The sequence below is a fragment of the Gossypium raimondii genome, chromosome 7, assembly GCF_025698545.1.
Source record: "Gossypium raimondii isolate GPD5lz chromosome 7, ASM2569854v1, whole genome shotgun sequence".
In the NCBI taxonomy this organism is placed as follows: Eukaryota; Viridiplantae; Streptophyta; class Magnoliopsida; order Malvales; family Malvaceae; genus Gossypium; species Gossypium raimondii.
In genome coordinates, this window is record NC_068571.1 from 43,901,405 (window position 1) to 43,971,910 (window position 70,506).

Here is a 70,506-nt window from a genome sequence, read left to right on the forward strand (position 1 = left end):
AATCAATATAGCGTTGAAGCTTATGATTTTTCAGTGTTAAAAGAACTTGTTGCTTCCAAAGTAAATAGTTTGTGTCATCAATAACAATATTAATGCGTTTGGTGGAAAAAGTCTTACTCTCCGGTGAGTTTAGATCAACAACAGTAGAACTTTGAGTAAGAGGATTCACAATATTAGGAGGTGGCGGATCTATTTCCATAAAGATAGTTGCAACAACAGAAAAGAAACATGGCTCTGATACCAAGTTAGAAACCAAGTATAATAAGAATAATACAACACAACCAAAGGAGATAGCTTCAATTTCAATTAAGCAGTCTGTTTTGTTCAATAGCAAAGGTAGCAGATTTATACATAAGTTGGTGATAAAGAGGACAAAGTTGGTTAGTTGAAATAACAAATTCTAAAGCTAATCAATTCTACAACTCAGTAAAAATGATGAGTTATCCTTTCTCAAATCTCATCAGGTGCAATTCTAAGATATGCTAATGGCATGTGTGGAAACCATAATTGTGAATCAAACTTTTTAAAATTAACTCTCAATGTTACAAATAAAAACAAAATTACAAAAAAAAGAAGATCAAATTATATAATGTATAATTATTGAGGATTAAACTTTTAAGAATCAATACTAAAGTGACACATGTATAAATATTGAAGGTTAAAATTCTAATTATGTCAATTTTAAAACTACCAAGTTATCTTTTCGTTAGTAATTTAACAGTTGATGACCAAAAAGAAATAATCAAATAGTTGAGTGATGAAAAATAAACTTTCTAGTAGTTAGGTGACTACAAGTATAATTTACTCAAATTAAAAAGTAAATGCTTATTTAAGTCTAGTTATAATGTATTAAATACAAACCATTAAAAAATTAAACAATCTATTTATCTCGATTTTTAATAATAGGAGTATCTACTTCAAAATTTTCTGCTTACAAGATAATACTTTAGTTATAGGGGATAGGATGAAAAAAAAATCTAGGTAAAGATGAACTGGATTTTAAATTTGCCACTACCAAATTACAAAAACACATTTTAATCGGAAAAAAAAAATAGTGCAGAAGAAGGATAAGAAGAAGAAAAAAAAAAGGGTGGCCAGAGAAACAGTGTTTTATCCACAGTGGATAAACATGCTCTCATTTGGACCAACAAAGCTAAATAATTTGACCCAAAAAAAGCAGTGTTAAAAATTGAAAAATTTAATAATGGCAGCTCCAGCAACCCAATATCCATAACATCTGGCTAAGGCTATAATAATTGTCAGAAAAAGACCATAAACAATTTGTCCTTTTCCTTTAAGATCTTACAATAGCTGCAATCGTTGGATCTTTTGGGGCCACATGCTTTACTTGTGGTTACCATTTCACTTCCCAATTCCCTTGCCCATTTGCTCATCTCTCTCGCACATTTAAACCCAACTTTTGTGCGTCGCTTGTCTCTCTCTTTGTTTCAACCTGTGAAAATCAGTTTGCTTTCAACAGGTCAGTATTAACCCTTTTTTTTTCTTTGTATTCTTGGTTTGATTGTTTATGTTTAGTTCATTTTAGTCCATTTATGGCTGTTTTATACTTTTTTTCTTGGTGGGTTTTCATTGTTTTATAATTTTCTACCCTTTTTGGTAAAACAAAGTTCATTTTTGCAGTGAATTTGTGGGCTTCTCTATGTGTTTGTGTGTTTTTATTGCTTGATGACAATAGTTGGAACTGAATTATTAGAGAATTAAAATTAATTGTTTCTGATCTATTGATTGCTTCATTCAATCTTCGTCTTGAGCTGTTGGGACATTTGCCAAATGATACAATTACAGTATTCCCGGTACAAGTAACATAAAGGCCCTAATAGTTATATTGTATTTTGTCCCTTCTACTTAAAAAATGACAAATTAGATCAAATAGTAAATTGATTTTTACATGATTGACGGAATAACATAAAGTGAAAAGTGACATATAATGTGTATCTTGTATTGACATGGAACAATTTTTAACAATATAAATGGACGGAAGTTTTAACAGCAGGGTTAGTTTACTCTTTGATTGAACAAACATGGAATAATTTGTTCATTTTTTTAGTAGAGAAGACAAAATGCAATCTGAGTACTAGTACAAGCGCATTTATGGTACTTTTACTAATAGGAAAACATGCATTTAAGCACCTTGAATCTATATCTTCATGATTATTACAATACCAATGGTGTCAATTGAGCTAATGCTGAATAGACTATTTAAAGATTATTTTTGTGTGGCCTTGATTTAGATTTTGTGTTTTGCCTAGAGCTTTGAGCTGTTCAAAGGGTGTTTCATTGGTGGTGGGCTTATTTTCATTGTTGATCCCTTCCATGGCATTTACTTCAAGCAAGGTCCCAAATGGGTCAGTTGTGACTAAGACTATTGGTAACACTAACCATCGTGGTAAAATCTATCCTATAACTCGAGGGTTTGATCGTCGGAGACTGAGAAATACAGGTCTTTTGATGGCGAAGTTGAGGTTTCCAAACGAACGTTTGGGAAACATATATGAAAAAACTGGTGGTTTCGGTGTCACTCGAGGATCTTCCTTGATATGCTTGTCCTCAAGAACTCAAAAGTCTGAAACTGATTGCTCGGATGCATCTAGGTAAGATCATAATTCTCGATGCTTGAACATAGTGATGCTTTTTCGAGTTCATCTTGAACTTATTGTATGGTACTGTTTCGAGCCAGTGCACAGATTGCCGAAGACGAAGTCGGTCATTCAAGCATGCATGGGAGAACCATACATTCAAGTCCCGGCTTGGCTGAAGCTTGTAGATTCGCTTGTAATGATGCAAAGTTTGTAAATGAAAGGGCTCGTAACGACATTGTTTTGCTTTCTCGGTATTAAGCAATCCCTAATATCTGTTGAAATAGCTTGGCGTGATAATCATATGTCGGTATAATATTTGTGGTCATACGGTAGCTTATTGTTGTGCTATTGTCCTGTTTTCTTCAGTGGAATAATGAGGTTGGATGCTCGTGCTCGTCAGGATGTCGCTATTCTCGGGTCAGGATTTCTTAAACTCGATGGTAAGCTCTTAATGAATTAGTGCACGAAATGCATTTAGCTAACATTTTAACCAAGATGGACTATGCTATGTAGCTAGGGCAAGAGAAGATACAGAAAAAATTGACCGAGGTGTGAAGAAAAAGGCCGAACGTCTTCACCATATTGCCACTGTATGTGTATTTAGTTAGTAAATTCCTTTTTCGTGGAATTAAGACGGATATCACAGTATCCTTGGATCTAATGTTGTAAAGAACCTTGTATCTTTTTAGATCTTAAAAGCCAAGGCTGAATCTAGATTGAAAAAGGCCGCTGATAAACATTGGAGTGACGGTGCATTAGAGGTACTTTTCAAATTGTATCTTAATGTCTCGAAAAATATAGTATTCCACTTATAGCAATAAAATATATGAGGTGTTTCCATCCAGGCTGATCTGCGCCGTGCCGATTTCCGTGCTAAGCAACGTGCTATGGAGGATGCTCTAATGGCTTTGGAGGTGAGGTTCGATCTTATAGGATTATATCTGAAATCCTGTATTTGCGACGGAGAATGTAATCTATTCTACATTTGTATGCGTTTGTTGGTTGTGTGCAGTTTGTGAAAAACATTCATGACATGATGGTGAGCAAGGGGTACAAATTGTAAGTTCCCTGCATCGAATGATTATCGAGCGCTAAAGTGTTAAATTTTGACCCTTTTTTGTTTGTGTATGTCTTATCCAGCCCATTGCGATGGGAAAAAGGTTCACTATCAGCTAATGATTTGATGCTCGAGAAAAACGGGAAGACTCTCGATTTCTTTAATGGTGAAGTGTCTACCGATCGCATTAGTGCTATTCAGGTCCTTTTGTGAATTGCTCTTTTCCTATTGTTTCCTTTACTAGTTGCATTTTCACAACATCGAAAACCATTTATGTTCGTGACATATAGGAAGCTTACTGGAGTATAGCATCCGCACTTTCCGAAGCCGATGGAATCGACTACACCGACCCCGAAGAGGTCCAAAACTAAGTATTCGTATTCATATTTCCTCGTCTGGTGATTTGAGCAAAGCTTTATCGTTTGTTTATTTACTCGCTCTTTCCTTTCTGAATCAGCTCGAGTTGTTAGTAATGACACTTATAGATCTCGATGCCATGGATGGTAAGAGCAGTGTATCGTTGTTGCAAGAGTGTTCAAGTTCCCCCGATGTCAATACGAGGTACGCCCTTATAATTTTTTATTTAGGGAACGTTTGGTGCTTTCCCATGTTATGTAATCTTCTTCACCTTTCGTATTGGTACAGACAAGCATTGGCTAATGCACTAGCAGCGGCTCCATCTATGTGGACACTCGGAAACGCCGGCATGGGCGCATTACAGGTACCTTTTGGCTTATTTTTTAAACTGTAAATTACACTAGGAGTTAGGCAACTATCAGTAAATTTCATTTTTAGTTACCCAACAATGAAAAGCTACAAAATTGTCACTCCACTATTCAATTTTGTCTTTTCTTGTCACCAGCCTGCTAACGGTAGCAGCTTTTAAAATTGACATAATAGCAATTTTACCCTTCAACATTTATACATTGTGTCAATTTAATCTTGGTTTTAAAAAAAATCTAAACATTTACATGTGTATAATTTGATCTTTTTGCTGTTTTGCTTTATTTTGTGACCCTTTCACCTAAAAAGCTAAAAAAATAAAATTATCAACTAAATTTGATTGAATATATAAAAAAATGGAAACAACCAAAAATCTAATATGATAAATTTCATATTGTTTTCATTCTTTTAAAATTAACCTTCAATATTACAAAGAAAAACAAAACTATAAAAAGAAAATCGAATTACACAATTTGGAAATGTTGAAAGTTAAACTTTTTTTTAGAATTAAGACTAAATTGCTATAATTTATAAATATTGAGGGATTAAAGTTGCTATTATATCAATTTTAAAAGTTGTCCCAAAAAACAAAATTGTTACTGTTTTCTTCTTCTTTGATGTAGAGGCTGGCAGAAGACGACAACCCGGCGATTGCGGCGGCAGCATCGAAAGCGATTTACGAACTAAAGAAACAATGGGAAATAGAAGAAGGGGATAGCTGGAGGTTTATGATGAATATGAAGCCATCGGAGGACATAGATGGAGATGATGAAGATAACTAATTAAGAAGAAATAATTTTAAAAAGAAAGTGGAAATTCATACTGTAGATATCTACACATACGGTTTTTAACTAATTGCAGGCAAGTGATGGATCCATATGATGTTTGATGTTAGATTTCATTACTTCCTGAAGAAGTAAAAACCATTAGAATTTGTGTTGGAAGTTTATGTAAGAACAGACGTCTTTTTCTTAATGAAAATCTTATTTATTTCGATTAAATTTGAAGTTGAGTTTGTCGAATTTCAGAATAAGGTAATGGTATTGGAGAGATTATAAAGATCCTGCTATGTAAAGGTATTGAGCCTCTTATAGGGTTGTAATTGAGCTTAGAAATTTAGGGCTTGTGAATGATTATTCAAATTTGAAACTTTAGTTTTAAAAATGAAGGGCTCAATAAGTTGGAGTTCAAATTCAACTTGATATTATCAAATCGAGCTCGAATTCTTTTACTTCCTAAATAATTTGATTACTCAATAAATATAGATTCAAATCTCCTCTCTTTAATTCAATCTAAAAAGAATCAATTTTAATGAGTATTATGTTTCATTTGATAAAATATATAAATTTAAAACTATCATTAAATATGTCATATCGTTCATATTTATTATCTATCTATTTTAGATATGGGACCGCAATTTTCTTTTTTCCCCAATTAATCACCATCTCTTTTCTAATTTCTAATTATATTCTTTTTCCATTTAATTTCACTGTTTATTTCGAAGATTAAAAATAATTTAATTTAATTTAAAATAATTAAACTTTTTAAGGTAAAATGTGCTAAGAGTTAAATTACAATTTGTTCTCTTTATATAAAAATGGATAATGTAATCTATGTACGTCAGATCAAAGAAAAAATTGATTGTTTCTGTTAAAAATTTTATTCATTTGTACGGTTAAAAACTAGTGTGACTAACAAAGTAGCCATACAGTGACAAATGACGTGCCATATATACCTTATACTGAAGTATGAGAATCAACTTTTTAATAGTAGAAAACTATAAATAAATTAATTTACCTATTTTTTGAATAAAAGATATAAAATACAATTTAACTATTAATGCAGAACTTTCAGATAATTTTACCAACTTTTTAACTTAAAACACAGACCAATTTTAGAAATTTTTTCATTTTTTCCCTCCACTTTGTTGTTAAAAATATTAAAAACCAACTTGCAAAACGACATCATTTTTAAACCGTTCGATCATCATCTATCAAACAAATCCTATCCGTTCATTTCTTTCCAAAAATAAAAAATTACAACTTTACTTATTTATTTTGGCAAAGTGATGAAAGAGTAGTAAAGCTCAAATCTTTATCTTTATTTTTTGTTCTCTCTGAAAAATTTCTAAAATTTTGAAGCTTCGTTGAAGGAATTATCGTCTTTTTTTTTTCATTTTTTCTTTGATTTTTTTGGGGTTTTTTGAGGTGCAAATAGCAAAAGCAGCAAAATTAATGGCTACTGAAGAGGTCAATAAGCCTCCTTCACTTCCTTCATACCCACAGGTACATACATCTACTCTCACTCAACAGTTTTTTATATTTTGTTTCTTAAATTTTTAACCATGATAAAAAAAATTATCTTTAATTTTCGTTTTTTTAGTGTTTTTTTTTTTAATTTGATGAAAGTTTACTCTTTTTTTTTAAAGAAAATGAAAGAAACCCGTTTTATACAACCGCCTTGTTAGATTTTGATCTATTTTGGTCCTTATTTGTTCTTCTTTTACTAACTTTAGATTACTATACTTTTTTTGTTTGTTTATAAACTGTCATATTTAATATATATATTCATTTTCTTTGCATGAATTTCTTTGTTTTTCACTGATTATTTTTCTGATTTCTTGTGTTAAAAAAATGGGTTTTGTTGTGTTTTTTAATTTGTAGTTTTACTTTGAAATTTTGATTTTTTTTTAGCATAAAATGGTTAGCTTTGTATCTTAAAACTGATATAAATCTTAATGTTTTTTTTGTTCATGCAGCTGATTATGAACGCCATTGAAGCATTGAACGACAAGAATGGTTCTAACAAGACATCAATATCCAAATACATTGAATCCAAGTATGGAGATTTGCCTGCTGGTCATACTACTCTCCTTTCACACCACCTTAATCGTATGAAACAAACAGGGGAACTTGTCTTCTTGAAAAACAATTACATGAAAGCTGACCCTAATGCACCACCTAAACGTGGTCGTGGTAGGCCACCTAAACCCAAGGTTCCATTACCACCAGGTGTGGTTTTAACCCCTGCTAGGCCTAGAGGTCGACCTCCAAAAGACCCCAATGCTCCCATTACTTCTTCAAAACCGGGGACCGGGAAACCACGCGGTAGGCCACGGAAAATGGCTCGACCGGAAGGTGGAATAACCGGGAATTCAACGTTAATTTCGACCGGTTCCGGAAGGCCTCGGGGTCGTCCTCCTAAGGTGAAGACTTCACCATTGACTGAAGTGAGTGTTGGACATTAAGAAGAGTGTGTTTTTATGAGTGGTGATTACTGTTTGACTATTTAGAACTTTGCATGGTGCTTGTTAGCTTTGTCTATTGTGTGTGTGTGTTGTAGGATTAGTTGTAGTTTGTTCCACTTGTTATTGAGGATGATGATGATGATGATGTGATGATTAGTGTTTAATGATGATTAGTGTTGTTGGGTTGTTTCAACTTTTGTCTTCGAAACCTTGTACATGTTGGCTTTTGACCGAAGTCCTGGTCTTGGTTTATTGATCCTGTTATGTCTGGTCGTCTTTGTCAATAAAGAGCAAAAACATCCTTTTTGGCCCACATTCCATTGATTAGTAACAATCACTGGTTGTCAGTGGTTCTTTCTTTCATCTGGGTCAAAATTTCAAACTGAACTGATCATACTAGGTAGGTATCTATGAGATTGATTGATTTTTAATAGTAAAAATTGATGAAATTTTAAATAAAATTAGATTGTTTTTAAATTAGAGATTGATTTGTCTATTTTTTAACAGAGAAAACAAAATATAATTTAACTTTTCGTATAGGAATTTTCATGATACTTTTGCTATACTTTAATTCTACCAAAACCTTGCATGATTTATTTACAACAGCTTAGCTAAAGGAAACAATTAAAGTTTTCAATGTGGAATTTCTAATTTCTACATTCGAAGTACATAATTGGTCCGGTATAAGAAAGTGATACCGGGTTTTTTAAGGTTGTCAAAATAGGGAGCTTCCTGGTCGACTTGTATGTGAAACCCAACATGCTATAATTCTTCCACCTGGATAGAAAATCCACACTCGCATCGCTTTGTTCGAATTGAGTTCTCTGCGTCGAAACTTTCGTTTTTGGTTAAAAAGACGTGTTCGTGGCCTACCTCTAGTGCTACCAATGAAGTGGTATGCGTGGTATCTTGGTTATTTGCTTTCCGATGGGCTGTAGGTTGCTTATTGTCGTTGCTGCTTTGAACTGGAGTTTTGGTCTCAATATTTTTATCTTGGATGTTTCTGGATGGTTGTGATGACGAACTGTCTCGGTAATAGCTGTTCAACTTTTGTCTGGTTATGACGGATGAGAGAAGTTGATACCATCTTGAGATAGCTTGTGCTTCGGTTCGTTTCTTCTCTTCGGCCGCTCTTCTTTCTTCTTCTTCGGCATAGGCCTAAGAGAAAAAGGGAGCAAGCAGAACTTTTAGTTGGGGATCGAGTTTGGAATTTAGCAAGTTTGATGTGGTTACCTCTAATATTGCATCCTTGAACTCTGTACAGACCACAATTCCATCATAGACGGGAACAGCACGACCATTTCTAAACTCAAAACCAACCATAGCCGGTGCATAATCAATTTCCAGCCTCTTGGCAACAACAAATACCCTTGGCAACCTTATGTGAACGGTCCCTGGCGGAAGGCACTTCTCGGACCATACATCAACTTGTCCACGCTCGTTCTAGAATCAAACAACAAGATCCATTGTTAGAACAAGAGGAAAGCTTCACGTTACATATCCAAGCACCCTAGAAATCCGATCACGGAAATATAGCAGTTAGCAATCACCTTTGGCACAATTCCATTAACAGCACGAGGGAGAAGAAGTGGCTCGAGCTGCCACTTCCCGTAAAGTTCAATAGTTTCTTTAGAATCAATTTCATCACAAACATCTTTGGAAACTCGAGCTTTCTTTAGTTTTGTAGATTGTTCCAATACCTGAGGACAATCAATTGCGAATCGTGATTTAACTGAAATAACAAAATTAAACTATCAGAAAGTTTACGTAGGGGCAGTTACAACCATAGATTCAGACCTTTACGGGAGTCTCGGTGCCTTTGATCTGCAGTCCTTCGCGCAACCATCTTTCTCGTGTCTTGAGAGTTTGCACACAAGAGCGAGGATATACCGGATAACCGGAGCAGAAACCGAGAATAGGACCTTTTGGATGTAGAATCTGATACTTTGTAAGCCACCTTTCAAGTGCATACAATGCATGGTTTTTATAGGCCTGTAAAAATCGGACAAAAGTTAAAAAAGAAAGATCAAGAATTGCATTGATTGGACCAACTGATCACTATACCTGCTGATTAGTGGGAAGGGGCTCGGTTAATGCCCGAGTTTCCAGTTCCATATCTTCAAGAGAGTTCCTGGTGGCAACAAAAGAGTCCTTCACAGAAGATTCAACTTCGATCTTACTACCATACTCTTTGGAAGCTTCTTGACCCGACTTCTCGGGTAAGATAACATGGTCCAAACTACTATTTTCACCTGGATGTTCAGATACTTTAATCGTACCCCCCGTTCCTCCTGACTCTAACTGCCTCAAAGGTGCTAATATGGAATCCCACCAAGTTGAATTAACTCGTTTCGGTGCTATTTTGTACCACTTCATGCAATACCTGTACGATAAATGCATCATAAGAATGTTCAAAACTGGATCTCTTAAAAATGTCACATACATCATACGAATGTTAAAAACAAACACATGTGATCAGCAAAGAATTGAAACCTGCGGGTCACATCTTTAGCACCATGACCTGCAAAAGCAACTACATATCTCAACGATGTTTTGCATGCAGCAGCTGCGTCTTCTACTTTCTGTTCTCCATCTATAATCGCATTCACAGCATCAACATGCACCCATTTCCCGGTCAAGTTCTCCCCATCACAGTACACTTCTGCCCAAAACAATGGTGATCCTACTTTTCTTGACCCAAGTGCAGTAGAAAATCCTTGGAAACAAGAAGCAGATTCTACTCTTTCGATCCTTTTCCATCTTTTCATAGGAATAGATGCTTCTAATGAGTTATTACCATCGGATGAGTCGTGAATGTTTTCATGAGTCTCAACACTAGTAGCAGAAATAGCCATTGCCAACTGCATCTCAAACTCGAGATCCCCTTTCCTCTTCAACCCTTGAGAATTTTTAGGAACACATTGTCGAGATGTATCCGGTTGCACCTGACAGGTTGATTTTCCATCAGTCGATTCTTTAACAGAAGTAGAGTCCCTGGATTGAGCATCGTTGCTCGTTGAGCAGCCACCTTTACTTTTGCGTGAACTTATGCCATGATCATCTTTCTCGTTGCATGGGGATGTTTGAACTGGAGATGGAGCAATAGAAGCTCTTTTTAGGTTATCCACCATTAGTGTTGAAGTACTGAATATCCCTCCACTCACTCTTTCTGCCACTTGGTTTGAAGGTTCATATGTATCAGCCTTGGGTTTTAAGGAGGTAACATCCAAAATGGACACAAACCTGAAAGAGTTCGGACGAAAAAAAACCATCACTTGAAACAACTTTACAAATGACTGCACGACAACATAGAAAAGAACACACCATCTAAGACCAAAGAGACGCATTTGAGCTAAATAAAACAACAAAGTTTGATAGTGACATCATACCGTGCTGTAAACTTCAAAGCTCTAAATAATGCCACCGATAAAGCTGCAATCTACAAGAAAACAACCTGTGAGTACTAGTCAACATAGCTCACGTAAGGGTCACTTATGTGACATGTAGCACATAGATCTATCATAAATTGGCCAGTCTATAGTATCTCCAGAAACAAGGTTAATATCATCAGGCAATTCAGTTCCATCATGCATAAATAAAACGAGACACTACAACATACAACAAAACCAACAAGATCAGAAAGATAGGTAACTCTTTATCCACACTTTCTTACCTACAATGACAAATAATAAAGAAATTCAACCCATGTCATCTCTTGGATTATAGTACAAGATATCATGAAACTACCTCTTCTGGAGTTCCCTCATGAGTTTCAAGAGCTGTAGCCAAAGCAGTACGAAATGATCTTTCCGCACGAGCTAAGTTTCTCACATGAAAGTTATCATGGAACTGCGAGTTTTATATCAGTCTCAACTAAATCACATAAATAGCGAATTACATAAGTAATCTCTAGACACAACTCAAAACACACGTACCCAAGTAACGAGAGGAGTCAAAGCGTTTGCAGTGATATTCGAGACTTCCGATATCTTCAATAAGTGTGTAGGTAGAAGAGAAAGTAATGAAGCCTGTAAAGGTGATCAGATATTTTTAGAAATAGTAATCTGTTACGCACACAATCGTCTCGGGGGCATAATACAAGACATAGAAAAATCAACCTGAATAAGAGAATCATCACAGGCATTGTCTATTAATCTGCCCCTCGCAAGTAAACAAAGCAAGTGAACCTTATGGACAAGTTCAGCCAATTCCTATAAGGAAAAGCAGAAATATTTTGAGTTCAAAAGAGAACTGTCATCTAATAAGTCATTACAAGAAACGCAATTCACCTTGTCTTCAGCAGATGCTCGACGAACAGGCTTCCGTCCTCCAGTTGAACCTGATGGTTCATCAAATTCAATAGTTAACCCCTTCATCCGTTCATTTGGAGAACGGCCTACAGGATCTGATTTAAGAATCGGACCATCTTCCCAATCTGAATCATTCATTTCTTCACTATCATCGAGAAGAGTATCTTTATGACAATCATCACCCGGTGAAGCATTGTGTGCATCCATTGAATGTACAACTTCTTGTTCCTTTGCTTGAGAATTTTCTATGGCATCTTTATGACAATCTTCAACCGTTGAAGCATTGCACACATCCATTGAATGTACAACTTCTTGTTCCTTTGCTTGAGAATTTTCTATGGCATCTCTATGACAACCTTCAACCGTTGAAGCATTGCACACATCCATTGTATGTACAACTTCTTGATCATTTGTTTTTAGATCGTTTTCCAGGGAAAATCCATCTTGTTCCTTCTTCCCTGAAGAGCTGAGTCTACTGGATCGTCTTAGAAATTTGTTCACTCCCTCCTGTGATTTCCTAGCAAGTGTTCCTATATTCAAAAACTCTTCTTTAGTTTCCATCAACCCTCTATGACCCAAAATAAACATATACATATACATTTACGTGCACATACATATAATTGAACAAACCAGCATCATGAATTGACTGATTCACATGCAGCCTTCCTTTTAATAAAACTCACTACAAATGTATCAAATGATAACACTCATTAAGCTCAAAAATTCTAATTTCCCAATATTTTTATTGACAAACTAGCACCAGAAATAAACAGCTAATAATAAATTAATTAAACTAAAAGGTCCCTAATTTTCGTTTCCAATCACCATAAACATTTCAATACATCTAAATTCTCTACCTTTCCTAAACAACAGTAAAATTCAAAAAACGCTTTAAACTCAGTTACCTCCCTACAAAAGTAAACCCATTTCCCATCTTAATTTGTATAACAACATGAAACATTTTATGATAACCAAAAGATGGGTCTTTTTTTTTTTAAAAAAATTTGGGAAAACAAACAAATACCCAAATAAGTGAACATAAGAAGCTTGAAATTTTATATAAATAAAATTGAAAAGAATAAAGAATAAATTTTACCAGAAGATTGGGTTTGGATTTTAGACTTGTCTCTGTTTCTCATTTTTTTTCTTGTATTGAGAATTTAAAAAGAAAAAAAAAAGAGAAAAACAGAAGAGAACAGGGAAAAGAGGAGTCCCGCGAAAAAACCTGTCCACAGAGTTTTGTTTTTAGGGGGTTTTGGGTGATATGCTACATGCAGGGGTATTTACTGTACTATACGGACGCAATTAGACGAATCGGAGTGAAAATCGGTTCCGCTCGATAAATCTCACCCCACTTAATCCGAAATTAATTTATTTGTAAAAAATTATTTAAATGTAATTATAAAAATATGAAGAGATTCATTTATAGGCGTAAAAACAAAAATAATTTTACACATTTCCGTAATTATTTATATGATTGTCATGTAAATTTTCAAACTAATTTGATATTTCTATCATATTGATTTAAATACTTCATATATTACTATATATTTAACTATTGAATTTTTTACATAAAATAAATGGTTAAAATTTTAAATTTACATTAAATTTGACATGCATAATCGACCGTGAAATATAATGGTTAGATTATTAAAATATTAATCAAGTGCTTAAAACTACTTTAATTTTACACTCTTCCCTAAAACTATTATTATTTTTAAAGTATTAAATTAACTATTTATCTCAATTTAACCCGAATATTTTAAAAATTCTAATTAATGTCAACATAAATATTAAATCAAATGTCTCTAAACAATTATTCAAATTATAAATTAAAAATAAAGTCTAAATGAAATTTTAAAGTACCAATATTATATCTATTAGGGTCCTTGTATTTTCTATCATCTATTTCTTTTCCAAGGCATCAAAATTAAGCAAATTTACATGTGTTTATAACTTAACTCACATGATTTAGATATACTTTAACTTAAATTTGAGTTGGCAATTATTTCTCGAGTTAATGGTAAAGCTATTGAAAAGATATGATCCAATTGATACTATATGAATACTTTAAGAATTGGATTAATAACTTCTAAAAACAAAATAGTAAACTACCTCCACCATCGTTAAATTAAATTATTAATAAGTTTACATTTTAGCCACTCAATTTTAAAAGTTACAAAATGTTCGATAAACTATTTGAAAGTTTTCATTTAAATTACTAGACTGTTGTTAAGTTTCTTTTTTTTTTGAAAATTATTTTACAGTGATCACCTTGTTACTTTTCAAAGTTAAGTAATCAAAATGTAATCTTACTAATAATTTAATGACCTCGAGTGCAATTTACCCAAAAACAACAGCATGAAAGGATAAGAGAGTCACCTCCACCGTCTTCCCTACAACTATTGCTTCTTCCCATTTCACTTTTCCCCATTTTTGCCTTTACAAATCCATAACTTAAAGCTCTCATCTGCAAATATATATACATATATACATATATATATGTATGTACATTTATGTATATATTTGCAGGTATAGTTTGAAGAAATGATAGCATTAAGACCAGTTCTAGTTCCATACACTTCACAAACCTTACTCACCAGCCATGGAAAACCCACCTTGATGATGAAACACAGAAATGAAATGTCTGAAAAAAAGCTTGTCTACAAGAACAGAAGGGTTGGAATCTTGGTAATAACAACAATGGCTGCTTCTTTTTCTTCTTCTTTAAATAATATTGCTTGTGGACTTGACTTGAGAATGGTGGCACCAGACCAAACAATTGAAGAAGCAAAAAATGGGATTCAAAATCATGCAAAGGGTTTATTACAAGTGAAGGACTTGATTGAATTAAAAGCATGGCGTGAAGCTCAAAAGGAATTAAGGAAGAGTTCGTCATTGTTGAAACAAGATATTTATACTATTATTCAAGCGAAACCTGGAAATGAAAGGCAAAATCTTAGGAAATTGTATTTTAATCTTTTTAATAGTGTTAGTAAGGTAAAATTGTGTTTTTCCCAATGTAAATTTTCTTTTTCTATTTTAATCCTTTTGATTTTGATTGGTTTTTTGAAAATTTTGCAGTTGGATTATGCAGCAAGGGATGAAGATGAATCTAAAGTTTTGCAGTGTTACGATAAGATTGTTTTGGCTCTCAATGAAATTTTGTCAGAACTATGATCAAGTTTAGGTTAAATTGTGTTATTAGTCCCTTTTCTTTATTTTGATCAATTTTAGTCATTGTACTTCTTGAGTTGGTCAATTTTAGTACAAGTACTTTTTCAAATTTTGAAACCTTAGTTTTAACCCAAATGGTAACATTTAAATCTACTTGATTAAATTCGATTACTGGTCTATAATTATAGATTTAGTCTATATTCTCTAATAGAATAATACTTTTTAAAATTGAAAATTTCAATTTAAACGCAAATTATATGAAAATATCAAACACATAAAATTCTAAAAATAACTGAGCTTAAGTTAATTAATTATTAAAATTTTAAAGTTCGAGTAAAAGTAACTAAATTAAAGTATAAAATTAACCTTTATAGTATTTTAGTATTTTTATAATTCAAGCTTTTTTATGTTCGTGAGGATGCAAGTATCTTTAAATGATAATATCCTACGAGGCAATGTGCTAGCCATATGTAGAAACTAACTTTATTTATGAAGGGCAACATGTACAGTTCTTTTTCTGTATAAACCCAGTTGTGAATGTAAACATTCAACTACAACTACAGGTAATCAAAACCGATAAATTACAGTAAAGGGTGAATAATCAGAATAACCCCATTCCATATTTGTTCCTTCTAAAACTAAACGTTCGGTCTTGGACTCCTCCTATACCCTAGGATCTGATCACCTCGACCATCTGAAATATAATGTGCACATTATGCTCCGGAAATAGTAACTTCGATGAACAACCGAAATCAAGGTGGCCCTGTCACTCCGGGGAAGAGTTCCGATATTTTGTTGAATACATCCATAACCTGAAATACGTAAACATATCTTATAAAACGAATTATATCGAGAGAGACAATCAAGAACCAGAAAATGGCAGCAAAGACTAAATAATAATATGATATTTTTGCAATGCTCAAATTAATTGGAACTTCTTATAAACATGGACAACATAAAATGTGAATAAAAAGGCCTAGATTACCTCCTTGTCATTTTGGTATTTTGCAATGCTCAGTGGGTTTTGTGAACACTATAAAAGCAGCAAATGGAAAAGACGTTAATTCTAACGAAATGCCATCGACCAAGATTATTAACAATTCATCAATAATAAACCAGATAACATACATCCATGATAGCTGCTTGAACTCTAGGATTTTGAAATGCCATAGCAACTTCAGGATTGGCCATGATTTTGGATATTACTTCTTCAGGTGTAAGGCCAATCTGGTCTGCAAATTGGAAAGGAAGAGATTAAAACTTCTATTCAAGTAATAGACCATATTCGAGCATGAGAGAATAACAGTGAAACTATCATGGAGGCCCCTATATTGGGAGTTAGATTGTATTTTGTCCCCTCTACTCAAAAAATGGGCAAATTAATCTCTATAGGTTAGATCAAAGAATAAACTGGTCATTGTATTAAAAATTTCATCCATTTCTAATGTTAAAAACTGGACATTGTACGTCAGCACGAGTACACATGACACGTCATGTATCACAGTTTTTAACAGTACAAATGGATGAAACTTTTAACAAAAAGAACCAATTTGCTCTTTGAATTAACGTAAAAGAACTAATTTGCCCATTTTTTGTGCAAGAGCAAAATACAACCTAACTCCTAGTATGGGGCTCTATGGTACTTTTACCTCTAATAACTATATATATCTCACATATAAAGAATAAAAAAAGTTATAACATGTGCCGAGCAATTAATACATTATCTTCGAGCATTTGAACAATAAATGGTTCACTTACCGAATTGCTGCTTCACCTCAGGACTGTTGAGATCAAAGTTTTTCAAGGAATCCATCATCCTATTGTCCCATTCGGAACTTCCACCCATATTATTTCTAATTAAGAAAAAATCAGACATGCATATAAGCATGTGAACGGATTCTTTTGGAGGCAATTCTTATAACTCTAAATCAAGAGAAAGACAAGCTGATAAAAAATAATCAAATGCAGAAGTCGGAACAAAGCTTACAGCATGTCTTGCAGTTGTTGACGGTATTGAGGATTTTGTAGCATCCCTGCAAAAGGTATGCGTAACAGAAAGACAATTGATATGTACATACTAAAAATCTATCCCTTAATATAACAAGCATACAGGCACCAAATCCATTAGCATGGACTTACATTTAAATGTCTCGGGGTTCCTCATTTCTTCTGGCAAATATCTGTATATGAATAAATAAATGATTATATTTCCTTAAGAGTAATAAATAGCACAGGTTGCACTAAAAAAAAGAAAAAGAAAATGTCGAGGAAAAGAGGCTTATATTACGGATAAACCATCTTCTGCACCGTTGGATCTTCCAACATTTTCTCTAAAGCATCCACAGATAAACCCGGACCTGCTTTTCCTGCAAATGTAACAAAATGCTTTATTAAATATTACGGAGAGAGTACAAAGAAACTAGAAAGCACTCCCAAAATATGCACATGCATTATTAAATTATATGTATAGCACAATCAAGTAGCTTTAAGCAGTTACTTAATCCTACACTGCTCGGTGCCTACTATTAATGTTTCTTTTATTTTATCATACATAGCATAACTCAATTTATTTTATCCCCCATTGTTATACAATTTATTGATCTGTAACATGTTGAGAAAACACATTTTTCCCTTTTTGCTCAAGTCATCATGTTATTACTTATTACCTCCATAGTCCTAGTAAAATTTTTAGAAATGGTTAAATAACTGTTTGGGGCCTGAACATTTTTTTTTGGGTCCAAGGAAGGCCCTAAACTTGGCAATTGTTCCAACATTGGGACTTAAACTTTTTTTGTCCAAGTTAGTCCTTGAACATGGCAATTGTTTCCATATTGGGGCCTAAACTTGACAATTGTTCTCACATTGGAACTTGAACTTTAGGGTTTTCAAGGAAATATCAAGGACTAACTTGGACAAATAAAAGTTCAAGCCCCAATGTGAAAATAATTGTCAAGTTCAGGGTCTAACTTGGGCAAAAAGAGTTCAGGCCCCAATGTGGAAACAATTGCCAAGTTTAGGGCCTAATTTGGACAAAAAACAAGTCCACACCCTAAAATGAAATAGTTGCCAAGTTTAAGCCCCAAAAAGTGATTTAACCCTTTTAGAAAATGGGAAAACAAGAAGAGATAAAAGTGTTGTGATTGACCCAAAAATCTCCCTGTTCTTCATCCTTCCTTATAGACTGTTATTACGACGACTACAAACCAAAATGCATCACACTTTCATTTCAAATTATCATTTGATCAGAATTCAATTGGCTCCTGACATACCAGTTGACTGATAACCACCAAAAGCACTGGTATCCTGCTTTGATGCAGCTCCATTATCAGAGACCTTCAGACATCATTCAAAATTTTAATTTTCCACAATAGATGCTTTGAAATTACAGAAATTAATCAAAACTACGACAGTCTCATAGCAAGAGCTTAATGAAAAACTTACATCCTTGGGAATTTGAGCATTGTTTGATGAACTTGTCTCAGCCACATCTTCAAAAGCACTCTTCTGCACAGTTTCTTCTGGAGAAACATCTACAAAAGCTGCAAACAGAACTTTGAATCAGTCTCGAAACAATCTCAAGAAAAACATTAGCAATTAGAATGAATTGGGTGGTTTATTTGAAGCAGAAAATTTCGTTGATACTAGACCTCAGTTTTGTTAGTTTTATAATTGTTTCATGTACATGAATGGACCATATAATGTTCCATTTTACCGCAAAAAGGGAAGAGTTGCACATTATAAAATATCATGTGGCAACAATAAAAGTTCTATTTTACCATATTTCTTTGGTTCTGCTTTTTCTGTTTCACTTTTTCCTTTGGTTGATGGATCAATCACCGGGGCTGCTTCAACTTTTGTTGCAGGTACATCAACCGTAACGCTAGTTTTTTGAGAAGAAGATGGAGAAGGGGATGTGACAGGTCCTGGTGACGGAGGTGTTGGAAAAGGAAACGGGGATCCCGAAGGAAAAGCAGCATTGGCAAATTGGTTATTTTGTGTATTCATTTGGCCCATCATAGTTTTGAAAGCTTGCTGCATTGCATATTTCTGAATAACCGAAAGTTAGATATCATAAATCAATGAAATAAAAGAGCTATTCAACAACCTGCTCCATTGAGTGTCAAAGTTTAAGCCATTTGCATCATCTTAAGCACATAAAGAGATATCAAGGCACGACTTAGTAACAACTCGATGGCCATGAAAGAGATATGTAACAAACCGTGATAGGCTTTCATTATATTTATGACAGCCAAGAAACTTACTATAGCACAAAATTTATGTATCACGCCATTGAAGGGCTCTTAGAGTCAAGCCATAACACAAAATTTAAGTCACAACTTATACAACTAGCTCTTTACTTGCCGGATTGTATTCTACATCTTGAATCCATAATTTAAAAACAACTTTGTTCTCGACAACAACCACCATGCCAATTTTCATTGCTTCATACGCAATTCTACTTCCAAAACTATAACATAAGACTTGATTATACAACTTATAGGCAAAACGATACAACCATACCTCATATGAGAAAAAACCCTCACCTTTAAGCTTGAAGCTACCTGTCATTTCAATTAACTTCATTATGATATATACAAAAGAAAAGCGCGAGCACACACACACATTTCCATTATTAATAAAATAACATTAAAAGTACCACTCGGAAAGGGGAAAAAAAAGGGATTATGCTCACCCATGTAAAGAGTGCTGAGAGCCCAACACCTACTCCAATCCAGAAAAGCGGCGACCCTCTGTGAAATACAAACATTATGTTCACAAAACATAAACACACCCGCAAATATATTCGACTTATCATTACTTTCTCTTAGCTTTCAAGTACAAGTAAATAGATTATCATTATTTCAATAAAAATTAGTTTAACTGTTAAAGTTTGATATAAATTCAAATATGGTAGTTTCATATACGAGAAAAACAATATAGCATTCCATTATCCATGAAAATGATTAAAAATGGATAAATGACTAAAATGAAACAAACAATCCTCATAAAGACTACTACTTTTTTTAAGTCCAAAATGTAAAGTACATTTTTTTTTTCCATTTTCAAAAGCAGAAATTAACAAAAATTTACATTTGAGAGGACGGCGGTGGCACAGTTGGATAAGGGTTAACTCCAACTGATGAAGTTTGTTGATTACTTGAAGAAGAAATGCTCGCAAACCTTTCGTCTATAGATTTTCTGAAAACTGCATTAACCCCCAAAAAAAAAGATCAAATTTTTACCATAAGAAAAAAAACAAAAAAAGAGAGGGAAAATTAGAAAAATACCAATTTGGGGAAGACGTCGTGGAGGAGTAGAGTGGGCGGAGCTGGAGATTCGGGAACAGCGAGGGGTAATCTTGGAAGATGGAAAAGTGAAGATTTTGGTAGGGGTTTTCAGAGCGTTATTGTACGGTAAAAGATTAAGCTTTGGAGGTGAAGAAGACGATGAAACTAATGCCATATTCATATTTTCCATTGAATTTAACAAAACCCCAATTGAAATAAATGGGAGCTGAAGAGTGTGAGGAGAGTGAGAAAGGGGGGACGAAGAACACAATGGGATAAACGACGCCGGAAAATGTTATATGTTTTATATTCGTACCCTAAACTAAAGTTTTGTTACTTTAGGTGGTGTTTGTTTGTTTGGATAACTGGTCTCGGAATAGGATCTTGCTATCCCCACCTTCGAGTGGTCTCAGTTTCAAAATAGAATCGATGATGAAATGAGTTAGATTGTTAATTGAATAAATTATTAGAAACGTACAAAAATTAGATTAATCGTCAATTTATATATTCAACCGATTCATGAGACAGTCAATCCAATCCTAATTTTATACCAATACCTTAATCAATTTTCATTCCCAATCAATTCAATTCAATTGATTAGTATAATTCTAAACATCTAATTATCATTTTATTAGATTGACATTTCGAAAAACTAAATAATTACTGAGACCAATTTAATTAAAAACAATTTATAAGTATATACATATCACTTTTTAATGACAAATTGGTGTTTTAATATTTGATCTAAATTATTTTAGATCAAATTATATTTATAATCTTTTATTGTATTTAAATTTAAGATTAAGCGTTTAAAATTCAAAAGCTCAAAAAGTATAAAGTTGATAAAAATCGATCATTCAATATAACTATTTAATTATATCAAGGATAAAAACAATAAAATTAAAAAATCAATTTACAAACGTAACCTCACTCCCAACTTTTAACCCTAACACTGTGTTTGGTTCAATGTATTAGGTAATCCATTACTGACCGATTACGCGCCTATTACATTACGCCCCTAATCCGGCGTTTGGTTCATTGTAATAGGTATTACGCTGTAATACAATCCCGACCTAATCCCCAAATTCCACCTTTTCTAATCCCTTCCCAAATCGAGTAATAGGTATTACGTCCGCTTCCCTCCCAACTCTCTATTTTACCCTCCCTCCCTACCCGACCCTCTCCTCTTACATCCCAAATCGCAATCGACGGAGGCCGGAACCCGACTCTGAATCCGCCTCCTCCTCGCACATTCCTAAAACCAGAAGACAAATTCAATTTGGGCTACATCATCTACTTCACTTTGGGCGTTGGCTTTCTCCTCCCATGGAATAGCTTCATCACTGCCGTCGATTTAGGATGTTCATGAGCGATATCGTCATGAGTCCCATTCAAGTCATTGGGCGCTTTAATGAACGTTTTTGTTATCTCTTGCATCATGCAAAGCACGTGTGGTCATGGATGATGAGCTAAATATATTACCAATTTCATCTCATATAAAATCAATAACCCAGTTCCGATTAATGAGGTATCTATCGACTTCTTTATTGAGTATGGGTCGATTGGAAATGTTCGGTGTTTTGTCTTGTGTATCATGATTCTAGAAACTATAAACATTTTTTGTAGTCTTTGTAGGAAACTTTAATTTAACCTTTTGTTTACAACCACATTTTCCAACATTCAATAGAAAAGTTACAGAGAATGTGAGTCCGTAGAAATCTTTGAAATAACTTTCTTTGGCAACCACATTTCATCAACATAAGTTAGGAAAGTCACTTGGGAATGTGAAGGCATTTTATGCACAGTAATTTTTTTCGACTCGATTGGCAAAAGGACCACGAAGGGTTGTCGAATCTGGCGGGACTGAAGAATTTAAAACAAGAACTAAGTGAGGATTTTCTGTTGGTCCTTTGATAAAGAAGTGTTGTACCTTTGGATCGTAGGAAGCTGTATCTCCTTTACTATTTTCGCATGTGGCTAACAAATTTGGCTAACTTTTGCTGGAATATTTGATGGGTATATTTTTTTCTAGGGAAAAGTGTTGTTACATTTCTTGATGCAATTTTGGACAAGAGCTGCTTGACAGTTTGCTTTTGCTTTTGCTTTCGTGGTCGTGGGAAATCACAAGACTTTTCGGCTTAGCGTCATTGGTGCTATTCTTCTTTGGGTAAGATGAATTTATGTTATGAAAATCTTTTACCTTTTATATAATTTCCTTTTCTTGTTTCCATTTCATCTTTGTTCAATCTAATGAGAGAACTTATTCTAATAGGTACTTAAAGGAGTCATTAGTACTTGAAAGTTGCCTTGATTCGCCAGGTATGTAATAAAGCTCTTGATGACACTATGAACTCTGAATCTTGAACCACTTGTAACATTTTTCCTCTACCACACATGGTCTATGGCTATGCTTTTTATATGGTGTAATAGAAATTAAACCATAGTTACTATTAGTACCCATGTGGTCGGTAGTTTCACTTGAATATTCCTGGATACAAAATTCATTTCTTTCATTTTTTATCTTTTGTATTGAATCATATTATATGAAGAATTGTGCTGCTTCCTCGTCTAATGAAATTTTAATTTGTCAAATTGTTGGTTTTTGCGCAGGGGTCCTTGTTTCAATGCTAAGGATCCTAACCAAAGCTGTATTTCCACAATGTGCTGATGGCTTGAGAAAGAGTGCCTACCTTTACTTTTTTACTAGCATTGTGTTTATGGTCATATGCATAGTCTTGTACAATGTGGCACACAAACTTCCGATTATGCAAGACTATGAGGAGTTAAAGGTGAGGTCATTAAGGAGGAAAAAGAGAAAAGTCCCATGACCGGGCCTGTTTGGAGAGCAACCTTGTAGAATATAGTAGGAACAGTCAAGTGGTATGGATTTAGGATCGTCCTCATATATGTTGTGACTTTATCAATATTTCGGGATACATCACGGAGGATGTGCACTCATTGGTTCTCAAGGATGGTATCTGGTCCTCCTTATAACGAGCTACAATGTGTTTGACTGGTTGGCAAATCGTTGACTATAGTCTATCTCCTTGAAAATGCAAAGGTTGCTATTTCCGCTTGTGTTGTGAGGTTCTTGTTCTTTCCTCTCTTCATAGGTTGCTTGCGGCCCTCGGCTCTTCCGAACGAGTTTCGGCCTCGTTCTTGACTTGCCTTCTAAGTCTAACTAATGGCTACTTGACAAGTGTGTTAATGATCATGGCTCCCAAATCATCCGGATACAACACGCAGAGACTTCGGCATTGTTATGGTGTTGTTTCTAGTAGTTGGTCCGCATCGGGATCGATCATAGCTTGGTTCGGGTCATCGATCATCGACCAAGATCTCTCCAACAGTGGCGCTATGAATTTGTGCTAATGATGTTTTACCTTTGTAAAGTTTATCTAAAAGCCGTTGTTTGTAGCAGTGTTTTCTTCAAATTGTATGATGAATACTGTGCCTGAAGTGTGCATATCTGCTTTCAATGTATGCCTGTATCTTAAAAACATGAAAAAGAAAAAATGGAAACATTTGGCTATTATCTGCTTTTAGTCTAGTTTGCTTCCATTGGATGTTGCAGCAAATATAGTTATAGAGTTTAAATAGGAAAATTGGAGTGAGCTACGGTATTGAATTTCTATGATGTTGCAAGCAAATATAGTTATAATATATTTAATAATAATTATGTTAATTTATATTTTACAAGATTATCATATATTATGATTTGAGCAAATTCATATAAGAATATTAATTATTAAGAATTTTATTAAATTATATATTTTAATTAAAATATATTTAATAATAATTATGTTTAAATATGATTAAATTATTTATCATTGATATTAATAATCTTATTAAAATTTAAATAACAATAACAATAATAATTTACCAAAACAAATTTACGCTAATTATTAAGAATTTTATTAAATTATATATTTTAATTAAAATATATTTAATAATAATTATGTTTAAATATGATTAAATTATTTATTATTGATAATAATAATCTTATTAAAATTTAAATAACAATAACAATAATCATTTACCAAAACAAATTTATGCTAACGGTATTCTAGTCATTTTAGTTTTTTCATTATCTATTACACCTCTATTCCATTCAACCAAACACAAGATTCTTATTACGCCTATTCCATTACATTCAACCAAACATTTGATTTCTATTACACCTCTATTCTATTACACCTCTAATCCATTACACCTCTAATCCAATACATCTCTAATCCAATACAGCGAACCAAACGTGCTCTAAAATTAAACCCTGCTGAAAATATATTCCACAATCCACAAAAATCCCTTTTATATTTTCTTGCCATGGATCAACAAACACCATCACTGCTACACATCCATGTAAAGCTCCTAGGTTTCAGCCTCCACTCCATCACTCCTTGGCCCAATAACCCCTCCATTTTCTACCTCAACGGCAAACGAATCTCACGCGTTGAAATCCTCGGTGTAGTCACTTCCCGTGACTATAAACCCAACAAATTCCTTAGATTCACCCTCGACGACGGCACCCATTCTATTACTTGCGTTCTCTGGCTTAACCACCTCACTTCCCCTTTCTTCGCTTCCCGTCAACCCGCTACGCTTCGGGTTATTTCTGATTTGGCTAAATGCTTCGCCGATGATATCCAGTTTGGGAAAGTGGCTAGAGTTCGTGGGAGGGTTAGTAGCTATAGAGGTGATTTGCAGGTCACTGTTTCTGATGTTGTTATTGAAAGGGATCCTGATGCTGAGACTTTGCATCGCCTTGATTGTATTAGTTTGGGTCGCCGGTGTTACTTCGGTTAGCTCCGGCCAAGATTAAAAGCAAATTAATTGAATTAGGCAGTTTTGTAGACAGTGAATTAGACTGGTCGATTTGATTTTGATGAATCTTATTATTACAGTCAATATTTCTGTATTTGATAGATATCTTCCAATAATGTGATATTGTGTTCTCTATCTGCAAGATTAAAAAAAATCAAAACTTTAAAACATCTAAATCAAATTCAATATAACTTTTTATCCAACCCAACAAGTTCTTAACCCAGCAAATCTGATCCATTTCAATTGGCTCAACCAGCATTTCACCATGTCATCCAAAATTTGCATAATTGCAAGTATTCCTTGAAATAAAAGTATAATACAAAATTTAGCATAGTGTTATTAGTAAGCAAATGTACTACTAATTAAGCAAGAACTTGATCAACAATTTCTGTTAAGGAAAATAGTACATGAAAACCCTTCAAAACACCAAAAATATGCAAAAAATGGAATTGGGATATGTTCAATTTGATACTCCAGTGATGGTTCAATTTGATGCTCCAGTGATGGTTTTTAAAAGCTATGCTACATGAAGTTATGAAATCTAAGCTCTCCAGTCACTCGCACTTTTTTCATGTTGTCTTTGTTGTCTTCAAGTCTGTATGTTGTCTAAATACAGGACCGTAGTTATGGTGCCGAATAAGCACGATCAATATGAAAGTATTAGCAGCCAGGAACAATAAACTCGCCATCCAGAGCTGTAGAAAGACGTTTTTGCCTTTAAACTCGAGCAGGTAACCCCATAATAACCAATGGGTTTGAGCTCCCATCCACAAAAGAATGCAACATAGGCCTTTCCATTTAAGCTTCATATTGCTCCATGGCAAAATAAGAGGCAAGAGACAAAAGAACCAGACGAAGTACTGTGCCGTGATTACCTGTTCAAGAAGTAAATCGAGAATAAATACACAAATGCAGATTCAAATCGACAAAAAAAACGACAATGTCAATAAAATGAAGTTAGGGAGGTTAAATTCGCGTACCGTACCTTATTGAATGCTACAAATGCCACTGTCTGTACAAAGAAGCAGAATACAAGATCCTTTGCGAAGCATAAAATGAGGACTAGCTGCACTATAAACTGAGGCAAAAAGGAGATGAGCTTTTCAAGAACCGAAAGCTCGCGTTCATAGTTAAGATAGATATGGTAGAAATAGATGGAAAAATTATGTCTTGGATCCGTGCGAGTAAGATGGTATAGCAATGCCTCATGTAGAAATTCCCATCCGTATAACCGGAAGAAGAAACCAGTACATAAGAGGAAAACAGTCCCGGAAATGAGACCAAACAAAATCCTTGACCTCGTGAATGTGCTTTTCAATGCATCACATACAACGCATTTATCAGTCAATTCTGAATTGATTTGATGAGCTTTCCCTTGATCGGAAGTCCAATCACTAAGCAATGGTTTTGTTCCAGATCGAAAAAAGCGTGGATCGAGAAAAATGATGATAGGAAGCGCATAGATTATAGGATAAATTCTGAAGTGAACTATAAGACCGTACCAAAACGCAGCTTGTACTACATTACCTAGGAAAAACAAAGATGGAAATCAATAAATCCGACAGATATAAAGCAAGTTGTCTTAACATAGTGCTGAATCATCAACAATCAAACATAGTACTTGCATTTCACATAAAGAAACAACATATAAGAAAACTACCAAAATAAAAGCTTTCCCTTTCAATACCCCAACTCGAAACTTTCTCAATTGAAATCAAGCAGGCAGTCCAATATAAATATTATCTCAGTAAATTCTTCCCACAACTGAAATTACAGAGTCGGTTGCATTAGAGACAGTAAAAGTACCACAAAACCCCCTGTACTATACCCTGGATTGCATTTTAGAGACACATAATTCAAAAAAAATATCATTCCATTGCGGATCCAGTCCTCTCGATGTACCCAAGCATCCCGACCAAAATCTAGGACTCCAAAGATCTGTAATAATAATCATGGTATAAGCAAACATTTGAAGTAACCTTAATCTAGAATTGCTAAAGATCTTAATCTAGAATTGCTAAAGATAACACAAGAAGGAACAGGTATAAAGGCTGTAAACTAAACAATGGAGCATTACTGATATAAAGTACAAAGTGGACAGAACCTTACTGCAAAGTGCACACATACAAAAGCACCTTCCACTATCTCATTTATCAACAATGGTAGAAGAAGAATTCCACTCGATACAAAAGCACACATACGGACTGATTAAACCACTCAATCTCACTTTGTAAAAGAAGAATTCCACTTTATACATATTATGCATTTTCAGACATCTGCTTTAGCTTCACCTGATGTCAACATTTAACCTAGTCTCTGACAGTAGTTACTTATAAAAACAGTACTTCCAGTCCGGTACTTATCGAAGTAAATTTTTAAAAACTCACCCTTATGAAGATATTGTATAAGCAAATTCAATGAACAAATGCATTTACATTGTACCAAAAACAAAAGAAACCCAAACATGGAAGAAGAAAAAGGATGGGAGATGACTTACAGCTCTGCCTTTCCAAGACACAAATGTTAAATTGCAGAAAGCTACCTGTCAATTGAACAAAGGTAATAAGTTAGATTGGAATTGAATTATAGCCTATTCGAACATGCTAAATTAGCAGTATACAAACCTACCAGTTGAAAGAATGCTACTGGTTATGGCTTCTGGTAGGCCAACCTTCTCTTCTTTCTTAGGCTCCAGCCTGCCTTGTATATACTTTGAGCATTATACTCATCAGGGGGTTTTGTGGTACTTTACCCATTAGAGACACATAATTCAAATAAAAATATCATCTTTGTCAAACACCAAACTTCCCAAAGAGCTCGAAGTCGGACTAACCTGAGTATAGCTATCCCAAATACACTAACAAGCAACCAATAAAGGTAAAGTCTTTTACCTAAGAGCTATCTTTTCTATAATGCAAAGGCACCATTGATGACAGGACCCAATTTTTAGAAGCATTTTATAGGAAACTAATACATAAAGCATCAAAAGCAAAATAAATATACCATTATTAAGACAGATAATAATCCACAAAATCATAGCACAAACAATAGGTTCACAGTTTCCTCGAGTTCCAATTGTGAAGGCAAATGGATTGAAAAGCCAAATCAACATGGAATACGTGCATAGATCATCAGGCACCTTGCGTTGCTTCAATATGATACGAATAAACAACCCAACGAACAAATCTGCAAATTGAGGAACAAAATGAGGATCAAGACCATGGGTTTTAGCGGAAACTTAATTCTAAAAAATGGGTAAAAATTTAAACTGAAAATTAATAATAAAAAATACCTGAAGCTGAGAAGAGAAATTTGCCCCAACAACGAGAAGTAAAAGAATTGGGGATTAATAAGAAAGCAAGTAAAGGTGAATAACGATAAGTGGTTCTTTTATAAGGAGATTGACCGGAAGCCATTAAAGAAGCAGCATCGGAGAAGACGAGATAATCCACATCTGTATATCGAACTTCCATATGGGTATCTTGCCATTCACCAAATAGGATTAAACCCACACGGAAAATGGCTGATATGAGAAGAATCGAACGAGGTTTAAGTGAAATCATGGCTGAAAATGAGGAATTTGAGAGGAAAACTAGACCCAAATCAAAGTAAAAAAAAGAAAAGAAAAGAAAAGAGAAAAAAAAGTTTAATTGGGGGAGTAAACTAGCTATGAGTCAATGGAGAACAAAGGGAATGAAGTGAAAATTTTTAGATCCATTTCAATAGGGAGTGTGAGAATGGGATAACCAGGATGGTTATGGCGATCGTACTACTTGCTAATCTTAAAATCAATAATATTTAGAATATTTAGGTAAATTAGATCACCATTCACTCAACTTTAATATACTTAATAAAATAGTTCAGTCACTCAATTTTTAAAAAACAACAAATCAGTCGTTATTGAAAAATAAAAATTGTGTGACTTTTTCTTTTCATCCTTCCTTTTTTATTTTTTAATAAATGACTCAATATTTTTACATTTTACGTAAATAGCCGAATATGTTTATACTTCTTTTTCTCCGTCCCAACAATCTTTGTTTTTAAAGATAGTGATTTGTTTCATTCTACCATCAACCTTTTTGTCTCATTCCCTACCTTTCAATCTCTCCCCAACTAGATTTTACATTTCCAAAATCCAAACCACAGCTTCTAATCTATGCCCTCATGGCTGCCATTGTTGTGTCGCCAAACTACAGCTTCTAATCTTATGTCCCCAAAACCAGAAACAAATATTGCAACCCAACTGTTTGTGGAAATGTCACAATGAGCTACCATTTTCAATTGTCAACCCAATTCGAACTCGACTGCAAGAGCAACAATCGCATTGTTTTATCACTAAACCATGGTAGATTCTACGTCCAAAGCATCTGATACGAATACTTTACGATTCGAGCTATTGACGTGGCTAGTTAATAGTAGAAGAAGAAGAAGAAGAAGAAATAGAGATGACTTGAGAAGAGATGAGATGATGTATTTGGCCAGATACGACGAATAAAAGCTCTTGACCTGGATTAAGAGTAATCAAAATTTTGTTGTTGATTCAATAGAAATTCTATGCATTTTTAACATCAACATAAAATTTAAAAGAGTAATCAAAATTTTCAAATACGTGATTAAGTGTTTTATATATACATGCACTTTTAAGAAATTTTGAAATATTATTTTGTTTTACTTTCAAAGAGTATTATTTTATTTTTATTTAATAAGTTATTCTATCAAATTCACATCCACATAAAATGTAAATTAGTTTAAATTTTCAAAATATTTTTATTTTAATATTAAAATTAAGGTTTTTCACAAGTAAAAATATAGGTTAGGGCTTATTTAATTACAAAAATTGCATAAGAGCTTGTTTAAATAAAGTGTAATAGTTTAAGGGCTTTTTATTACATTAGGCACAAATTTTAGATGGAACAAAGAATAACAAGGGTGAACACTCAAGGTCACTGACGATTAATAAGTTTATGTTTTGGTTACTCAATTTTAAAAAGTTACAAAACTGTCACTCAATTATTCAAATAGTTCAGTGATCATTTTGTAACTTTTTAAAGTTGAGTGACCAAAACATAGACTTACTAATAATTTAGTGACCTTAAATATAATTTACTCAAATAATGATTAAAATACGATAGAAAAAATATATAAATAAAAATATCGCAAATGTAACTATGATACAATAAAATATATAAATAAAATATGAATACATAAATTATCAAATCTATAATTAAATTAAATATTATAATAAAATTATAATAATGAAGTGAAGCACATGGTAAAATGAGAAAACCAAACACTAGATTGAAATTTGTATATAAAAAATTATAATATACTTATTAAGTTAATAAATTATTAGGTTAAATATAAAATTAATATTCGAATTTGTCCATTTCTCCTAAATTAGTATTTATGATTTTTTTTGTCTAGATTGATACTCAAACTTTTTTCCTGTCAATTAAATTGGCACCCAAGTCTAATGCCGTTAATTTTTTGCTAACGTGGCAGTGCTAGCCAATCGTGCGACCCTCTTATACTTATTTTTCTTTTTATTTTTTTTATTTTCTTTTTTCTTTCTTTTTTTTTCCTGGGCCTGCTTTTACCCTTCTTTCATCTTTCTTCTTTCTTTCTTTTGTCAATCCCCTCCCAATTTTTTCCTCACTTTCATGTCATCCAATCACCACCATCAACCAACCCTCACCTCTAAAATTTTAACTTCATATTTGTTATATCCTCAATCATGATTTAACTTTCGATTTAATTTTTTTAGTTTATTTTATAATTTAATGGTGGACGATGAGTTTCTCGTGCAAGACATGAGCTCTTACAATACTATTCCGTTGATGAATAATATTTTAGTTTACTTTATAATTTATATGTTTCTTTTTGAAAAAAATTATATATGTTTATATATAAATCTTTTTTTTGTAGAGAATGGTTTTTGGAATGAAGTGGAAACGTTATTTAAACTAGAAAATCAAAAGCTTTTGAAAGTTAACAATGGCAGACACTGTGAAGACCAAAGATTAATGAAGGAGAAGAAGGCTAAACATTTCAATAATGCAAAAATTATTTCACAATATTTTTATATGCCAATAACAAAAGCGGCTAAAGAGCTTAATGTATTAAAAATGTGTGTAGAGAACTTGGTTATGTCTTAATAGTTTACAAACCCTAATCTAATTATCATTTTTTCTTTCTTTCTCATATTTTCTCAGAAAACAAAAGAGAAAAATTAAAAAAGAAAAAAATTGAATGTGAAAATCCAAAAAAAAAAAATGAACCCAATACTCAAAATATATATATAAAAAACCCAGAAGCTAGAAGCTAAAAAGAAACTAATGTAAACAAAAAAAACATTTTTTTTGTTTTTCTCATATTTTTTTCAGGAAATAAGTAGAAAAAATTCAATTACCCAGAAACTTTATTGGGTAATCTGGATTTTTGTAGTCCAAATTTGAACCCGCTTCCTCCACGCTAAAGAATCAAACCTAGTACCTTCTACATCAAACAAAGAAGCAACAACATTAGTAGAAGATGAAGGAGAGAATCAACTATTGAAAGCAAACATGTTTAGCAGAGAAAAAAAGAAATGAAATTGGGAAAAAGAAAGGTCACAGGGAAAAGAGGAGAAAAGGAAATTGGGAAGAAGAAACATCACTAGGAAAAAGAAAGAAAGAAAAATGGAAATAAGGAAGAAGAAACATCACCATGAAAAAGAAAGAAAACAAAAAGGAAATAGGGAAAGAGAAACATTACCTGGAAAAAGAAAGAGAAAAAAAAAGAAATATTTTTAAAAATATTTTTTTAGTGATTTTAATTTTTTTTTAGATTATAGCATCATGATGTGATTTACGTCACGTGTCATGATCTTATTTTGTTATGTGTCCTAAATTTAACAGCGTTAAACTCAGGTATCGATTTAGTTGACGAAAAAAATGTTCGAACATCAATCTGGGATAAGAAAAATTATAAGTATCAATATGAGAAAAGTGGATAAATTTAGATACTAATTTTATATTTAACTCTAAATTATTAGTAAAAGTAGTTATAAATCAAACATGGTTCGATCCGTATCAACTTTGTACCACTCCATCGGCGGTTTTTCCCACGTACAATTTTCACTAAAGACCTTCAACTTACCCCCTCGAGCTCGGATTACTTCATCTCTCGGCCGTATGCTCTGTGGCAGCACACCTTTGGTGTCATGGTCCAAGGAATAAAGAGAAACATATATGGGAAATTGACATTAATTAAAAAATCATCCCGATGGCTAGAGGTCAAAGAAAACAATGGTGGAGGTTTCATCCCAACTTTATTACCCAAAAAAGAAGAAGAAAAGGAAGTGTACATGGAAAGATATATTGATGGGTGTCCAACTAAAAAAATATAATTTTTATTTATAGTAGCAAGTATGGTCGAATTCACAAACATTGATAGATAAATTTTTTATTTAAAGTAAAAATAGAAGGAGGGTTTGAAATTAAAAATTAAAACTTTCTAAATAAATATCATAAACAAGATTTTAGACCAATATTAAATGGATTGTTGGAGATTTGTGCTATCCGGATCCATAATTCAAGGAAACTGATTGTTTGATCTATCCAATCCAATATTCAAGATAAGTTGCTTCAAATAAATTGATCTTCATAGACCAACTTTCATATTTTCATAATATCAGCATCTTTCGAAGTTTAAAGATTTTGTTTCGAAAATTATCAACTCTAAACATAGTAAGTTACTATAAGTCTATTGCAGATTTAGTTATAGTGGCGATAAACATTGACATTTCCAAGGTCACTTTGAAACTTGCCTCAATACACACAACAAGAACTAAATAAATAATTTATACCCAATTATAATATTTGTCAGAAATATTAAAATAATTAAATAATTACGAATTTTAAATTTTAAATTTTTAATTAATAAAATAATATAAACCTAAACATCTATAATTAAAATAAAATATATCTAAAATTAAAGACTAAAGTTAGAGAGACAAAGAGAGAGGTGCAATGGAACCTTTGGTCTTTTTCACCATCATACACAAGCGAATGTCTCTTATCAAACAAGACTTCATTTCAATGATTGCAAAAAGTCAATTATAAAAACGTATCCGTCATTCAAATGAAGCATAAGAGTAATACTCTTTAGGTGAGTGTCAATGTCTTTAATTATGTTCACTCAAAATTGAAACCTTAAAAAGAAGTAATTAAAACATGTTTTACTTTGGTATTTTTGGGATTTTTGCAAACAAAGTAATGCTACCTTTATTACCAAGTTTAGTTTACTAAGGTAAAATTTTTAACTATTTGTAATAAGGGTTTTTTTTAAGGGACTTAACCTCATAAAATAGCCTAATTGGATACGAAAAGGGTCTAATTGTATGGCTATAAAAAGTTGAAAAGTTTGATCAAATTTGCAATGGGAAAATATCACTTGAATTAGCAACAATTAAAAGACATTGTGAATCTATAAAAGGGAGGTTTCTTGTGAAGGAGGTCAAGTATTTTTTTGGCCTATTGTTGTATTTTAAGGCATATTAAAAATTTGTCCCATTTTCAATGTTGAAAGGGATTAGGAAGATGTTGCTTAGCAAACTCATCTTATGGAGTGATGGGTGGGGGACTATGCAATAAATGTGACAGAATGACACAAATAATGTGATTTGTAGGTTAAAAAAATTGGATAAAATCATAATTTTTTGTAATCAGTTGAAATAGAAACAGTTAATTTTATAATACGTACTTAATTAAATAATATGGTCTTAATTTAAAATACATTGTAAGTGAAGTGACATGTCTAAGTACTTAACTTGACTGTTATATTTAATTGATGAATAAAACATAAAATCAAATTGGGTTAAATGTTTTACATCATAAGGTTAATAGTTTTCAAGGGTTAAAAAATGATAATTTTATTTATTTTTCTAATTTACACTATTTTTTTACTCATTTTAAAAGTAGAAATATTAAAACACATTTTGTGATATAATAAAGGGCTCGTAAAATACTTAATCCGAAAAAAACATATGTCACTTAATTAATATACATTAAAACAATTAATTAAGTTAGGAATCATTAGAATAAATGTAAATTTAAAGTGATACCCCCACCCTAGTATTAGTAAACCCCAAGGAAGCATCTCTTTTAAAAAATTAGGGACAAAATTTAGTACTTTGCTTAAAGAGATCCACATTTCCCTTTGTCCTAATCAAATCACCGTGGGACTCAATTGGTTCTATAAATCCAAAAACCTCTCTCTCCCCATTACCCTCCATTACACACTTTGCCTATCAAAATAGAGATATATACATACATGAGGTCATCAAGCAACTCCACGGCGACAGTGGTAAAAGCTACCGGAACTGGATTCCGGCACTGGAACCCGGCCCTTTTCGGCGGTGTAGCGGTGGTCCTAGGACTCATTGTCATGGCAATAGTTATTATAGCTTGTTCGTATAAAAAATCTCCATCCAATTCAAGTGGGGAAGAAGATAAAGCAAAAAAAGGTGACCAACAAATGGAAATGGCGTCGAGGATTGTTGTGATTATGGCTGGTGATCAAAATCCCTCGTACCTTGCCAACCCTATGCCTTCAACTTCAAGTCACCATTTACATTAGGGTATTTTCTCTAAATGTTATTTTTTAAATTTAAAAATTCTGGTTTAGTTGATGACACTATTAGTATTTTTTATCGAATTTATTTATTATATGAAAATTTATTAAGTTTATAATGATTCGTTTCTGGAAATACCAATAATATCAACAATTGAATTAAGATTTTTAAATTTAAAAGGTAAAAAATAATTTCTAATTTTTTAAATATATAAACTAAATTTCAATTTTTATTTAAATATAAAACTTCTATTAGAATTTAAAATAACAATAACAATTTTTCTATTAATTAGGAATTGATGTTTGTCTCTAGTGATCCACTATTAGACAAGAACCTATTTGTGAAACAGTGTACCTTCTAAAATGCTTATTAAGCCCAATTTAAAGCAAAAATTTATGAACTAAAATAATTTTATATGATTCCAAAGGTGTACGTAACAAATTCTAAAATAGATTTTAATAAAAACTGATTTCGGTTGAAATGGTAAAATTAATAGATTAAAGATCATACTAATAATAATGTTTTGGGTTTAAATTTTATTATGCACAATTATTTTTTAAATTTTACATGAAAAGACAAAATTACCTTCCAAATCATATCTAATAAACTTTTGGTAAATTCATTACTAAATTTGTGAATCGATTGAGTGTAACATCAGTTCAATAAAGTACTTAAATATAATAATAGATACAGTGTGCTGCTTTAGTATATGTTTGAAATTAGGAGATCTACAAATTTAAAACAAATTATTTTTACATGATAATTACTTTAAATAAGATTTTATTAATGTGTTTAAGTGTATTTAATCTCACGTTTTCTAGAATATTGTTAATGGCAAATGATTAGGATTCCGATAACACCAAGTTACCTTCGACGCAATACAAATAGGGCTAAATATATATATATATATATATAACAGGACCCAGTTGTAAAATTACTTATTTTTGTCCTTTGAGTGAATATCATACCATCCAATCACTTTTCTCTCTCTCTCTCTTTTTTCCTTAGAATATATACCTAAGTTAAATTATATGGAAGTTAGCAGAACCATTCTGAATTTTATGTTTTTGGTGTAAGAGACTTACACTTGGTCACTTCTTAGCCTTCTAATTAAAGCCATATAATAAATATTGAAGCTTTTAAGTTGTACTAAAAGATGCGTTTTAAAATTGGTGTAGCAATTAATTAGGATAAGTAATTTTTAGTTTTTACCCTTTTTTATCGTTAAATTTATGTCCTTCAAAAATCAGACAAAATAAATATACATAATTAATTATTTTTAAAAATATATATATATATATATTTAAAGTATACACCATTAATTAGCTTGCAAACTTCACTTTCTTGAAGTTACAATAGTTTTAATAAGATAAAATTAAATTAAATAATTAACTCAATTCCATCTAATTAATTAAAATATATTTGAGGAGAATTCATAAATTTTAAAGTTTCTTGAGCATCAACATTAAGACCCAAGTTTAAATCTTATCTTATGTAAATGTGTGAATTATCTTTCATATTTATTATAATTAGTTAACTAATTTTAAAATTTATGATGTCATTTTAACTTAAATCAAATGAAATACAATAACATATTATATATATCTTCTTTTATCATTACAAATTAAAAAAAGAATGAGATTACGAGGATATGGACTTTAGTTTTGGTGCCAACCTACAATATGTTTCATAGTGTTATTCAACCAAACTATTTTTTTCCTTTTTATTAGAAAATGTTGCAATTAGATAATAAAAGTAGGGTTAATCTAAATTTTAATTTTTTCTCCTTCCAAAATGAAGGCAAACTTTTAAGTTAAGACAAGCTGACATTTAAAATTTAATCTTTTATTAAATTTATTGGTGTCACATTTTGAAATTAAAAAAAAACTCACTTGATAGTCATGTAACAAAAAATAAAAATAAAATAATCTTAGCAGTAACCTAAATTTTAAAATTTTAAAATTTAAAAATAAAAATTAAATTCTTTAAAATAAAAATAAAATACTAAATTCCAAATTTTAACTCAAATTCTAATTGTATTTAGACCTGCAAAATGTGAAACAAAACATCAAAGGTGAAGTCTAGTGAAGGTCTTATTGATGTTGGGATGTGGACATTCGAATTTGATATTTTAATATTTAAAGTGATCTAAAGATTAAAATAAATAGAAATAAATCTTCAACATTTATATTTAGTTACTGTTTATATGTTTAGAAACTTGACAGATATAAATTAAATATTCGTGCTATGAGCTCATTAACTGTATTCATTAATCCTTTGTTTTAGAAATGTAGAAACAAAATCTGCCATTCAATAAATTTACTTATAAATCTATATTTTCCTTTTTTTATTTTTGCATATTTACTTCATATATATTATTTTGGAAATATTTTTCCTTTTATCACAATATTGTTTTGAATAATCATAAATTCCAACTTGATTTTTGCATTGTAACTAAACAACATATTAATCACTAGTCACTAAACAATCTCCTCCAATTTTATTTTAAAAATTAAAATAACTCACTACCCTCGATGACTCGAACATAAATTTTCAAAATTTCAATATTATTATTAAACCAAAACCTCGGTACAACTAAAATAAACATTGTAATATATGCTAAAAACAAAAATCTTAATAATGAAATCCAAATGTCACCTCTATAAAAGACCTTTCCTAGATGCTTCCCCTACAATAATTTCATGTTTCTAACAAAGTAAGAGTTTTTAATTGAGATGTTTATAAACAATTGAGCTATCCTGATAAAAAAATTTTGTTATCTTTTGTAAAAAATAATCATTTTTATACTTAATAAAAAGAAAAAGGAAAAGAAGGCACTTAGAAATACCCTTGAAACAAAAGGGTACACTTAGGCATCACCTAATGACAATCATCAATAACAATAGTTATTTGCATAAAATATGCTCCTATTTGTAATTTTAGGAATTTAGTATTTATATTTTTTATATTTCAAAATTTAGGTCTAATTGTTAATATCCTTAAAATTTTTCTATCAAACTTGTTAGTGTGACATTTTAGAATAAAAACAATATTCACTTGATAACCATGTAGCAAAAAACAAAATTGTAATGAACTTGAATTTAACAAACAAACTTTAATGATTTTTAAATTTGAAAAAATAAAAAAACTAAATTGAAATGCATAAAGAGTACAAGGACTTAGATCACATTTTAACCTATTTATTAATTATCTATATAATGCCTAAATTGCAATTCCATAGAACAAATAAGAATCATAAAAAAATGCTTTAGGAATGGGCATCTCAAGAAAACTCCAAGAATCTTCCTTTAGCTAAAAGCATCACTAGTGATATATATATATATATATATATATATATATTGCTTTTTGCCCCGCTTCAACTATAAATTCATCATCTTCCACCAACCTTTCATTTCATTACATCCTTCTAAACAAAATTAAGGGCGAAAAAGAGAGTAGAGAAATGGGTGCAACAACTACAACACCAAGCATCAAATTAACCACTAGCTCTCCATTACCATACCTCTTTGGTAGCTTAGCATTGGTGTTAATTTTGATAGCAATGGCATTGGTTCTTTTGGCGTGCTCCTATAGGAAACAATCATCGAGTTCACCCACCGATGAAGCTCGGGTTAACAAGGAAAGGGAGATGGATCGGGTTCTCGATTCGGAACCGAAAATCGTAGTGATCATGGCCGGAGATGATAAGCCTACTTTCTTGGCTAAACCGGTCTCTTCTTCAACTTGTTGCTGTGATCAAGTTTGAGAAAAAGGCCAAAAAGACCTCTCTTTTTTTCTTTTTTAAAACTCAATTTTGTTTTTTTTAGGGTCCTTAAATGGACTTGCGGGAACACGTTAAATTCATGAGTAATTAACATTTTAATCAATAATTTATATGTGCATGCCAAACATCTTTTTGTGCTTATCATGAAATGGAAAAGTGAAGAATAATCACTTTTAATCAATGGCTTATGTGCTTGGAATCTATGTACGTTTTCTTTTTTTTTCTTGTTGGTGATGTTTTTGGGTGATAAAATTGGGGTTAAAATTACTCGTGACACGTTGAATTTTGTAAAATTTTGTTTTTCTATGCGTAAATGAGAGGAAGTTTGAATGGATTTTCCAAATAAGCTATAAACTCCCAATTGGTAAGTTTTCAATGTAAAGTTTTGGTTTAATTACAAAATTTTTAACCCACGAAATGCTCCTTTTTTAGGTTAGTGGATGCGGCGTCAAGAAAATGCACTACTGAAAAATTGATGTTTCATTTGAAAGTAGTTTTTTTTTTTAAAAAATAAACGCATTTAGATGGATCCCGTAATAACTATTTTAAATTTACGGTTACAGTTAAAAATTAAAAAAGGAAGCTTGAAGTTATTGGATGAAATTATGTAAAAAACTCGAAATTTGTATTGGTAGCCTTGAACCTATTTAACTAGTTACTGAAAGAGAGACATAATGTGTCTTTTCTTCCACAACCATAACCGGTTTCTCTCTCTTTTTAGTGTTGAAACCTATTGATTTGGTTGAAAGGTAAACACACCTTTCTCAAATAAAATCGTACATGTCATGATCAATGCGAGTTTGGTGTTACTTTTTCGCCCTTGTAATTTTAACCATAGATTTAGAATGAACCTCATGAGATTCAACTATAATGACTCTTTGATTGAAATCAGTGATTTTTCTTATTTTGGTCATTGATTTTTTTGTCCACATTAATTCTAGAATTTAGTAGATTTTATCAATTTGGTCACCAAATTTAAATTATGTCACCAAATTTAAATTATGTCAAAATATGATGGCGTAACACTATGTGATGTCAAGTCATCACTTGAATTAAAAAAAGTTTAATAATTGTTTTTGTATATTTTAGATTTTATATAAACTTTAAAATGTTTACACAATCTTAGAACTTGAAGTCATTATATTTTCGGTGATGAAATTAAGAAAGGTGATCAAAATTTAAGATTAATATAAACCAAATAAAAAATTTAGGAGGAAATTAAACAAGAAAGGATTAAAAGTTATGTTTTTATTAAAGAGTAATGATTTTAGCACTGTTAAAAATGGGGACAATTGTTGATATGATTGGATTGATTATTGAATTGTTGGTAGTTGGGTGTGGATATTCTTTGTTATCTCATCAAATTTTCAAAATTTTAATTCCAATCCAGGGTCAATAGGGCTTCCCTATTTGTTTCACTTAAATTATTCAATTTAAAACTAATTAACTGGGTTTTTTACAAAAATATTATAAAAAAATAAAAAATAACTAAAATGTTATAATTTTTTTTATTTACCAAAATATATAAAAAAAAACAAACAAACAAAAAAACCTACACCAGCCTGATCAGGCCAATTAAATTGGCGGCACCAAAGGTGCCAAATAAATTGGTGGCACCAATGGTGCCAAAGGAAAAAAAAGTGTGTAATTGCTTTTTAAGTCCTCCTTATTTATTATTTTCTTTTTATTCCCCTTCAACTCATTTTTTATTTAATAACTCTATTTTAAGTTAATAAACTATTCTCATTTAATAACTCTATTTTAATTTAATAAACTATTAAGTAATACTTAATTTTTAAAATTAAAATAGAGTTATTAAATAAAAAATTGAGTTGAAGGGGAATAAAAAGAAAATAATAAATAAGGAGGGCTTAGAAGACAATTAGCCACATTTCAATTTTAGTCCGCAAGCAGCAGCAATTCACTTTCAAAATTCAAAATGGTAAATTTACATGTCAGGTCCTTGAAACTGCAGATGGTCACTTAATTAGAATTCTCTCATTTAATAACTCTATTTTAATTTAAAAAAATTAAGTATTACTTAATATTTTATTAAATTAAAATAGAGTTATTAAATGAGAATAGTTTATTAAATTAAAATATAATTATTAAATAAAAAATGAGTTGAAGGGGAATAAAAAGAAAATAATAAATAATGAGAACTTAGAAAGCAATTACACACTTTTTTTTTCCTTTGGCACCATGGTGCCGCCAATGACTTTGGCACCATTGGTGCCACCAATTTATTTGGCACATTTGGTGCCGCCAATTTAATTGGCCGCTGGTGTCAGGTTTTTTTGTTTGTTTGTTTTTTTTGATATATTTTGGTAAATAAAAAATATATATTTTGGTAAATAAAAAAAGTTATAACATTTTAATTATTTTTTATTTTTTTATAATATTTTTGTAAAAAACTCTTAGAATTGAGCAGGTCAATAATAATAAGCCGGGTTAGGTGCGCGAGCTCCGAATCTACATTCGGATCTTACCAAAATCAGAAAAAGAATAGGATAAATTACGCCCAAAGTTACTAAACTATTAGTAAGTTTACATTTTGGTCACTGAATTTTAAGAAGTTACAAAATGGTTACTAAATTGTTTGAAAGTTTTTATTTAAGTCACTAAGTTGTTAAGGGTTTTTTTTTTTAAGTTCGGTTAGCGAGTTTTAAGTTACGATTCAACAATCAGTACGATGGATTAGTACCTATTGATGAGTAGAAGAAAATACTTTAGATCCAATTCGATCTAACGACCAGTGTAGGAGATCAGAGAAAAACTTTGTTTCGGTTTTGGTTCATAAATTCATGATGTTTAAAATAATTTCATGAAAAAAAGATTGAATTGTAGAAGAAAAGAGGAAAGAAAACTTTTAATTGGTACAAATAACGCGAACAGATAAGAGTAAAAGACCATAAAACAATAATTTTCAAATTCAGATTCAAATTCACCTAAATTTTTGTCTTTAATTTTTTGTCAACCCAAAACACTAGCCTAAGTGGGGGAGAACTAGAGAAGGGAACTTCAACAGCAGGGATGGTAATGAATAAAGATAAATAGTTGGAAGAAGTGAAAGTAGATTTTTTGAATCGAATTTCATTATTAAGGGATTTGACATAAATTTACATCTCACATAAAACAAATAAAAACACCCATGATTATATATATAAAAAAAGAACTGAAGGGAGCGTTAGATGGGCAAACAATTTCACTATCAAACCTTCAAGAGCGAAAGATTCACTGGCGTAGGTAAAATAAAATAAAATAAAATTTAGAGTAAAAATTAAGTTATCAAAAAGTGTTTTTATGATTACATTAAGTTAAAATTTTCCAACAAATCTTGAAAAATCAAAACCATTATCTGTTCCTTTATATTGGCCGGTTGATTAATTCAACATGTAAAACGTGAAGATGCTTAAAAGTCACTAAATTAGTAATTATTATATTCTACTACAAGAAATCTGCAAAGCATAATCCATAGAGTGCCTTTGTTGTCGGGAAACATATTATACATAGCCAAATTCATGGCATTGAGACAGTGCGATTTTATTGTTATCTTTTTTGAACATTTTGCTCTTACTTTTGCCTTAAAACTTACAATAAAGTGGAAGATGCTGGAAATTATGTTACATTCCCTCCTGTCTATATCTAAATTATTTAAGATATAACCTTGATTCATTGAATAGATCCATTTAAATTAGTATAAAATTCAAGTTATGTATATAAAATTTACATGTATCGAACATGATTGTGTCATTTAATTTGTGTAAGTGGATTTGACCTGTGAAAGAGACAAAAATTAATTCAATGTGAACCATTTGAATATTAATCACTTTTCCTGTGCTAGCCATGGAAATAAATTTCACATGATTCACAAGTGCCAGTTCAATTTACTTATAATACAAATTGGTGGAACCTTGACAAATCATTGGCATTAGACATTAAAAATGCTTTGAATTTGAAAGAAAATTAAACATTGGCAACAAATGTTATAAATATTACTTCAACTCTCAAAGTGAAGATCATTTTTCTTAAATTTTCTACTTTTTACCATATAGAAATAAGCTTTGTTTTGTAATGGACCCTTTCAAACAGTTTCTTAGTACTGAAGAATGTAGCAGCGCAGAATCTGGGTGGACCCAATACTTGGTTTCTCACAAGGAAGACCGTTATAAAGAGTATCGGAATATCGAAGATAATGGCGAAGGAGCCAGTGATGATTCAATGGTATCTGATGCCTCGTCCGGTCCTAGCAAGCATCGGTATAAACACGAGGATGGTGAATGTAAAGGGAGTCATGGCAATGCTCATCACAAGTATGGTTCATGCAAGGAAGTGAAGAACTAGGCGAAAACAAGCGGTAAATCGAAGCGGAGACAACGTGGTTGTCAATTGAAACATCTCAAGTGAGGTTTAGACAGCCTGCAAACATCTTTCAGACAAGAAAACGAGTATGATCATAGTATGCTTCTCTCTTTTTTCAGTAACAATAATCTGATTGTTTTTGCAATGTTTCTTACGATTCCAATCATAAATGATCAGGATATAACGAGTTTCACTGACTAGTCGAATCATTGCATTTTGCTTTTCAAATATTCATGTGTTTGTACTATAGCTGATCATGGGTTGGGCGGCCCGGCCTAACGGCCCGCCCGAAATATGGGAGGGTTCGGGTAAAAATATAGGTCCGAAATATAAGTTTGGGCAAAAAATGAGACCCGTTTAGAAAACGGGCCGGGCCTCAGGCAAAACTTTTTTGGCCTGGGCCCGGGCATTGCCCGACCCGAATATATAATAAATATATATTTTAAAAATACATTTCCCATTAGACATTTAGTATTTATCTAATAAATATATATAATAAATATATATTTTTTTATTTTAAAGTATTTTTAAAATACTTTTTTATTTTATTTTTAAAATACATTTTGAATATAATAAATTGGTTGCAAAAAGGATGATGAGGATGATGTTTCTTCGGTTTCTTTTTAGGATACTTCCTTTATAATTGTTGAAAATTTAATTTAGCTTACAATTTATATTTTGTTGTAAAATTAAATATGTTGATTGGTTAATGTATGGATATTCTGGTTGGTTGATTATATTTTGCAAGTTTTTATACAATTTTGGTGTTTATTAAAAAAAAAACGGACTGGGTCGAGCTCGGGCTTAGGAATTTTTTCCCGGGCCGGGCTTAGATAAAATTTTAGGCCCATATTTTGGGTCGGGCCCAGGCCTTGGACGCGAGCCGAAATTTTTTCTGGGCCTGGCCCAAACCCATCCCGGGCCGACTCATGATCACCTCTAGTTTGTACGAACAAAAAAGAGTAATATTTCTCAAAGCATTTGCAACCTGATTGCCTTACCGAAATACATTGATAAGGGAGGGCTTTAATAGGTTAATTAAGTACATCCAAATAGAACTCTCAAGTATATGTATTCTTCTAGTGATTGTCTTACCGAAATACATTGATAAGGGAAGGGGATGGAAAAAGCCTTTATATAGGTTAACTAAATATATCCAAATAAAACTCTCAAGTATATGTATCCTTCTAATGATTGTCGTGGTCATTTTGTTCCACTGTTGTCAAGCTGTCGATTTTTGAAATAACCCTGCGTGCTCCTCTGTTCTAGGCTCATGTTAGTCCTTTTAGAGCTCCCCAAAACTTAGCTTCAAGTACAGGATAGGACCTAATGTTTCTAGCAAATACCCATTTTGACCTATCATTGCGATCCCTCGCAACACCGCTTGTTGCAGCCATATCGACTTAGGGTGGGTTTGGATGAGAGATTGGGTGCAGTGTGGTGCGTTTAGCTTACTTTTTGTCTCACGCTACAATATCGCTACAGTATCTAATTTCAACGCCATCGCTGTTTTTACACTAACCGTAGGTAAACGTACCGCCCATCCAAACTCACCCTTAGTTCTTTAGCTATCTTGAACCATTCGGTGTGGAAAGATCCCTCTATATCGACCCTTTTGTAAGTACGGGCACCCAAATAATCTTGTTGGGGCTTGAACTAGATTAGCCGAGACTCGCTTCCTCCTATCAAAGATGAAATTAAATTGTAATTTTTACGATAGTAAAAATGTAATTTCACCATTTTAATAACCTATATATTTATAATGTTGAAAGGATTAAATCAAAATTTTATCTTTTTTAAGAGAGGTCAAAGTGTAATTTTATTTTTATTAATTTAAAATTGTAAAAATTTTAAAGAGCCTACATGGAAAACTTTTCATTTTAGGAAGGGCCGACCCCTTGCCACCCCTAGCTATGCACCTGCCTCCTATAAGTGTCGAAATAAGCAAGACTAGCTAACATAGTGGGGGTGCTAATACCCGAGATGATAGCAAGACGAACTCTTCTCCAAGTGGATTGCCTGTCGATGATTTCCTTTGCAAACTCTGGATCGACGAGAAGGTATGCAAGATTAGCAGCTTGTTGTACGGTCCATTAACTGGTGCCCTTCATGCCGGTTTTGTCAAAGACCTTATCAACTAAATAACCATCTCCCCTATTGTCCAAAAGCTCCCCCTTGTTCCATTCTGAGAAAACGCTTTGTAGTTCTTCATTTAATAATTTTCCAACAGATTTTAGCAAATCATAAGCTTCCGCAATCAACTGCATATCACCGTATTCGATGCCATTATGAACCATCTTAACGAAATTACCGGGTCTGCCTTTGCCAATGTAAGTCACACAGAGGCCACTATCCCGAACCTAAGCTGCAACCTCAAGGAGAATGTTATGTATTTGTAAGCTTCAAAGGACCCTCCACTCATCAACGAGGGACGGTATTGTGCAACTTCTTCCCCACCCGAAACTCCCATTGAGACATCTCTTTCGCCTGTCTCTCGGTATTTTCGTACCACTCATTGCCCCCAGTCGATAATACAATCACCTTTCTCCATGTATGCTAAGAGAATCTTAATGCCTTAACAAGCATGATAATAACTTGAGGTTTCTGAATCGACTCAACAAAAGATTCAGGATCGTGGAAACCGAAATATAGGCAAATCTCCTTCCCTGTTTACTCGTCGACTTTGGAGGTAGTTCGGTTAGAAACCGAAATAGGTAAGCCTTTCTCAGCAACGTTAAGTGCTAGATTTTGGCCCATATCGGCCAAACCAGCAAGTCCGATGCAGGTGGAGCCATATTTCTCCCTCTGCTCGATTTCCGATACCATTTTGTGAGATCCCAAAACAATAATTTAATAAGAAATCAAGAACAATCTAAAATGAGAACATAATATATTTTACACACACGCATGCGCATGCGCATGCGCACGCGCACACACACATACATGCATACACACACATATAATATCCTTGAAAACTAGAAAATGATCAAATATGAACAAAATCTTTGGAACCTGCAAGATAACATTAATCAGTAAAAGGTGAGCCTTACATTGTAAGAGTTCATTTTAGGCCAGTGGATGGGATAACATATATACATATATCATAGGTACCTTCCATGGGTTTTACATGCAAAATTTTACAATTTGGTCCACACTTTTAATATCTCTTACATGAGAAGTTGAGTGTTTGATAAAGAAAATCAATCAAAAGGTACCGGCATTATTAACTGGGAACCAAAGTACAAACCTAAAAGAAATTATAGCAGATTCAATAAATCAATGAATAAGATATCCATGTTACTTAAATTCATCAAATAACATAACCCAATTCTAAATTTAAGTTCATGCAAAGCCCAGAATCAGAAATTCTCAAGTAAAAAGGCAGAAAAAGCAATTACTTTGCTTGATTTAAAAAGAAAAGAAACTAATAACTTATAATGGAAAGCTTCAAACTTTATTGAAATTCAACTAATGAAAAGAACACAAACCTTAAAAGTCACTTCTTTTCTCAGTTTTGATAGGAAAAAACCCAGTAAATGAAATCAAAGATTATGAACTTTAGAAGAAAATAAATAAATGGGTATTTAAAATTGGAGCAAATACATATACATATATACAATACAATGGTGGAGGCAGAAAATATTTTGGAGGACCGAAATTAAATTGTATATTTTATGATAGTAAAAATGTAATTTCATTAATTAATAATCTATATCTTTATAACTATTAAAAGATTAAATCAAAATTTATCATTTATAGGACCAAAGTGTAATTTTATTATTATTAATTTAAAATTTTATCATTTTTTGTTTTTCCACGTTTCTTATATTTTCCTTTATTTTTTCTTTATCACTGTTGAATGTTAATTTCTCTCTCTCTCTCATGGAGGCTCATTCTCTTGTTTATAATTTCTCTATATCTCTCTCATGGAGGCTCATCCTCTTATTTATAAGGCACGGTCCATTGCCGTAACATACTAGAGGTAATTAGGCGCCATGTGTGGTGACACGTTACCCCTCTAAGGATGATATGCGTCCTTAGATGCCCTCGGGAGGATATTGGTGAGCAGGACATTGTTTATCCATACTATACGTTGTGGACTAAGATGAATAGCGAGCACGCATGTCTTAGATAACGAATAAAAAAGTTGAATGATGGTGAGAAATTGAATCTCGAGTCAAACATTGAGTTGAGTTAGAACGTGCTCAATATATGACGTGCTCTATATTTTGTACATAACAATCACAGCCTTCATCTCACCAAAAACATTCACCGTCATCATCTTCAACCCACTAAACCTACTAACAATTAGTAGACAAAGCCATTTCTTTGTAATAAAACGGAACCTTTCTAAGATCATGCCAAAAATTAATGGGCCGAAAGGGCGAGAAGATTCCTTTTTTTTTGGATAAAAAACAATTAGTAGAAAAAGGCCAGACCTTCAAAGAAATTTCCTCTGTTTGCAAGGATTTTATTTACCACCATTAGCATGTAATAATAGGGTTTTTCTTTTAATTAGCATGCAATTCCAAAGTGACTCTGTTTATACAAATGGGTTATTCTATTGAATAAAATAAGTGCTAACTCTCCTATATAATATTCTATCTAATATACAGGAGTTTTAGGGTTATTAACTCAGTAGTAGCCTCACAAAATGTATGTAATTATGTTAATAAGTATTGAGATTTTCAAGTCAACATAATCTGATTCCCATAAATAAAGGAAGCTGAAATGCATCCATCCTTTTAAATTTAAAAGAACATCGTAATATAAAACGGTTTAATTTAGCTCTGCCTCATGATTGCAACTGTAATTGCATTTTTAATTCAATTAAAGAAAGTGATGATCTCATATTAGCTACAAGTTTAGTTCATTTTTAAAAAAAATAAAGCAATATTAGCCTCAAAATACGAGTAAGTCCAACATCAAACACGAAGTTTAGAGGTCTCGATATTTGAAAATAAAATTAGGCCACAAATGAATCAATAGTAAAAGCATTTATTCATTCGCATCAATTTGGTGTGTTGACACCTTTTTTTGGATGAAAAACGGGGTCGACTTGGGTTTTGAAAAATAAAACGGGAGTCGCCACCAATCCTTTTTTATGAGGTGTGATTGGATCACCTCAAAAAGTGGTTGTTTTTAATAAACGGTTTGATTTTATTAAAACAACAAGTTTGGTCCACGAAATTGAAAAACGAGTTCGAGTCGATTACATACGAGGAAGGATTAGCACCCTCGATACGCCCAAAATTGGTACCTAGTTGATTACTTAATGTCTTAGTGTCGAAAAACTGAAAACTTTAAAGAAATTTAAAAAAACGGTCCTTGTATTAAAACGTTAAAAATTTTCAGGAAAAGGGGCATATTTCACGTTATTCGAGAAAAAGAATTATATCCAGTAAGTTGGAACACAATGTCTCAAATTCCCGATACGTGAATGAAAAATGCTTATTTAAAAGATATTAACTATCTTAGATTAAAAAAGGGATCACGACCAGTGAGTTAGGACATAATCCTTTTTTAATTCTCGATATCGTTTAAAACTTGAGTTTGAAGAGATTCGTGTATTTAGATTTATCATGAAAATCGAAACCCAGTAAGTTAGGGCCTGACTTTCTCGAATCTAAACACGAGATGCTATTTATTATTTCTTAAAAAAACCCCATCTCGGAAAAACAACGCGTCATATCCAATGCGTTAGGACACCACGTATCGAATTCCCGATAATGAGCTTTTTATTATTTTTAAAAGAGTAATATCGATTATTTAGATTCAACGAAAAAAATCGAAACCCAATAGGTTAGGGCTCGATTCTCTCGAAGATCCCAAATACCGAGTATTACTTATATATTTTTTTAAATTTTCCGTTTTTAATAAATCTGAGTAAAGTGGATGCAAAATAATGATAATGATGATGTAAGTAAAATAACATGATCAAAATATAAATAAATAATAAGACTAACATATAAAAAAACAATCAAACAAGCACAATAACAAATAATAAATAAATAAAAACTAGAGCATAATAACAATAGACATGTAAATAAATAAATAAATAAATAAAATGAGTAAAATTATAAAGATAAAAAAGATATTTATATGTATATATAAAAATAATGGAAATATGAAAATGTATTTAAGTATATATTTTAAAGTTATTATACATAAAAAAATATGTAAATATGTATGTACATACATATATACGTATATCATAATTGTCAACTATAAGAAAGTATATATATATAGGTACGTACATATATAATAAATTATAAAAATATGCAGATGTATATATATTATAATATATATATATATGTATACATATAGTTACAAAAATAAGAATAAGACATGTATATATATACTTCAGGTTTATAAAATATAAGAGTATGTAAGTATGTATATATATATATATGCATATGAAAGTAAAGCTAAAATGATAATAATAATAACTAGTTAATAAAATTGCAACGACTAAATGAAAGGGAAATAAAACTAATAAAAATTGATAATAATAATAATAATAATAATAATAATAATAATAATAATAATAATAACATTATTGCTAAAATATGGACTAAATCGAAATAAAAAACGAAACTATTGGGCGAAATCGAAATAAAAAAAAACAAAAAGGACTAGATCACATTAAGGTACAAAAGCAGAGGGGCTAAACATGAAATTCGCCCCTCCAAGTAAAAAAAACACGCGGATCTGCTACTGGGTCGGGTCGCATGCACGGGTCAGACGTGAAACGACGTCGTTTTGGCCATTGTTGCTTAAACCCAAAACGGCGTCCTTTTTGACCCAATATAAATAGCTAAAATCAGATAAAAAAAAAAAGCATTTTCACTTTCATTTTTCTCAGAAACAGAGAGGGATCCTCTCAAACTCTCTCAACACCCCATCCGGTCTATGGGTTCCCGGCCAAAGGCCACCGTCGGCCCCGTCTCGCCGGCCACCGTACGCTGTGGCCGGAAAATCATAAAAGTAATTTTTTTTATTTTTTATACTTTATGCTAATGTATACTGTTTTTTTTATATATGTAAATATATGTGTATATATAAATATGAAAAGAACATATGTAGAAAAGAGATGTGAAAAAACCTTGAAACTTGATTTTTATTTTTTTGTTCTTAGTCTTTGCTTTCTGATACAAAATGTGAAAGAGAAAAACCAAAGAAAAAAAAAAGAAGCCCCCTTTTTTGTTACACTACAATCGGCTTTTATAGCCTATTTTTTGTTACTGTTTTCGATCTTTTTCTTGCTTCTTTCTCCTTTGCAGATGCAAGTGGTGATTGGACGGTGGCAGGTGCGGCGCGGAGTGGCGGTGGCAGAGACCAAAGGTCAAAGAGGGCGGCGCCTAGGGTTTCAGAGACCTGAAACCCTAGGCAGATATTTTTTGGGAAGGATGGGCTAGGGTATTGGGCTGGTTTTGTAATTGGGCTTGTGGGTTATTGGGTAGGTTAGTTGGGCTTGGTTTTGCTGGGTTAGGTCTGTTAGGGGCTAAATTTGGGTTGTTGGGCTATTCGGGTTTTGTATTGTAATTGGGCCCGGGTTTTAAAAATTGGGCTTGTACATGGTGTATATAACTATAAATGAAATATCAACAGGATTTGAATAAAAATATTATATTTGAAATTGAGTTTTGATAAAATAATTAGGCTCGTTTAAAATATGGTTCATACTTAGGCTCTAATATTCAAAGTCAGGGGCGGATTCGAAAATTGTTTTAGTTGGGGCCAGAATTGTATTATAAATTTTTGAGAGGTCAAAATATAATTTTGTCATTTATCAAATTATGATTTCATCATTCTTAAAGGGACTAAATAGAATTTGTTTCTAATTTTTGGGCCAAAGTATAATTTTACCACATATTAACTTATAATTCCATCCTTTATCACAAAGCCAAGGGGATAAGGCTCTCGTTTGCCCCCTCAAATTCGCCTCTGTTCAAAGTTCAAGCTCGACATGGTCCAACCCATTTTTTAAGTTTAGAATATGTTATTTTTCTTTTCTTTTATGTATCATATAATTTATTTCATATAGAAAGTAAATATACTATATTATAATGTAAGTACTAAAAAATATGTTACGTTGTTTATATCTAAAAAATATATAATGATGGTAGAAAAATATCTATATATAAAATTACTAAATATTAAAAATAAATTTTAAAAATTTCAAAATATAATATCGATAGATTTAAATGATTCAAATTAGCCATTTATAAATACAAACAGACTTCACCGAAATTTAAAACCTATATTAAGGTTGGGCCAAACTTGAGTAACCATTTATATTATTAATATCATACAAACATGACTCAAGCAAACTCATAATCACTATTACTAAAAAAGTAAGCTTAAAGTGAATTGAGCTTTAATTTAGTTGATGCTGTTACTTGAAGAGAACATAAATTCAATCATATTTAAATACACCTTCCTTCAATTTAAAAGTTGAAAAGAAATTATGCTTAAAATAAACATGATATATATATAAAAATCTAAAATAAAACAAACACTCAAGAAGAAGTACAAGATAAAAAAAATTTTGATCCAAAAATTATTTATAACGATGCTGTATCCATGTGGTTGCAAAGTGCTTTGCTTACTTTCAAATATGTGTCATTTTATCTCATTCATGAAAATATATAAAAAGCATAATCTTAAGTTACAAAATTAAGGTTTAAAGATTAAACTCACATAAGAATAATAATTATAATGATGAAATTATAAAATATAATATTCTAATTGATATTATTATTGCAACAACTAAAAGGTAAATTTGTATTTTCTTCTATGTATTCTCTACTGATGTGGATGACCTATTTTAATGATATTTGACACTTCTTTTTAATGACACATGACACTTTCTTTATATTTTAATTAAGATATTTTTCTATTTTAATATAAAATAAGATAAATCATAAATTTAAAAAATATATATATAAATAAAAACTAAAAAAGGATAAACCAAAAATTCAAAATATATATAAAATATGTGATAAATGTTTATATAATTTATCTTCTCAATTTCTCATATTTAATTACATAATGCTAACTATTTAATTACATAATATTCAATATAAATATAACAAATTTATCAGCATATACTACCTTTTTGATTTCAGGAGTTTAAAACACTGAAGATCGTTTGATTCAATTTTTTAATGTTAATCAATTATTACTGGCATTGTTTTGCTTATTATTACTTTGAGTATAATTCAAACTAAATATCATACATGCTAAATAAACCCTAAGCTTAAGTCTCATGTCACAATTTAAATAAAACAATACAATTCCAAAATAATAGGAATTAGAAGAACGTTGTCTAAAATACTTATATATAGAAAATGATTCTGAGCCTTCTGAATGCTGTGCCCTCATCATAACTTGGTGGGTTATCTGTAAAGATAGAAGATAAGAGGGGTGAGCTTAAGAAGCTCAGTGTGTGTCCAATTTCAAGATAATTAATGTGGAACAGTAAACATAGCATACAAGATATAAATTCTTAGAACAAACACGTTTGTATAGCAATTCACAATTTCACAGTATCAGTTGATTAGAATAGCACACCTTTATAATACTTTAAAATTCATATTTTTATATACATATACTTATGAATGACAATGCAATTTCAGTTTATCAAAAAAGGTCCTACCCCTCTCTACACACCACAGTATGAGTTCCCCAGAACTCATCCAGCCTTTTAACTCCGGGTTGTGGATAAACAATCATTAACTTGCAGATAAATTGCCACTTCTGGGTAAAAATTGTGGATAAAAGCTGCCACTGGGTTTGTCAAAATTGTGGGTAAATCACCAGTATTTTTAGATAAAAACATTTGCAAATAAGCTTCCACTTGGTTTGTGATCGAACTACATATTTGCAGTTACTGCCATTTGTTGTGGGTGCACAACTTATTTGTAGATAAAGGAACTGCCACTCTTCCTCTGTACATATCATCCCACCAACAGTAAATAAATCAACACCAACAGTAATCATACTTAACATGTATTCGATTCATCACTAGCAATTAACATGCTTAATGTGTATTCGGTTCAACACAAATAGTAAACATGCTTTAATAGGTATTCAATAGGGTGGCGGCAATAACTAGCAGTTGATCTGTTTCGCAATAACAATAGCATGTAATATACACTTCACATACAGTATAGCCATAACACTTCAATCATTAAATCACAAATTTTAGAATAGCATAATATCAGAGACTTAATTGACCAAATATAAAACTCTAAAAATAATTCGGGGCATATACAAAAATTAAACTAAACGTATCATAAATTTCTGGGCAAAACTGTAAAACAGGAGACATAGGACCGTGTGGGAGGCTATAGGCCTGTAAAAGGGTTTACACGGTCGTGTGACAATTGCAATATAGGGGAGACATGACCGTGTGGTTCACAAACTAGCCTAGGGTTTATAGGGCACATGGTCGTGTGGTCCACACACTCGTGTGGGAGACTGTGTGAACAATAATCCTATACACAATCACCACTGGTTCGCTTGTAAAAGAACACACACCTTTCACCACGGATTTGATTTACACTCGTCACGATCGATTTTGATCCGATTCACCTAAATCCGATCTTTCAATGACCAATATACACAATTAATGATTGATATCAAGATTTTGGCAAGATTATCAAATATTTGGCAAGATTTTGTAAAATTGTGTTGTTACTAAGTTAAATAAATGTATACATGTTAATAAATGTGAAATCGAGACATTGTTGGTATTGAATTAGGAAATAAAAACCCTATTAACTATTCGGGTTAAGTCAGATATAGATGGCATGCCATATGATAGGAAGAGTTTAAGGTTACTTTGACTACAAGTCGATGAGGCACGGGGTGTCAATTTGCCTCGGTTTAATCGATGAGACACTAGGTGTCAAATTTATTATAGTGTTGGGTGTGACTACTTGCTTCAAATTATTCCGATGAGGTACTGGGTGTCAAAATGGTGTGTTGATTGGATCCGTGTATCTGTTAGAGTCCAAGTCGTGTTAATAGAGAAGTAAATGGTAAACTTGACTTTGAAATGGTAATGTTATTGAAATAGCAAATATTATGAAATGGAAGGAAATTTATATTGGAAATTAAATTAGTTAATGATGTTGATTATGTACTAAATGGATGAAACTATGGTTGATATGATCATTGTTTATATGTAGAGGTGCTCATGGGCTGGGCTAGGCCTAAGAAAAAATTTAGGCCCATTTGTTAGGCTCGAGCCTGGCACGAAAAATGGGGCTAAAATTTTGCCCAACCCCGATCCAGATAAAAATGCTAAAACCTGGGCCTAGCCAAGCTCGCCTGTATTAATTTTTTCATATTATTTCTATATAAATTTTAAATATATATAATACATCAAAATACTAAAAAATTAAAATGAATATTTCCCAACAAATTGAAAATAAATTTTAAAAAATACATATACTTAAATAACACTAAGATAGATGCAACTTAACAACCAAATGCCTCTAAAAGAATAACAAAATTAACAATAAAACAAGAGTTATACACTATCCAAATAATAACAACAAAATAGTAGTGACATAATAGTGAAATGGTAGCAAAATAGGGAGAAAACAAGAAAATAGCATTAGAAAAAACAAAAAAAATAGTAAATTTTCTTGTTCTTTTGTGAATTCGAGCCGGGCTCGGGCAAAAGATGCCTTACCCGAGGCCTAACCCATGAGCAGGTCTATTTACATGAAATGATATATGCATTGATTTTGCTACGTAGTAGCCTTAGAAAAATGTCTTGGTAAAATAATGTCTATGTGAATTTGCACAATTGAATTGTTTTAGCGTAACAGTAAATAGTTTTTATTTGAGTATCTATATGTTTTATAATTTATTTTAATGTTTGAATTATAGAAATACCACTGAGATACGTATGATTTTATTTTCCGTGCGCAAGTTAGGTACTTATCAGTTCGCACGTCAACTCAGTATCCAACGACAATCCTGAACTGAAGTGTTGGTGATGCTCTTATTTTAGTTTTGGCATGTACCTAGGAAGTCTTTTGTGTTTTAAAGTTCATTTTATATTTTAATCGTTATTTTATGTTTTGGTTGGCAAGTTATAAAAGTTGTGTTTATATATGTTAGTGTGAATGTAATGTAGTGACCTTGTTGATGATGACTTGTTTGGTTGGCTAATTTCTATGCCTAAGGTTTAGATAGATGAGATAACACCATGGTATGGTTATATGATGCTTGAGTAGTTGAAGGTGAATCTGTGAAATAGTGAGAATTGAATTAGCATTTTGTATGTTCTTCTAGTTTTGTTTTGTATATTGAAAATGGTTGAGATGCATCAATGACTTACTGTTTTAGTTGTATATACATATATATATGTATTTAGCTAGTTATGAATTGTGACATTGTTTAGTGATCTAGGTTGGTTGATTTAAATGGTGTTTTTGACATGAAATTGGTGATTTTGAATTGATTTATGCATTAACAAATATATCTAGGATTACTATTTGAGTTTATGTGAATTTGGGCATGAAATGAACCTTTTGAATATAGTTTTTACCATTTCTGAACCCAGGTATCAATATTTTTGGCATTGGTATTGATATTTGTTTTTATGAACAATTTTAAAACAAACAGAATGCATAAATGGTATCAATTTTTATTTAAGTATCGATATTTTTTCATAAAAATATGTTAATTTTTTCAACAAAAATCCAAGATAATGTAAGTCCGCAGCCCCAGATAAAACCACAGTAAAATTCCTTCAAGCAAAGTCGACAGCTAGTGCGATGTTAGCTCAAGCCAAGACCAAGAAGGAATACAAAAAACTCATGGCTGAAATGCTCAGCTCATTGGATTCTGAATCCGAAGATGAGAAATCTTCAATCAAAACGGTGGATCTTACAAATGATACCACTTTAGTAACCATCACCAGGACCAAGAAAGAATGATGCAAGAAAAGACAAGTGAACAGGAAATATTTTCTGGCGAAAACAGTAAATATTCCCTGCAAGAAAAGACAAGTGAACAAGAAATATTCTCTGGCGAAAACAGTAAATATTCCTTATAAGAAAAGACGTATGAATAGTAAATATTCTCTGTAGTTTGTAATCAGATAATATATTCTCTGAAAAGTTTTAATCAAAGTCTCAATTATGTAATGATGAAAGGGAAAAAAATTTCCCAATTCAAATGATGTAAAGAAATAATATCCCTTTATAAAAGGCTATCGATTTAGAATGAAGGATACAACTTGAAATACCCATTTCGAAATCCAAACTCGTTTCTTTAGAATTCAAAAGTTTCTCCAAATTTTTAAGTTTTAAATTATTTTTCTTTTCAAAATTTAATCAATAATTAAAATTTTATTAAAAATTTTAAATTACGATTATCTTATTCCAAATCCGATCCTCAGGATAGTCTAGTATCAGAGCCAAGGAGGAGCAAATATTTCTAAGTTTTGAAAATATTCAATTTATTTTTAATATTTTCGAGTTTTGGTTTAATTGTCTTCATTAATGTATTATTATTTTGTTGAGTATTGATACATTGTCCGGTTAGCCATGTCAAGAACAAAGTATCCATGTAGGTAAATAATTCGAAAATCCAGATAGTAGAACCCCCTTGTAGGAAATAAGAAAACAAAGAATGTTTCCTTTCCTTAGAAGAACCAATTCCTCTGCAAGCTTTGTTTCCAATCAATCCCAAGAGTCCAAACCAAACCTCTAACAACACTGTTAATGAACAAAAAGAACATTATGAAAATATCCCCTAAAGATTTGATAATTGGACTCTTCCAAGAGTTCCAACAAACCAAGTCTACAAGAAAACAACTTTTGAAAATTTAAATGCTTTTTGCAGTATGTCATAAAAACAAAAGAAAGGAGTTTACCTATTCAAAAAGAATATGAAATGTAACACCCTTACCCCGTATCCGTCCTCGAATTAGGGTTACGAGGCATTATCAAACAAACACAACCATTTTTAAAACCAAACTGATCACAAACATGAAAATTTAATCATTTTTCACATAGCTAATTATAATTTACAATCAAAATCTAACCAACATCGTACTCAGACCTATACATGCCATAAGATCGAGTTCAAATATTTAACAAAATACCCAAAAGAAGTCGATAGTGTGATAGACTATGCTGATGATCCCCGAGCTCGTAACGCGTCTCCAAAATCTAAAAAAAAAAATTAATGGACAAAAACATTCAAAGTAAGCTTTTATAGCTTAGTAAGTCTATAGCATATCTAAAATACATATAAAAGAATCATATAATTCTCTAAGTAAATTTAGTGAAATCACAAATATCAAATATAATTTCTAATCAAACATTGCTATCTTAAGTCATTTTGTTTAAATCTAAAAGATTGTATATTTAACTAATACACATAAACGAATAAATGTATTTACATTATATGCATATAATCAAGTTACTAACATAATCATTAACGCATATCTTGATTTCTAGAGTACTTATTGTTCGCACTTCATCGGATTCATCTATATATAATTGTTCAAATACATATACCAAAAGCATAATTCTTATACTTATCAACTATAAGTGCCGAATGCACATATACACTTATGTCCACCTATGCCGAATGCATACATATATATATATATCCAATAATTTCATGACAACCGATATATATATACACTAATCACAAAGATTCGAACGATTATATACTCATCAAACACCTTGAAACAAATGTTCATATATTTGTCCATTTCATATAATCAAAATCATATATATATTTATACTCAATGCCTAGAATCACTTAATTCAAACAGATTCACTGACACTTCACCTGATAGACTTATAGTCTAATTTCGTTCACCGGCACTTAGCCTGCTAGGCCTATAGCCTGATTCAGTTCACCCAAGACTTAGCACGCTAGACATATAGTCCGATTAGGTTCCAAGCACTTAGCCTGCTAGACATATAGTCCGATTCAGTTCACCGGCACTTAGCCTGCTAGACATATAGTCCGATTCAGTTCACCGGCACTTAGCCTGCTAGACATATAGTCTGAATAATTTTACTGGCAATAAATCCGATCGATACTGAACTTTAACGAAAGAATCTCAATTCACAGAAGTTGTATCTCTTATTCGTATATAAAATCCACATACAATTCAGCTCAATATTCATAACTTATATCTTTAAAACACATGGATAGGTATAGATCCCAATCATCAAATCTAGTTTAAATAATTCAATGGTTCAACCGAAACACATTTATGTATATATAATCATCACACTATAGATTCCACTTCTAATATCATAAAATTTAACTTATAATATACTAGGTACCTTAAACATTTGAATTCTCTATATACCTATATAATTTCATATACCATTTCAATGCAAAATCTTATGCATGTACATATATGCATATTCGAATATAACAACCATATATTACTCTATACTTATTTTCAAACAAGAACATATACCGAATACTCATACATATTCGAATTTAACATATATATAATTTAATATAATTTCATACTTATACTCAATATAATTATTATTCACAAATACACATACTTAATCACTTCAACTTATACAAATATTCACATATATCTCATACCTTTATAATTTCATACTTTCAATTCCAATTTTTATACTTTTAAATTTAACTCCACACAAATACTAATGATATACATACTCATATGCTGATTTAATAAAATTAAATAGCTAATAGACTTACTTCGGATATCAGCGAACACGATCGACTATTCAATTACTTTCGTTTTCCCCCGATCCAAATTCGCTTTCTTCGTTTCTTGATCTAAACATAATCAAATTTAACCTTTTTATTCATAAAAACGTTCAATTAAGTCCAAAAATACATAAATGGGAAAATTACCATTTTGCTCCTAACATTTTACACTTTTGCAATTTAGTCCTTTTTGCACAAAACACAAAATACACAAAATTTGCCCACACTAAGCTAGGGCCGAATGTTCCTTGTCTTCATACAATTCCACACATTTCATTTATTTCACATTTTAGTCTCTAAAAATATTATTTTTTGCAATTTAACCCTAATTACTCAATTTCACCAAAAATTCCAATACAAAACATATTAATCTAAAACATATCTTTCATTATTCATTATCAAACATCACAAAACACAATTATTCATCAATGGCATAGCTCAAAATATTCATCAAAATCAAAAATTCAAGCATGGGTCGGATAGTACTCGAAGCAACGATATCAAAAACATAAAAATCATCAAAAACCGAACAAAATTCATACCTTAATCCAAGCTTGAAAGTGCCGAATTTTTCCAAAGCTTTAAACCCTTATTTTCTCTCTTAGTTTCGGTAGAAAAAGATGAAGAACATGTTTTAAATTTGTTATATTTAACATATAATAACCATAATAATTAATTTACTTAATTAACCTTTGTTAAAATATAATGTATAACACATATTATAAGGTCATTCTTGACCATTGCCATCCACTCACTTAATGGTGGACTAATTGCTTCTTAAATCCTCCAAATTATAAAGACAACAACAAATAGACACTTTCATATTTAACCATTAAATTTTTATTTTACGCGATTTAATCCTTTTATTTAATCGGACATTCAAACAACATAATTAAAACACGAAAATTTCACACAATCAAATGCACACAAAATAAACACACAAAATAATATTAAAATATTTTTTTTGACTCAGACTTGTGGTCCCGAAACCACTATGTCCGATTAGAGTCGAAATTGGGCTGTTACATGAAACAATCCAATTATTAGATAGAGTTGTCATTAATAAACTCAAAGAAAAAAAATATAAATATATCCATTTTGGACTAGTCCAAGTTGGTGTCAAACCTCTTAGTGTTGAAGCCACTAAAAATGCCTCAATTTTAATTATCTTAAGAGACCAAAGACACATCATGTTTAATGACTCATTATTAGGAACTATAGAAACAAGCTTATGTATGGGCCCAATACATTTTAATTGTTATGGGAGTTGGTGCCACAAGGTCTGTAGCACCCTCAAGTTTCCACTTATAAGGAAAGTTTATTTCATGCCATTGTATTGTTCTTGGATTGTGGTACGAGACCTTGAAGTATCTGTTTCTATTAAAAGAGTTTCTCTTTTTGGGCTTTGGAGTAAAGCCTTGGTATTAACAACAGAATACATAGCTTTGAAATGGAGTCTATAGACTAATGTTAATACATCCGTACCAGGAAGCATTTTGTAGTTATGGGTATGTATTTGTAGGGTCAAAAATTGTAAAATATTTTTGTCAGTAAAAAAAATCATAAAATTTGGATAACAATTAAAATGTATTGGGCCTGTACATAGGCTTGTTTCTATACTTCCTAATAATGAGTCATTAAACATGATGTGTCTTTATTCTCTTAAGAAAATTAAAATTTAGGTATTTTTAGTGGCTTCAACACTAAGAGGTTTGACACCAACCTGGACTAGTCCAAAATGGATATATTTATATTTTTGTTCTTTGAGTTTATTAATGATGACTCTATCTAATAATTGGATTGTTTCATATTCTTTTTGAATAGGTAAACTCATTTATTTTGTTTTTATGACATAACTGCAAAAAGCATTTAAATTTTCAAAAGTTATTTTCTTGTAGACTTGGTTTGTTGGAACTCTTGGAAGAGTCCAATTATCAAATCTTTGGGGGATATTTTCATAATGTTTTTCTTGTTCATTAACAGTGTTGTTAGAGGTTTGGTTGAACTCTTGGAATTGATTGGAAACAAAGCTCGTGGAGGAATTGGTTCTTCTAAGGAAAGAAAACATTCTTTGTTTTCTTATTTCCTACAAGGGGGTTCTACTATCTAGATTTTCGAATTATTAAAGTTGCCTACAGGGATACTTTATCCTTGACAGGTCTAACTCATGGCTAACCAGATAGTGTATCAATACTCAGCAAAATAATAATGCATTAATGAAGACAGTTAAACCAGAACTCAGAAATATTGAAAACAAATTGAATATTTTCAAAACTTAGAAATACCTGCTCCTCCTTGGCTCTGATACCAGACTGTTGCGAGAATCGAGTTTGGAATTAGATAATTGTAATTTGAAATTTGTAATAAAATTTTGATTATTGATTAAATTTTGAAAAGAAAAATAATTTAAAACTTAAATTTTTTAAAACTTAAAAATTTGGAGAAACTTTTGAATTCTAGAGAAACGAGTTTTGATTTCTGAAATGGATATTTCAAGTTGTATCATTCATTCTGAATTTGATAGCCTTTTATATAGGGATATTATCTCTTTACATCATTTGAATCGAGAAATTTTTTCCCTTTCATCATTACATAATTGAGACTTTGATTAAAACTTTTCAGAGAATATATTCTCTGATTACAAACTACAGAGAATATTTACTATTCATGCGTCTTTTCTTGTAGGGAATATTTACTGTTTTCACCAGAGAATATTTTCTGTCCACTTGTCTTTTCTTGCGGGGAATATTTACTATTTTTGCTAGAGAATATTTCCTGTTCATTCGTCTTTTCTTGCAAGAAATATTTACTGTTTTCGCTAGAGAGTATTTCCTATTCACTTGTCTTTTCTTGCATTATTTTTTCTTGGTCCTGGTGATGGTTACTAAAGTGATATCATCTGCAAGATCCACCGTTTTAATTGAAGACTAGGAAGATTTCTCATCTTCGAATTCGAAATCCAATGAGCTGAGCATTTCAGCCATGAGTTTTTTGTATTCTTTCTTGGTCTTGGCTTGAGCTAACATTGCACTAGCTGTCGACTTTGCTTGAAAGAATTTTGTTGTGGTTTGATCTGGGGCTACAGACTTACATAATCTTGGATTTTTGTTGAAAAAATTATCCAAATATTTTAAATCATATTTTTCATCATTAAACTTGTCCCACCATTTAGTTCTGTAGTTTCAAACTAGTAATGGAATTCCAGTATATTGATCTTGCTCATAAGAATAATTCCATGAAACAATCCAAGAAATGCACAGTTTTGAGAAAAAATAGATTGTCCTGTAAATGTGTTTTTGGTCTGGTTCAGGCTGAAATTTGTCAAAGAATTTGGGCCATAAGTTTTGAATTTTTTTTGATAGTATCTCAAAGGATGATGGTCCATACCAAACCCACCATTTTTAGAACCAGTTTGGGAATTTGAATTGGGTACCATATTTGAAATATATGAGGCAAGAATGCCTCATGTGTTGGTTGTTCATTAAGAAGGCATTGTACCATGCCATTTGGTAATCCCAATATGTAAAATATTGGCGATGGTCAATTTTGGTAGTAAATTTAGCTGGGAATTTCTTGATAGAATTTGGATTTTCACTCCAGTCCCTTGGTTGAAGAATCTTTAGTATTTGGGCTGTTGAATGGGTAATAAAATTTGGATATTTTGGGTCTGTGTAGTGTTTGAACAGTACTAATCCAGTTTGAACTAGTATGTTTTCATAATACTGTTGGGGTTTTTGTGATTTCAATGGTTTGAAATGCCATCCATTGAAAAGTTCTTTTGCAAGTACAAGTGGAGGTTTTTCTGAAAATTCTTCCTCCATAACAAGAATTTTTTCAAAAGAATTGTTTGGAAAATATTGTGAGGATTTTTGTGTAGCAGTCTGTGAAGACACTGTTATTTTTTTTGGGAAAAAACATCTTGGAGATATGTCTCTTTTAAAATATTTTTGAGAGATTTTAGTTTATGTAAAACAGTCTCTTTATTTTTTGAAATCTTTGCCGCTTCAACAGCAATTTGTTTAAGAGGAGTTTCCTCTTTCATTTGTGAAAAGGTATCGATACCCTTATTTTGCAAAGAAACATTATTGAATTTTGATATCGATTTTCAATAAGGTATTGATTTGGTATCGATACCAACTGTGGATTTTTAATATGGAATTTTAAACCTTAAAATTTTACAATTCAATCCTCCTCTATGCCCGAATTTCACAATTAGGTCCGTGTAAAATTCAAAATTTTTAATATGTTCAATTATATATGATTTTATGATAAATAATCGAGTTATTATTTAGTAAGGTATTTTTGATTATTCAATTGTGTCGTAACATCTTATTACTTGGGTCCGACGATTGGGCCTGGTAAGGGGTGTTACACAATGAAAAAGATTGGCAACCGCCATGAGACAGGCTGACCACCAACGATGAAAACTTTTAGCTGGAATGTCTGAGGATTATGATGTCCTCGGACTAGAAGAAGGTTTCAGCATGTACTGAAAACCAATTGTCCCATATGGTCTTCTTGATGGAGATTAAGCTAAATTTTAGGAGGATGGAATGTGGTCAACATAAATTTTGTTTTCATAATGGTATTGATGTATCAGTTGATGGATTGAGTTTAGGATGGAATGATGGAGTTAAAATAAGCCTGAGGAGTTTCTTGATCAACCATATTGATATGGAAATTAAAGAGGAGGATCTTGACAAAAAGTGGAGATTTACAGGGTTCTATGGGTCCCTTGATGTTTGACTAAAAAGGATGACTTGGGAGTTAAAAACTTTAGGGCGTGATTGCAGTTTATCATGGTTGGAGGGACTTTAATGAGACACTATATTTTTTTGAAAAGAGAGGAGGGGTGGTTAGGAAGGAAGGGAGAATGAAAAAATTTAGAAAAATTTTGGAACAATGTTAGTTGGAAGTTTTGAGGTTTACTGGAGTGTGATTTACATGGGAAAAGGGAAATTTTGAAAATAAAAATATTAGGGAACAACTAGATCGTTTTGTAGAAAATATAGATTGGTGGACATCTTTCCTTAATTATAAAATCAAGCATCTAGGGCATTCATTTTCAGATCATTTCCCAATGTTGATGGAAACAAATGTTAATATCCAAGACCCTAAAGTACAAAGGTTTCGATTTGAACAATGGTGGCTACTAGAAGACTCGCATGAAGAGGAAATTCAGAGGTTTTGGAATGGTAGTGGTAAAGAGGTTCCAGATCGTCTTAGGGATCTTGGCAATGGTTTGCTACAATAGACGCAGAGAATGAAAAAGTAAAAAGGTGGCAGAATAAGGGCTCTAAAGGAAAGGGTGAGGGATCTTAACGAGATGGAATGGACGAATGAGATGATTGGTGACTTAGTTGAAGCAAAGTTGGAACTTAATATGGAGATAGACAAATAAGAATTATATTGGGAGCAAAGGGCGAAAGCAAATAGGTTAAAGAACAACGATCAGAATATAACTTTATTCCATAGATTTACTTTATAAAGGATAAGAATTAATTAATTATGGAGTTTAAAAGAGAGGATGGATCAGTAACGACATATATAGATGAGATGGCTAAAATTACGAAAGAGTATTTCTCAAATTTATTTACGGCAAAAGGGGAGGGGATTTTGGAGGATTATTTGAAAGGAGGAAATAGATGTATAACTGAAGATATGAATCACTATTTGCTGGGAGCTTACAAAATTGAAGAAATCCAAGTTGTGTTAAAAGATATGGCCCCTTTAAAGGCAATTGGGGAGGATGGTTTTCCGTCACTCTTCTTTCAAAAATTCTGACATATTATTAGCAAGGAAGTAGGAGAATTTTTCCTCAATGCTCTAAACAAAAAGAGCTCTTTGGAAGGTATAAATTCAACTATTATTGTTTTAATTCCAAAGATTTCTCATCCAAATAATTTGAAAGATTTCAGACCCATTAGTTTATGTTCGGTTCTTTATAAGATTATCTCAAAAGTAATAGCGAATCGTTCTTGAAAGGTACTTGACAATTGTATCGATGAAGCATAAAGTGTTTTTATTCCTGGGAGAATGACAACTGATAATATGTTATTGGCCTATGAGATTTTGAATATGTTGAAACATAAGAGAATGGGTAGGAAAGGAACCTTTACACTTAAACTTGATATGAGCAAGGCATATGATAGGGTGGAATTGGGTTTTTTGAGTGAGGTCATGCTGAAGATGGCCTTTGAAAGAAGATAGTCGGATTTTATATCAAAGTGTATTAACTTTGTTTCATATTCAATATGCATAAATAGGGAAAGGGGGAAGTTTTAAGCCTACGGGAGGATTTAGACAAGGAGACTCGGTTAGTCCCTACTTGTTTATGATATGTGGGGAGGGACTTTCGATGCTAATGAGAGTAACGAAGAGGGAGAAAAGAATAAAAGGGGTGAAGGCGGGTAGAAGGGATCTGATGGTTACTCATCTCTTTGCAAATGATTGTATTTTATTTGGGGAAGCAACGGAAAGAGGGGCAAATGAACGAAAGGGAATCCTAGCGCAACATAAAAACTTGTCGGAAAAAATATTAATTACGATAAATCTGCTCTATTTTTCAGTTCAAATAGTTCGACACAAGTAAAGGAACAAGTCACATAAATACTAAGGGTAAGATGCTTATCAAATCCGGAGAAAAATTGGGATTGCCAAACATAGTTGGAAAGCAAAACCGTAAGAGTTTCTAAGGCCTGAAAGAAAAGGTGGTTGAGCGAGTTAATAACCGGTGTGTTAAAACATTGTCACAGAAAGGAAAACAAGTTTTTATTAAGAGTGTTTTACTATCAATTCCCACCTATGTTATGTCATGTTTTTTGCTGCCAATTTCATTATGTAATGAGATGAAACAGACTGTTAGTAGATTTTGGTGGCAGAAGCAGAAATGAGAAAGAGGAATTCATTGGTGCAGTTGGAAAATGCTATGCATTGTAAAAGAGGATGGGGTTATGGGGTTTCAAAATTTTTCCAAATTCAATTTAGCCCTTCTAGCAAAAGAGGGCTGGAGATTAATAGAATATCCCAATTCTTTGTTAGCAAGAACATTGAAAGCCAAATATTTCCTAAACACAGACTTTAAGCAATCAGAGTTAAGCAATTACCCTTTGAATACCTAGAGGAGTGTGTGGGCAGCAAAAAAATTGTTGATGGAAGAGATGGTCTAGAGGGTTGGTAGAGGGGACAGTATTTTGATATGGCATAATGCTTGGGTTCCTGGTAATTCAAGAGCCAGTCCAAAATCATAGTATTGACAAAGTGGCATAACTAATAGTCCCAAATCTAAGGCAGTGGAAGGAAGGGATTATTACCATTTTGTTTGCTGAAGGAGAGGCTGAAACAATTCTGAATATCCCTTTGGTGAGGTAGGCGTAAGACGATTGTAGAGCATTGTGCAGTGAACCAACGGGGGATTACAAGTGAGAAGTAGTTACAGGAGGTTAGTAAAGAAAGATCTAAGTCTAATTACAGATGCTTCAGAGATTACAGGAATTTTTTTTTACAAAAGCCTATGGTAAACAAATTTGCTTGGGAAAGTGAAAATTACAAACTGGAAAGTCTACAACAACTACATCCCTACTTTTGAATCTACATTTCAAACGGTAAGTAATTTTGCTCTCTACTTGTAGTGCAAGAATGGCTCAGAATCTTTAGTGCACGTCTTTAGGGACTGTCCTGCAATTCAAGGAATTTGAGGAATGTTAGGATTTCAGAGAACCGATGAAGAAGAAAAAAGGAATTTCCAACAGTGGTTGGAGGAAATGCTTACCAGGCTAACAAATTCACAAAAAAAGACCCTTTTCTGTAGCATATGGGCTATCTGGTCTGACCAAAATAAGGCGTTGCATGAAGGACTCCATCAGATAGTATTGAAAACTGTGCAATTTATCCAAAAATACTCAGGGGAATGGGAAAGGGATAATAGTATCTTACTTGGCCAACGGATCGAGGAGGAGCGATGGCGACCATTGAAAGGGAACACAGTTAAAATAAACTTTGATGGAGCTTCCGATAACTAGAGGCAAAATCAGGTTTGAGTAAAGTAGGTAAGGACTCAAGGGGGATTTTTCTGGGATCTCAATTGCTGATGAATAATTGAGTGGCCACGCCTTTCACGGAAGAAGCGCTGGCCTATTACAGGCCATCCAGTGGGGAATAGAAAGAGGATTCCGACAAGTGGAGATCGAAGGTGACGCTCTCAGTATCATCAAAAAATTTCAAAATAACGAGGAGGACAAATCAGTGCTTAGGGCATACATTTTAGACATAAAAGAAGTAAGCAAGAGTTTCGAAGATTGTCGTTTCAAAAAAGTCCCTAAATCAGGAAAGCAAAGGAAGGATTGAAGAGACAAGGAATGACTTACCTGGATAATTGGTTGTCCAGAGCAGTGTCGAGGGCGATAGAATCCGATGGAAGAGGTCTGGGAGCGTTCAGTGGAGAGGGAAGCTTCGAGAACCAAAACTGGTAGAAAAGTAATGGCCATCATAAAAGAGAGTCTCGGGGAGTGGTTTTGTGACCTTTTGTTTTCAATGCAAAAGAAGAGACTGGGTCTTTTGACAAAGTTGGGCATCGGGGACATCGAAAAGGGGACTGGGTCTTTTAGGAAGGCTTTTATTTTATTTTTGGGTCTTATTTTGGGTAAAAATAGATTTATTTTATGTTTGTTCATTAGGCTGTATGATGTTTAAAACACTGTTTGAATTCTAGCTCGGGCCCAATTCTTATAAAAGTCTCAGAGTTAATGTTGAAAAATATATATACACATAAAACTTTAATTTTGATTTAATTGTACATACTTAAAGAAATAAATAAATCGATTTATTTTTATATTAAATAAACATAATTATTTGTGTATGCAATATATAAATTAAAATGATATATAAATAATTATGTTACTAGCTTATGAAAATTAAATCAAATTAAAATTTTATATATAAAATTATTCATTAAAACAAAATATACGTGAAAATTTATTTATAAATATCAAATATTTCTTAAATATCGATAAATCTAAAATTATGGATTAAAATAAATTGATATCAATAGATACCAATTCTAATAAAATACGTTACACCACCAATCCGATGGTTCTACTCACCTACCTCCTAACATGAGCCTAAAGGTAATATTATATCTCATCATTTATGCCTTTACCTATTCTAAAAATATACGTTTCTTTCATTCATTAAGTTTCTCTCTTCTTTCTTTTGGATACATAAATGTAGGGGTAAGCAAAATTCGATTCGACTCGAAAAAATCGAAAAAAAATTTGAATTTCGAGTTAAACGAATCGAGTTATTCGAGTTAATCGAGTTATTCGAATCAACTCGAATTTTTTTTCGAATTTCGAGTTCGAATTTTCGAATTCGAATAATTCGAATATCAAACTATAATATTTTACAGTTTTACCCTAAACTCCCAAACTTTTTTACTTTTCCCTCAAAACTTTTACTCCTTCCCACTTTTCCCCCAAAACTTTTACTCCCCCCTCCCAACCCCCAATCTACCCAAAATCCATTTTCCACCAAAATTTTACTCTTCCATTCATTTTTTTTTCAAAATTTTACTCTCAAAACCCTCAAAACCTTTTATTTTCCCCCAAAATTTTTACTCCCTCCCACTTTTCCCCTAAAACTTTTATTCTCTTCCCATCCCACCTCCCATCTACCCCAAACCCTCCCCCCTCCAATTTTTTTTTAATATTTTCCCTCCAAAATTTTACTCCCCCTATTTACTTTCCCTCAAACTTTTATTCCCCAAAACTTTTTATTTTCCCTCTAAATTTTTACTTCTCACCCTTTACTCTCAAATAAAAATCAAAATTATCCAAAAAAATCACTAAAATAAATAGTAATAATTTTATTTATATATACTATTTATATTATTAAATTAAATTTCACATTTTATATTATTTATATTATTGAATTGTTTAGTCATATTGAATATTTATATTAAAATTGAATTCTTAATTATGTCATAAAATATTCGTGTTAAAATTTTATATTGGTATCAATTTCAAATTTTATTTTTAAAATAAATTTTATTAAAAATCATATTTTTATATTTAATATATTTTAATTCCAAAATACATAGTGACAAGAATCAAGATAATTGAAACAACTAAGCAAACAAATAAGCTAACCAAGATATAAAAAATTAATAAATAAATTATGAGGTGATGAAAGTTAATAAAAATTTGATTAAGGTGGACAAATTTTATTACGATGGGTGACAATGGTTACAAGGACCCAAAATTATTTTTTAAAATTTAACTCGAACAAATATATTCGATTCGATTCGATTCGAATTCCATCTCACTCGACTCGATTCAAGAAAACTTCAAATAAAGTTAGGATGATAAAATGAGATTCGAAAAGTCGATTAATTCGAAAATTTTCGATTCGATTCGATTCGATCGAATGCTCACCCCTACATAAATGTATTGGCACATTTTAAGGTTACCAAGTATTAAAATGGTTTGCATTTCAATGTATATATATATATTTTTATTTTATTAAATTTTAATTAATTTTAAAATTGAGTTAAATTGGATTTTAAATAAGAGAAAACATTTTTTCACTGTTTTTTTTATTCACAAAATTTAAACTTAAAACCATATTTATTAAACATCGAATTTCTTATTATTAGATTCAATATAATATTTGATACAATCAATGATAGTTATTTTTTCCGGTTGGGCAAGAAGACAATATTTATTGCATTACACATCAACACGACATCAACACACTAAAGTTTCAAACAACATATAGATAATAAAACAAGACTCTTTATCTATGGGCAAAGATCATTGACAAATGAAACTCATAATCTAAAAAATCCGAAAACCTATACATGTGGTGCAAGTAACTCATTCTTATTAATAATATTTATTAGAGAGGACCTGGGTGGACTAATGCAGTTAAAAATAGGGACGAAGTCATAAGTTTATTTTTAAGAGGGTCAAAATTAAATTATAAAATTTTAAAAGACTTAAAGTACAATTTTATCTTTGTATATGCTTATTATGTTGGAATTTTAAAGGGATTAAATTAAAAAAAATATCTTTAAATGGGCAAAGTGTATTTTTACAATTAAACTTAACTTATAATTTTAAAAACTTTAAAAAACTAAAATAATAATGTACTATCTTGGGGCAAGCCCTTACCTACCCTCTTGATGCCTTCCTGAGTTAAAAAGCACATCCCTGTGTTGAATTACCTAATAACTTAATCTGCAACTGCTTTTGCCTTCCTATTAAAACTTTGAAATAAAATCTCCTCAAGTAAAACTAAACTCATCGAATGCAGCATCACACTCAAGTTTGATCCAACCTATTTGTGGAGCTATCATTTACCATTATTAATCTCCCTAGTCACATTCCCTTTGGTCTATTCTAAGTAAAGTTATACCGACATTTTTTGCACCATTTTTTTGGTATTATTAAAATATCTTTTATGTTCGTTTTACAATTTATAAAGATTATTATTATTATTTTTAAATTCATAATTGTTCCTTCCAACAGTATCATTTCTAAATTTTGAATATGAGTTTTTTTATTGAAAGTATAATATTTTTTATCACTACGCCTAATACTTGTTGATAAATTCTAACTAAAAATCTTTCTAATTAACACCTATGCTTGAATTGCCCAACAAGCATGTGCAATAGTAATCAACACTTTTACATGCCCTAATGCCTTGACCTCTATAATCAATGATAGTACTTAGGTAGCCTAAAATGTATCCTAACATTTAAGGTAAGCTAATAAAAT

General features: G+C 31.8%; 8 protein-coding genes, 2 long non-coding RNA genes and 2 pseudogenes across 21 annotated transcripts; 7 read left to right on the plus strand and 5 right to left on the minus strand.

The window, feature by feature from the left end:
• The first annotated feature begins 1,304 nt into the window (after window positions 1–1,304).
• Window positions 1,305–5,381, plus strand: LOC105789240 (senescence-associated protein AAF, chlorolplastic). 3 transcript variants are annotated; one of them, XM_012616551.2, is made up of 13 exons: window positions 1,305–1,480; window positions 2,253–2,612; window positions 2,699–2,851; window positions 2,967–3,040; window positions 3,114–3,190; window positions 3,290–3,361; window positions 3,446–3,514; window positions 3,613–3,659; window positions 3,741–3,858; window positions 3,948–4,016; window positions 4,115–4,218; window positions 4,303–4,378; window positions 5,004–5,381. In XM_012616551.2, exons 2-13 carry the CDS (start codon window positions 2,335–2,337, stop codon window positions 5,160–5,162), a joined length of 1,296 nt encoding a protein of 431 aa, XP_012472005.1. In that variant the 5' UTR covers window positions 1,305–1,480; window positions 2,253–2,334; the 3' UTR covers window positions 5,163–5,381. The 3 variants fall into 3 exon arrangements, with proteins under 3 accessions (XP_012472005.1, XP_012471997.1, XP_052489611.1); XM_012616543.2 differs by having other exon boundaries at window positions 1,315–1,480; window positions 2,271–2,612; XM_052633651.1 differs by lacking the exon at window positions 1,305–1,480 and having other exon boundaries at window positions 2,464–2,612; window positions 2,706–2,851.
• Window positions 5,382–6,439: 1,058 nt separating this feature from the next.
• On the plus strand, window positions 6,440–7,940 carry LOC105789238 (HMG-Y-related protein A). The gene is made up of 2 exons (XM_012616529.2): window positions 6,440–6,665; window positions 7,139–7,940. Exons 1-2 carry the CDS (start codon window positions 6,615–6,617, stop codon window positions 7,625–7,627), a joined length of 540 nt encoding a protein of 179 aa, XP_012471983.1. The 5' UTR covers window positions 6,440–6,614; the 3' UTR covers window positions 7,628–7,940.
• A 216-nt stretch (window positions 7,941–8,156) lies between these two features.
• On the minus strand, window positions 8,157–13,200 carry LOC105789225 (DNA repair protein RAD4). The gene is made up of 12 exons (XM_012616508.2): window positions 13,034–13,200; window positions 11,917–12,467; window positions 11,746–11,838; window positions 11,563–11,655; window positions 11,375–11,476; window positions 11,017–11,066; window positions 10,121–10,870; window positions 9,692–10,010; window positions 9,425–9,619; window positions 9,178–9,327; window positions 8,861–9,070; window positions 8,157–8,785 (listed from the first exon to the last, which is right to left on the minus strand). Exons 1-12 carry the CDS (start codon window positions 13,074–13,076, stop codon window positions 8,390–8,392), a joined length of 2,952 nt encoding a protein of 983 aa, XP_012471962.1. The 5' UTR covers window positions 13,077–13,200; the 3' UTR covers window positions 8,157–8,389.
• A 1,148-nt stretch (window positions 13,201–14,348) lies between these two features.
• LOC105789218 (psbQ-like protein 3, chloroplastic) lies at window positions 14,349–15,277 on the plus strand. The gene is made up of 2 exons (XM_012616496.2): window positions 14,349–14,937; window positions 15,022–15,277. The coding sequence occupies exons 1-2, from the start codon at window positions 14,485–14,487 to the stop codon at window positions 15,115–15,117; spliced, it is 549 nt and encodes a 182-aa protein (XP_012471950.1). The 5' UTR covers window positions 14,349–14,484; the 3' UTR covers window positions 15,118–15,277.
• A 306-nt stretch (window positions 15,278–15,583) lies between these two features.
• Window positions 15,584–20,688, minus strand: LOC105789207 (protein TIC 40, chloroplastic). The gene is made up of 14 exons (XM_012616489.2): window positions 20,403–20,688; window positions 20,206–20,320; window positions 19,808–19,865; window positions 19,659–19,676; window positions 18,891–19,161; window positions 18,556–18,653; window positions 18,384–18,447; window positions 17,402–17,480; window positions 17,254–17,294; window positions 17,102–17,147; window positions 16,873–16,967; window positions 16,243–16,346; window positions 16,100–16,147; window positions 15,584–15,926 (listed from the first exon to the last, which is right to left on the minus strand). The coding sequence occupies exons 1-14, from the start codon at window positions 20,590–20,592 to the stop codon at window positions 15,867–15,869; spliced, it is 1,287 nt and encodes a 428-aa protein (XP_012471943.1). The 5' UTR covers window positions 20,593–20,688; the 3' UTR covers window positions 15,584–15,866.
• Window positions 20,689–21,925: 1,237 nt separating this feature from the next.
• On the plus strand, window positions 21,926–23,774 carry LOC105789190 (equilibrative nucleotide transporter 1-like; annotated as a pseudogene).
• An 884-nt stretch (window positions 23,775–24,658) lies between these two features.
• On the plus strand, window positions 24,659–25,361 carry LOC105789197 (CST complex subunit STN1). Its single transcript, XM_012616477.2, has one exon. It carries the CDS (start codon window positions 24,729–24,731, stop codon window positions 25,206–25,208), a length of 480 nt encoding a protein of 159 aa, XP_012471931.1. The 5' UTR covers window positions 24,659–24,728; the 3' UTR covers window positions 25,209–25,361.
• A 179-nt stretch (window positions 25,362–25,540) lies between these two features.
• LOC105789181 (GPI mannosyltransferase 1) lies at window positions 25,541–29,278 on the minus strand. The gene is made up of 4 exons (XM_012616460.2): window positions 28,519–29,278; window positions 28,230–28,412; window positions 26,212–26,753; window positions 25,541–26,101 (listed from the first exon to the last, which is right to left on the minus strand). The coding sequence occupies exons 1-4, from the start codon at window positions 28,787–28,789 to the stop codon at window positions 25,796–25,798; spliced, it is 1,302 nt and encodes a 433-aa protein (XP_012471914.1). The 5' UTR covers window positions 28,790–29,278; the 3' UTR covers window positions 25,541–25,795.
• Window positions 29,279–42,697: 13,419 nt separating this feature from the next.
• Window positions 42,698–42,967, plus strand: LOC128042565 (protein SOB FIVE-LIKE 4-like). Its single transcript, XM_052633954.1, has one exon. It carries the CDS (start codon window positions 42,698–42,700, stop codon window positions 42,965–42,967), a length of 270 nt encoding a protein of 89 aa, XP_052489914.1.
• A 1,892-nt stretch (window positions 42,968–44,859) lies between these two features.
• LOC105761461 (6-phosphogluconate dehydrogenase, decarboxylating 2-like) lies at window positions 44,860–45,811 on the minus strand (annotated as a pseudogene).
• Window positions 45,812–49,770: 3,959 nt separating this feature from the next.
• Window positions 49,771–50,624, plus strand: LOC105770550 (uncharacterized). Its single transcript, XR_001126239.2, has 2 exons — window positions 49,771–49,972; window positions 50,269–50,624. It is a non-coding gene; the product is annotated as an uncharacterized LOC105770550 (long non-coding RNA).
• A 1,581-nt stretch (window positions 50,625–52,205) lies between these two features.
• On the minus strand, window positions 52,206–67,340 carry LOC105789172 (uncharacterized). Of its 10 annotated transcripts, XR_008197891.1 has the most exons (6): window positions 66,668–67,337; window positions 66,504–66,559; window positions 66,046–66,409; window positions 65,839–65,950; window positions 58,721–58,801; window positions 57,005–57,186 (listed from the first exon to the last, which is right to left on the minus strand). It is a non-coding gene; the product is annotated as an uncharacterized LOC105789172 (long non-coding RNA). The 10 variants fall into 10 exon arrangements; XR_008197890.1 differs by having other exon boundaries at window positions 65,839–66,409; window positions 66,668–67,340; XR_001132242.2 differs by lacking the exon at window positions 65,839–65,950 and having other exon boundaries at window positions 66,668–67,335.
• Between the last annotated feature and the right edge of the window lie 3,166 nt (window positions 67,341–70,506).

Excerpts from the sequence above, each read along its gene's own strand:
- LOC105789240 (XM_012616551.2), top strand. The coding sequence starts at position 2,335 with ATGGCATTTACTTCAAGCAAGGTCCCAAATGGGTCAGTTGTGACTAAG. Across the intron at positions 2,852-2,966 it reads GACATTGTTTTGCTTTCTCG|TGGAATAATGAGGTTGGATG; the intron begins GTATTAAGCAAT and ends TGTTTTCTTCAG. Across the intron at positions 3,362-3,445 it reads GGAGTGACGGTGCATTAGAG|GCTGATCTGCGCCGTGCCGA; the intron begins GTACTTTTCAAA and ends GTTTCCATCCAG.
- LOC105789238 (XM_012616529.2), top strand. The coding sequence starts at position 6,615 with ATGGCTACTGAAGAGGTCAATAAGCCTCCTTCACTTCCTTCATACCCA. Across the intron at positions 6,666-7,138 it reads CACTTCCTTCATACCCACAG|CTGATTATGAACGCCATTGA; the intron begins GTACATACATCT and ends TTGTTCATGCAG.
- LOC105789225 (XM_012616508.2), bottom strand. The coding sequence starts at position 13,076 with ATGAGAAACAGAGACAAGTCTAAAATCCAAACCCAATCTTCTG. Across the intron at positions 9,328-9,424 it reads GCACCGAGACTCCCGTAAAG|GTATTGGAACAATCTACAAA; the intron begins GTCTGAATCTAT and ends GATTGTCCTCAG. Across the intron at positions 8,786-8,860 it reads TCAAGGATGCAATATTAGAG|GCCTATGCCGAAGAAGAAGA; the intron begins GTAACCACATCA and ends TTTTTCTCTTAG.
- LOC105789218 (XM_012616496.2), top strand. The coding sequence starts at position 14,485 with ATGATAGCATTAAGACCAGTTCTAGTTCCATACACTTCACAAACCTTA. Across the intron at positions 14,938-15,021 it reads TTTTTAATAGTGTTAGTAAG|TTGGATTATGCAGCAAGGGA; the intron begins GTAAAATTGTGT and ends AAAATTTTGCAG.
- LOC105789207 (XM_012616489.2), bottom strand. The coding sequence starts at position 20,592 with ATGGAAAATATGAATATGGCATTAGTTTCATCGTCTTCTTCACCTCCA. Across the intron at positions 20,321-20,402 it reads ACGACGTCTTCCCCAAATTG|TTTTCAGAAAATCTATAGAC; the intron begins GTATTTTTCTAA and ends GGGTTAATGCAG. Across the intron at positions 19,866-20,205 it reads CCACCGCCGTCCTCTCAAAT|AGGGTCGCCGCTTTTCTGGA; the intron begins GTAAATTTTTGT and ends TGTATTTCACAG.
- LOC105789197 (XM_012616477.2), top strand. The coding sequence starts at position 24,729 with ATGGATCAACAAACACCATCACTGCTACACATCCATGTAAAGCTCCTA.
- LOC105789181 (XM_012616460.2), bottom strand. The coding sequence starts at position 28,789 with ATGATTTCACTTAAACCTCGTTCGATTCTTCTCATATCAGCCATTTTC. Across the intron at positions 28,413-28,518 it reads ATTTCTCTTCTCAGCTTCAG|ATTTGTTCGTTGGGTTGTTT; the intron begins GTATTTTTTATT and ends CTCAATTTGCAG. Across the intron at positions 26,754-28,229 it reads TATTATCTGTCTTAATAATG|GTAATGTAGTACAAGCTGCG; the intron begins GTATATTTATTT and ends TGTTTTTCCTAG.
- LOC128042565 (XM_052633954.1), top strand. The coding sequence starts at position 42,698 with ATGGACCCTTTCAAACAGTTTCTTAGTACTGAAGAATGTAGCAGCGCA.